The 66,041-nt window shown below is 37.7% G+C and overlaps 1 long non-coding RNA gene across 1 annotated transcript; it reads left to right on the forward strand.

Annotated features, from left to right (window-relative positions):
* Nucleotides 1-13,839: 13,839 nt before the first annotated feature.
* On the forward strand, nucleotides 13,840-31,306 carry LOC140520453 (uncharacterized). Its single transcript, XR_011972509.1, has 3 exons — nucleotides 13,840-14,035; nucleotides 18,956-19,029; nucleotides 31,127-31,306. It is a non-coding gene; the product is annotated as an uncharacterized lncRNA (long non-coding RNA).
* Nucleotides 31,307-66,041: the final 34,735 nt, after the last annotated feature.

Genomic DNA, 66,041 nt, shown 5'->3' on the forward strand with positions numbered 1-66,041 from the left:
GCTGGCAGCTGGTGACCAATCATCTACATCTGCAGCAAAGGAGTTTGCTGCCACAGGAACCCCATCGACTCTCAGCATAACCACAACGATGTTGGCAGAAACAACTGCAGGCAGTTAGCCCCCTGGTCCGACCTATAGGGAGAGATTTTCAGTTACTTTCCACTGTCATGGGATGCCTCTAAGCAGCACTGGAAATTGATTCACACAATTGCCACTCCCCACCATTGCCAAAGGCATATCATCCCAACAGCACAGTCACAGGAATAAAGGAGGCAGATCCAGACAATGGCAATGGAAATGAGGGTGATGATGATGAAGAAAAAGATGAGCTCACCTTCATATCTCTATAGGACTCAGGAGTATTTACTCTCTCCTTCCAATGACCCTAGAGGAACCCAGGTGGAAACTGCCTCCACCACTTTGCCTCTCTAGATTTTCTCCCTTTTTAACCTTCTCTTTGGATATACATAGGATGATCCCAGTCCTCCTGAACACCAAGGTTATGATTATACTCCAACAGGCCTGGCAAATTGCCTGGCTTTCAAGCTACTAAGACAGTAGTGGTGAGATTGCTGGGGAAGGAATCCTTATGTGTAAGAACAAAAGGTGTTTGGAGCTAAATGGACTAGTCTGAGACTGAGTGTGCCTGAACATAGATTTCCTAACTCCAAACTCAGCTCTTTCTCTACTGTACATTGCCCCTCCTGATGAAGGGTTGCCACATGTTTGATACCTTTGCAAGTGACTAAGAAAAAACAAGTAAGGAACACTGAGTTCAGTCATTAGGGAGAAAAGTTGGGAGCCCTGGGATGCAGCAGTACATGCCAGTCCTTTTCCCAGAAAGTCTTGGATATGAGAACATTTGGAGCTTTGAGTGATCATCCTAAGAAAGGGAGGTATTAGACTAGCAACTCAATAGCCCCTGAAGTACAAGTAGAGGGTTTGGGCTCAGGTGGTTGGTCAAGAAACTGTGAAGTACTCTGGGGTTGGGTTAGAGGACACCTGAGAGAGGGAGATCTTACTCAGTATGCACCCTGACTTTGCCACAAAGCAGATGAGCATGTAGTCTTGATGCCCTCCTAAGTAAGCATCATTTGGGTGAGTGAACATGAAAACTAATTACCCAGGACCATTAATTACCTCACTTGAGAATCTGTTACAAACTCTGCTCTCAAAGCACTGGGCACCCTTTACTGCTGAATGTGGAGGCTGTTGGAAGCTCATAAGGTTTGGTCCTTATAGTACTAAATTTAGGACTTACTGCCCTCTGTCTGACCCTGAAGAAATAGGGTCAGCAGCTTGCTTCTTGACAGGGACCTCAGAAAGTTCCCTAAGAAGTTATCTCCTTTCCCCAACTCTTAACCGGCACCTCACTTCATGCTTTTGTTGCTTTCCCTTGAAGCACAGATATGAACATGCAGGAGGCATCCCTGTAAAAGGGGTTCTACTTTTCTCTTAAAGTATGAGACTTGCTATCAAGTAAAGAAAATTTGTAATTGTGGACAAAGCAGAGAAAATGGGGTAGAGTTACACATCATCAAATAAGCCTAGATGAATGATAGATAGCATGATACACTGTAAAGAATCACGTCTCTGGAGTCAGAGGTCCTGAGTTTAATCCTACCTCCAAACCTTACTATCTGTGGACAGGTAGTCCCCTAATGCCATGGGACGTAAATTTCCTGATCTGTAAAATAAAGAGATTGGATTTGATCCAAGTTCTCTTCTAGCTCTAAATCAATGATCCTGTGTATCTTACCTTACGAGCCTGTTCACTCTTCTCTTTCATTCCCATGTCTATACTCTCCCAACCTTCCCTAGATGCAATAACCTCTTACCAAAAGTATGACTTGGCAGGAAGAATTTTTGTGGGCCATCAGAATTCACTTTCACTTGAGTCTGTTTTGCATCTTCAGCCTGAGAACTGAGTCCTATATCTTCTGCTGGTTTCTCAGCTGTAGCCTGGGCAGCCAAGAAAAGAAGGGCAAAGAGGAGACAAAGGGACTTCATGGTTGCAGCTTGGCTGGGACTTTATTGTCACTGAAGTTCAGCAGGTACTGAGGTTCTCTGAACACTGTATATGGAGACAGTCTGTAGTTATATTTATAGAGAATCCTCAAGCTCAGATTCTCAAAGAGGAGGGAGCCCTGTCCCTTTGAAGTTCCTTTGATCTGTTTCCACTGCCCTTCTTGATCTAATTGGGCTTTATTCAGGATGTATGTGTGATAATACCTCTCACTTCCCATTTGTCTGATTCCTTATCTCAATATGGAGACACTTCTGTGGGTTCTTTGTTCTTTCTAAGCTGGATACAGGTGCATCCTCTTTTCATGACCTTTGTAGTGCATTAGGTCAAACTTTTGGTCTAATGCCATGCTTGCTAGTGAGAGAGCTTGTAGCATGTCCTGAAGGGGATTGTCAAGGAAGCAGAAAAATGATAATAGCTAACTAGCATTTATTTAGCAATTCAGTGTTTCAGAGTGCTTTACATATATTCCATTTGATTATAACAACAAATTTGTGATGTAGGTGATATTATTATTCCCAATGAGGAAGAAGCTAAGAAAGGATTAAATTCATTGCTTAAGGTCACATAACTAGTAAGTTTCTGAATCTGAATTTGAGATCATGTTATCCTGATTCTGAGTTTCACATTGCAGAGGAACCTTGAATCTCAGCCTCTATAAGAGTCAGGTGATCTTCCATAAATACTGAATCTCCCCTATGTCAATTTCCTAAACTGTAAAGTGAGTATAGTTTTACCTGTCAGTCTGCCTGACATGAGGAGGTAGTAGAAAATGACTTGTGGAGATCAAATAAGATAATGGTTGTAAACCATTTTGACAAGTGTAAATTATTATGCAAATGGAATTGGAACTATCTCTATCAATCTGTTTCACTTTCTACTATGTTTCAGGCTAGTTAGCCCATGAGGTCCTTTCCAACTCTGTAAAAGGAGGGGATTAGGATAGATAAATTTAAGATCCATGCTAGCAATAACGTTCTAAGATTCTGAAGTTGTTGGTTTCAAAGTTTGATTTTATTAACTGACCTGGAAGGATCAGGCTCTGGTTAACTGCATTATACAGGCTATTTTTAAAAATTCAGCAGATGTTATTCCCTATTACATGCCTAGAGAGAGGAACTGTGACGTAATTAAAATAGTATTGCATTCAGAATGAAGACAACCTAGATTCAAATGACATCTCTAACACAAGATGTGACTATAGCAGAGTCATTTGACATCTCTGGGCCTCAGACAAATGTGAAAGATTTTAAGTTGGAGATAGTTGGTGGTCTGCATAGGGACATCTATATACTAGGAAAGCTATAGGCCCTTGATAAACTGATTTATTGTATCCTGGGCCATCTCCAGCCATCCTGATGAATATCAGGCCACTAAACCTAGATGGCTCAGGAGAAGAACGTGAGGCTGGTGACCTTGCACAGCTCTCCCTCACTCAAATCAAAGTCAACTGCAAGTCATGTCATCACCCTGGTGTCGTGGTCCTCTTTGAGAACAACAACAACAACAGGAATATATCCATGGTGACAGTGCAAACCATGGGAAGTCATAGTCAAAAAATATACAGTCCACACTTATGTTCTTCTAGGGAATATGATAGATAAACAGATAATTATGTACACAAAAAATTTTAGGAGGAAACAGTCAATCAGTCAATAAGTATTTATTAAGCATCTATGATGTGTCAGGCACTGTACTAAACTCTGGAGACACAAAAAAGGACAAAAATATAGTCCCTGCTCTCAAGAAGTTCACAGTATAATGGAGGAGACAACACGCAAACAACTATGTATAAACAGGCTACATACAGGATATATAGGAATTACTTAGTCCAAAAAAAAAATCAATCTGTGACCTGGTCAAAAAAAATCGATCTAAAGGTAATTTAAAAGGGAATGTATAAGCAGCTGGGGATATGCAAAGGGGAGAAGAACTATGAAAGGCCTCTTGCACAAGATGTGATTTGAGCTGAGTTTTGAGGGAAGCAGAAGTGGGGGAGGAGATAGAGAGCATTTCAGGAATAATGGGAGAATGAGTACAAAGGCACAGAAATAATAAACAGAATATTCTGTTCTAGGAAATGTTAAGTAGGCCAGTATAGCTGGTCATACAGTAATGGAGGCATAAAAGAAGACTGGAAAAGTAATTAAATAATTAAGGACCAACTTATGAAGGACTTTACATGTCAAACAGAAAACTTTGTGTCTGAATATTTGCAAATATTATGATTAACTCAGAATATCTCCATGGCAAAAAAAATCAGCCACATATTTGTAAATTATTTTTTATTTATGGGTCTGGTCCCAAAGTTAGTTAAGCAGGAGGCTATTTTATTGATTGTTGTATTATTATAATGTTGATTACTGTGTTCATTGAATATAGAATTTTAGGGCTAAAAGGGATTTTAGCAAGCAATATGGAATTCTGGAAGAGCACTGGACTTGGAATCAGGAGACCTAACTTTGAATCCTTATTGTTTCCTCACAGCATAGCCCAATGAGAATCATTTTGACTTGCAGGATATTTTTTGACTTGTAAAGTGTTGTAAAATTGTGAACTATTAATCAGTACAACTCCTTCACCAAACAGAGGTTAACACAGAAGTTCAGAGAAAAGTGACTTCTCCAAGATCACAGGACTACTTAGGGGCAGAACTCAGTCTAGAATCTCAGATCTCCTAACTCTTTGTACTTCAACAAAGGGCCTCCTTTCATTATGTGTATCAGTAAAAAACAATGTACGTGAATAAGTGAATATCCCCAGACTGTCAGGGAACCAGATTGGCCATTGAGATTATTTAACATTTAACATGACAAACACCCTCTGACCCAAACCACGTCTTATGTGGGACAGCAGGAGAATTTAGGGGGTGACAAATTTCAAAGGGTTAACAGCATTTATAATCCTTTAGTAGAGTGAAAACAATGGTGCTTAGCACCCAGTTAACAAGAATAATAAGTTGAAATAGAAAGCTAGCTGTTGGTAGCCCTTTCCCTGCTCTACCACAGTTCATAGGTTGTCCTCCTCCTCCTCAAATATTGGGGTTTGTGCTAACCAGTGCCTGTAACTATCATCATTAGCCAGTACCCAAGTGATCATGATGATTTCTGTTTTATAACACAGTTTAAGATCTGACATGGCTAGACCACCTTCTCTAGCATTTCTTTTCATTAATTCCCTTGATATTCTGGACCTTTTGTTCTTCCAGATGAATTTTGATATTATTTTCTCTAGCTCTATAAAATAATTTCTGGTAGTTTGGTTGGTATGGCACTGAAGAAGTAAATTAATTTAGACAGAATTGTCTTTTTTTTTTCTGTTACCTCAGCCTACCCACGAGCAACTAATATTTTTCCAGTTATTTAAACCTGACTTTATTTGTGCAAAAAATGTTTTGTAATTGCCTCATATAGTCCCTGGGTTTGTTTTGTCAGGTAGTCTCCAACTACCATCCTAGTGTCATTTGCTGCAAAAGTCATGATAATTTCTAATTAGGGCTCAAGTGATTAAGATAAAAGACTGTGTTTAAGCCTGTTGAATAGAAGTGTGAATAAATGTACAATTAATGGATTTTCTTTTGATTACTCTGAAAGACATGGAAAATCAGAAAAATTAGTTGTGTTTTGGGGCAGGATTTCTTCAGTCAATTCAGATTAGGCTTGAGTTAGAATGGCATAAGGAGTTAGAATGAGAGGACCTGGGTTTAGATCTCACCTTTGATGGTTATTAGCTATGTGACCTGGTTGGCCAAGTAATAACCTCCTTAAGCCTCAGTTGCCTTCTCTGGAAAATGGTTGGCTTATCAATGAGCTTACGATTTACATTTGGGTAGGGTCAATCTGGACATTTTCAGAGTCTTCAAAGCTTTGTGGCAGAGACAAATAATCAAAGTTCTATATCCCCAAACATATCACAAACAGAACCAAAGAGGTTTGTTGTTTTATTTATTCTGCTTTGTTCATACTACCTTGACATTTAAAAATAGGACAATTGGTAGAAAAGGTTGATATTAATATAAAATAATTTGACTCTTTAGTGTCCCTAAAGAGTTCTTTGTACCTTCACAGGCTTGACCTGACCATCCTACAAATAGCTCTCAAGGTTAATTAACATGTAAATGATCAATTTTATAATGTCACTTATGATGAGCAAAATTAACTGGCTGCAATAAACAGCTATAAGTTACCTCCTTTGAAATTCTGTAATACTTTGGTCAATCATAGAATCTTGGAACAAAAGCTAAAAGATAACTCAGCCGTCATTTGATCCAGCTCCTTTTACAGATGGGTTTCATATAGAAGTCTATGAGACAGAGAATGAAAGGGAGTGTGCCTCCCTTTCTCCAGTTAAAGCCTTCTTCAGTTTTTTTAATGTCTCCACTTATGGAACCAGAAGCATGAGTATGGCAAGATAAGAGTCCTTTAGTAATTTTATAGACACATGATTTTATCCTATGAAAGATCCCTCAATGGATGCAATGATTTTCTAAGTTGTAAAAATCAAAAATGCTCACTCCCCCAGTGACTATCTGTTGATGAGCCTCTCATATCTTGTTAAAACTAGTCCTTGCTTGCTAACCTGAAAATGCTATATAAATACTATTATCACATTTGGTCCATACTGATAAATGTCCTTGTCCCACATCCCTTACTATCAGTGAAGGATGATGTATCTTCATTCCTGACAACTCACCCACATTGTTTGGCATAGGATTTTTTGGAATTGAATTGCAATAAATATCCCCTTTACATATGCATTTTTACAGTTTAAAAAGGGCTTTCATACTTGTTACCTCATTTGATCCTCATAGAATCCATAAATAATAAAGAAGAAGAAGTATAATGACTTGTTCAAAAATAAATGGCTGATAAATGAAAAGCTTAAATAATGAATTTGGGGGGGGGGGTGTCTTGAAATGTTCTTTGAATAGCCATGATCTTTGTTTTTGTTGTCCCAGAGAATGGCATTGCATTCACCAAAGGGCTTTACTCTTCCAACTTGGGAGGCATCTGTCTTCTACCTGGACCAAGCTGTACCCCTTATGAGCAACTTGATGTCATATGTTGCCTTCATGAATCTTAAAGATGCTGTCAACACTTGTGAGCAAGTTTTGCTCGAATTTTCTAGTAGAGATAATCTCTGTTGGGAATCAGTAAAAATTTTGCTGCTCTCCTCTGAACAAAGACAAGACATCAGAGCTCTTGCTTGTGACAAATAGTACTGAGGAGAAGAATTTAAAGAAAGTCTTCTCATGGTATGAGTTCTAGAAAAACAAAAGGGTTAGAGCTATGAGGAAATAGGACAGAACTTGAATTTTAATCCTACATCATATACTGAGAAGATGAGGGAGTCTGTGTAAGTCAATTAACCTCTCCCTTCCTCAGTTTCCCCATCTGTAAAATAAGGGGGTCAGGCATGATGGTTTCTACGACCTATTCCAATTCTCTGTCCATGAACCTATTATCTGTAAAATGAGAATAACAGCATCTCCCTTCTAAGGTTGTGGCGATGATAAAAGTCAGATGATGTATGTAAAGTACTATGTAAGTATCTTAAGGTATCGTATAAATATTAGCTCTATTACTACCGCTACAGAACCAACAACAATACCTACTACTGGTACTACTACCCCATGATTAGAGGAGAGGGGAGGTATCCTCATTCTGTTCCATACACAGAGTCATAGCATAGGTATCACAGACCATCAGACCCTTGGCCCAAAAGTATTGACAGGAGGGTTGATAACGGAGTGAAGTGCACCTTGATAAAGCAGTTGTGCAAGAAGGTCCACTGACCAAACTGAGGAAAGGACCGTGATGGTTGTGGGAGGCAGGCAATTACAGATTTAGACTTCCAAAGCAAATTTCACAAGTTCTCTGACCCCAGCTTCCTTACTAAAGTTAGTTCTACACACTGATCCACACACGGCTCACACTGTTCTTTATCTCTAGACTACTTCAATCCCCAGGCTGCAAGCATTTTCAGAGCCCCTGCCCTCAAAAGTGACTGTTCTAGTGTTCTTGCTAGTGTCCATGATTGCTACCCATTCCTTTTGCCTAGATTCTTAGATCCACAGTTCTCAGATTTCTTTGGCCTTAGATTTGTAAAGAAATTTTGTAATTGTAAAAAAAAAAAAATACTACTAAGTGGGAATAAAGAATAAATAAGGCAAAAAAATAATTTAAAGTAATAACAATAAAGAACTTCTCCCTGGCAGAAAAGGGACCAGAACTTTAACCTTTACCAATGCTGTATAGAGGTGGGGCTGAATTCTCATTTTATTTTTATTTGATCTATCCTTACTGACATAAGCTTCTTGGGCTGACTAGCCCACTTCCATATAGCTCACTTGAGGGGCAGCACTGGTACTGGAGTCCAACTGTATTCAAATCCAGCCTCAGATACTTACTAGCTGTGTGACCCCGGACAATTCTCTTAACCTCACTTAACCTCTAATTGTCTCTATTTCATCATCAGTTAAGTGGGTAAAATATAGCACCTGAAGTGAAGCCAAAAAGATTGAGTGAAAAGACAGACCAGTAGAAGCTCTGCTTCATTGCCCATAAAATACCTGTAAAAAATGACTCTAAACAAACTCTAGAGCAGAAGAAGTAACAAAGCAACAGAGTGACAGCCCAAGGCAGCCTGGAAGGCTGACAAGAAAGGTCTATTGCATGGGGCATGGAACAGAGGGCAGCCTACGGAGCCCAGTCCCACCTTGAACATGCAGCACCTACAGGAATAGGACCAGAGCAGGCCTTGGGTGTGTAATCCCTGCCAGCAGTTGCAGTTCCCAGATCCTTCAACTCACAAATCCCAGAGGTACCTTCAAAAGTCAGTGAGAAAGTTTTTCACCTGGGTGAGAAGGGAGCAAGGTCCTTCCTTAGCCCCAGCCCCAGGGAGTGGCAGCTGCAGCAGAGTCCATTTTTGGAGCCCTCAGCCTAAACACCATGGGGGAATTGAGCAGCTGATCTGGTCTCAGTCCAGAGTGCTGTCCTGGAGTGAGAAAGAGGCTGGTATGGTGGAGCTGGTGGAGGCTCTGGAAAGGGAATTCTATTTCCAGATCCTGGGCAGAAGAGCTTTGGTAGCTCCTAGACCACAGCACAGGGCAGAAGAGGAGTAAACTCCTCTTCCTTGATTGTGCCACCTCGAAGGAACTAAGAACTTAGAGGCCCCAAAAGTATACCCTCCTTTTGACAAAGGACTCAAAAGTCAAGTAACTGGCTGGGGAAAATGCCCAAAAAGGGGGGAAAAATAAGACTATAGAAGGCTACTTTCTTGGTGAAGAAGTGTTTTCTTTCATCCTTTCAGATGAGAAAGAACTATGCATACCATCAGAGGAAGACATTAAAGTCAAGGCTTCTGCATCCAAAACCTCCAAAATAAATATGTAATGGTCTCAGGCCATGGAAGAGCTCAAAAAGGATTTTGAAAATCAAGTAAGAGAGGTGGAGGAAAAATTGGGAAGAGAAGTGAGAGCAATGCAAGAAAATCATGAGAAGTAAGTCAACAGCTTGCTATAGGAGACTCAAAAAAATGCTGAAGAAAATAACATCTTTAAAAATAGGCTAGCTCAATTAGCAAAAGAGGTCCAAAAAACCAATGAGGAGAAGAATGCTTTAAAAAGCAGAATTAACCAAATGGAAAAGAAGGTTCAAAAGCTCATTGAAGAAAATAGTTCTTCAAAAATTAAAATGGAGCAGATGGATGCTAATGACTTTACAAAACAAAGCCTAAAGAATGAAAAAAGATAATATCTCATTGGAAATATCCCATTGGAAAAATAACCAACCTGGAAAATAGATCCAGGAGAGACAATTCAACAATTATGGGACTACCTGAAAGACATGATCAAAAAAAAAAAAGAGTCTAGGCTTTATCTTTCATGAAATTATCAAGGAAAACTGCCCTAATATTATAGAAGCAGAGAGCAAAATAAAGATTGAAAGAATTCACTAATCACCTCCTGAAAGATCCAAAAACAGAAACTCCTAGGAATATTGCAGCCAAATTCCAGAGTTTCCAGGTCAAGGAAAAAATCTTGAAAGCAGCTAGAAAGAAACAATTCCAGCACTGTGGAAATGCAATCAAGATAACACAAGATCTAGCAGCTTCTACATTAAGGGATAGAAGGGCGTGGAATAGGATATTCCAGAAGTCAAAGGAACTAGGACTAAAACCAAGAATCACCTACCCAGCAAAACTGAGTATAATATTTCTGGGGGGAAAAATGGTCATTCAATGAAATAGAGGACTTTCAAGCATTCTTGATGTAAAGACAAGAGCTGAATAGAAAGTTTGACTTTCAAACAAAAAATCAAGAGAAGCATGAAAAGGTAAACAGGAAAGACAAATCATAAGGGACTTACTAGAGTTGAACTGTCTATATTCCTACACTGAAAGATAATATTTGCAACTCTTGAAGCTTTTCTCAGTGTTTGGGTAGTTGGAGGGATCATGCACAGAGAGAGCACAGGGTGAGTTGAATAGGAAGAGGTGATATCGAAAAAATAAAATTAAGGGATGAGAGAGGGATATATTGGGAGGAGAGAGAGAGAAATGGAATGGGGCAAATTATTTCTCGTAAAAGAGGAAGAAAAAGCTTTTTTAATGGAGGGGAAAAGGAGAGAGGTGAGAGGGGAAAAGTTAAGCTTACTCTCATGACATTTGGCTTAAGGAGGGAATAATATGCATACTCAATTGAGTATGAAAATCTATCTTACATTACAGGAAAGTAAGGGAGAAGAGTATAAGAGTGGGGGGGATGATCGAAGAGAGGGCAAATGGGAAGAGAAAGTAATTTAAGTGAACACTTTTGGGGAGGGACAAGGTCAAAAGAGAGAATAGAATAAATAGGGGGCAGGACAGGATGGAGGGAAATATAGTTAATCTTCTACAACATAACTATTAGGGAAGTCTTTTGCAAAACTACACATATATAGCCTATATTGAATTGCTTGCCTTCTCAGTGGAAATGAGTGAAGAAGGTGGAAGGGAGAGAAGTTGGCACTCAAAGTTTTTGGAATGAATGTTGAGAATGTTTTTTGCATATGACTAGGAAATAAGAAATACAGGTAATGGGATATAGAAATTTATCTTGCCCTAAAAGAAAAGAGAGCAGATGAGGAAAAGAGAAGGGAGGTGTGTGATAGAAGGGAGGGCAGATTGGGGAAAGGGGTAATCAGAATGCACAGTAACTTTGGGTAGGGTGAGGGGCAAGTTGGGGAGAAAATATGAAACTCAAAATCACGTGAAAATGAATGTTGAAAACTAAAAATAAATAAATATTTTAAAAAAAAATAGCATCACTGAACACCCTAAATGCTATGAGGGCACCTAGTCATGATGTTTCAAGAAATTATTAATCATAACTGTCCTGATATTCTAGCACCAGACAATAAAATAGAAATGGAAAGAATTTACTTATCACTACCTGAAAGAGATCCAAAAATGAAAACTCCTAGGAATATCATAGCCCAATTCCAGAGTTCCCAGAAAGAAATTATGTAAATACCATAGAGCCATAGTCAGGATCACTCAAGATTTAGCAGCTTCCACATTCAAGGAGCAAAGAATTTGAAATATGATATTCCAAAAGGCAAAGGAGCTGGGATTACAACCAAGAATGAACTACCCAGCAAAATCAAATATAATCCTTCTAGAGAAAAAAAAATGAAAATTTAATGAAATAAAGGATTTTCAAGAATTCCTAATGAAACAATCAGAGTTGAATAATAAATTTGATTTCCAAATACAAAAATCAAGAGGATCATAAAAAAATAAAGTGATACCATAAGGGACTCAATGAAGTTAAACCGCATTTCTATCTGGGGAGATGATATTTGTAACTCTCAAGATAATTTTATAATTATTAGGACAGTTAGAAGTATACATGGACAAAGGTATGAATTGACCATGATGTGATGATCTAAAAACAAGAAATTAAGGAATAAGGAAGCAGAATGTGTAAGAGAAAAGGGAAAGAAAAGGAAGAACAGAGAAAAGAAAAATGAAGAAAGTGAAAAAAATGCTTCAATATGCATTCAGACACCATCACTTTTTTATTTTTGCTACATGGCTAATATGGATATATCTTTTGCATGATTTCACATGTTTAATTGATATCATACTTCTTGCTTTCACAATTGGTGTGGGAAAGTGGGAGGGAGGAAGAAAATTCAGAACTCAAAAAAAATTTAACTGAATATTAAAAATAAATAATTTTTAAAATAAAAACATTAGTTTTAAAAAAAGTTATGAGGGAAATGACTTCCTTTCTGAATCTGTAAAAGTTATACCCCTAGACCAGAGATACTTAAGGAGTACTGGTAGACATAATTCTAATCAGATATTCCTTTTGAAAATTTGAGAAGAGTGTTCAGCCTTGTGGTACTCCTGGAGTCTTCTTTTCACCCCATCCTCCAGCTAACTTCTTGGAAGTATAAGCATGATCTCTGACTCTCATTCTCTCTTCATAAAATGAATGGATTTCAGAGATATCTTTCCCTATCCACGTCACCATGTCAAAATTCCAAATCCCATGACTCCATCCCCCAATGAATTCCTTTCAGGAACTCAGATTTAGAGCTATTAGGAACTTTAAAAGGATTAAATCTAAATCTTTCCTTGTTCAGATCAAGCATTTAAGTGGTATACTTGGGGGTCACACTGTGCATATCTGAATCAGGAACTGAATCCAGATTGTCTTGACTTCAAATCCTGAATCTTTTCCCTTATGTATCAAAATCCTTGCCTTTCAACATCACTCCACCTTGTTGTCCAGAGATGGAATTCTTACCATTATTATAGGTTGTCCCATAACAGAAAGAGCACTTGTTCTTGAACTCGAAAGACATAAGTTTAAATCCTAGCTATTTCACTTGCCATTTTATATGAGACTACTGATATTTAAAGGGATGTTATCTCCTCCAAAGTGAGAGAATCCCAAAATCACACAGTTGGAAAGGATCTCAGAGGTCAAAGTCCATCTCTGAGCAGCCATCTCATTTTGGCATTAACTCTGCACCCTCAAAGACTATGCTAATAGAGCATTTTGTCTTTGTGTTGTTCATTCCTCATGACCTCATTTAAGGTTTTCTTGGCAAAGATACTGGAGTGGTTTACCATTTCCTTCTCTAGCTCATTTTATAGATGAGGAAACTAAGAGTTAAATGACTTACCCAGAGTCACAAAGCTAGAACGTATCTGAGGCCTAATCTCAGGTCTTATTGACTCCAGACCTGGAGCTCTATCTACCGTGCTACATAGTTTTCCTACAGCATTGACAAGTCCTGCTAAACAGGAAATGTTTTGAGAGTATGCCAGACAATTAATTAATATCCTAATATGAACCCCCATCTAATTGCGTTCAGAAGTCTTCACCTGATTATTAGTCACAGTCAGTGACACACTTATGGTATAAGAACCAGAATTTTGCCCCAGTGCCAAATTCAGGTGACTTTGACAATATTTTCAATCCTACCGAGGCATAAAAACAACAAACTAACCAATTAAAAGTGAAAATGAAAAAATGAGGGAAATGGAGGGTAGAGGATAGAATTAGATCTCCTCTCTCAGTATCTGCTTCCCCATTCCCAAGTCAAACAACTGCCCCCACCCACCTTGCCACCTCTCTCTCACACACACATGCTGGGTAGGGAGTGAAAGAAGTTGTAATATGAATTTATTCATGAGGAAGTATGTCCAAGAGGAGGTTAAAATGGTTCTCATTTGTTGCCTGGTAACACATTTATGCCCTTGGGGAGAAATACAAATTAACATTGTTAAAACTCTTTTTACCCAGTGTCCTTGGCCCTCACCTGACTGAGTTTTAGCAGAATAGACCTTAGCTAGTCCATTGAAATCTAATTCCTAGAATCCTGTGCGAATTAACCCTTCCGGGGAAGGTCCGGAAATGGATTGATTGCGACACCAAGGGCAGGTTATTTTTTCCAGTTTCTCCAGCCTACCTATTTCAGCAGTGGCTTCACTCTCTCCTTAAGCTGACAGGTAAGTGAGTATTGTTTCTGGTTCAAACTGTGTCCACTTGAAAGGGGTGCAACTGGCCTGGGAGCCATAAATAGCTATCTCAAAGTAACTTGTCCTAACACTAGTCAACTCAAAACATCCTCCTCTCCTTCAAACCTTATTGTTCTGGGCCCTAAGGACCAATGCTTAACTGTAGCCCAGTCTGGGTCCTCCTTCCCACTTCAAACTCACCAATGGCTAAATATCCTGATGGCTATTTAGTACCAGGGACTGTGTCCAGGGCAGTTAGCCTTTTTACTGTAGTGCAGCTGAAAGAACTCTTCACTAGTCAAAAGATCTGGATTCAAATCCTGACTTTTACTGCCTGTGTGACTTTGAGTGACTTTACTTTTTCTTTTCCTCATCTGTGAGGAAATGAAAAGGATGGTCTTGATTAACTGTGAAGTTCTAAATTCCGTGATCCATTTGATTGAGAGTCCATGAAAACTAAGGCCAAATCCCATGAGTCTCTTTCTTAGGTTTACCATGCCCAATATTATTGTATAAAACCAAGAGCATGACCCATGGCTTCAAATACTGAATTTCTCTGCTTAGTCTTACCTTCCCACTGCTTTGTTCTATATTTTTTATATTTTTATTTGATTTTTTGAAATGATTTTTGTTTCATTACATATTTTCCAATTGCATGTAAAAAAAGTTAACAATCGTTTTTTAAATTTTGAGTTCCAAATTCTCTCCTTCTTTCCTGTCCCCCTCCTCCTCATGAAAAGACAAGAAATTTTATTTCAATTATACACATGAGGTCATGCAAAACATATTTCAATATTAAGTCATGTTGCAAAGGAAAACACAAATGAAATACAAATAAAGGTAGTAAAAAGAAGTATGCCTCAATTTGCATTCAGAGTTCATCAGCATTCTCTCTAGAAATGAATAGAAATTTTTTATCATAGGTCCTTTGAAATTATTTTGGATCATTATCTTGATCAGAATAGCTAAATCTTTCCCAGCTGATCATCCTAACAATGTCTACAATATTCTTCTGATTCTATTCATTTCACTTTGCATCAGTTTATATGTCTTCCAATAATTTTTTGAGAGTTTGTTCATCATTTCCAATAGCACAATAGTATTCCGTCATGTCCCACTACTTATTCAAATATCCCCCAACTGATGAGCACCCCGTCAATTTCTAATTCTTTTCCACCACAAAAAGAACTGCTATAAATATTTTTGTACAAAGACATCCTTTTGGGAAGAGTTCCAAATTGTTCTCCAGAATGATTGAACTAGTTGTGGTCTAGTGCACTAGTGTCCCAATTTTTCCACTTCCCCTACAACATTTGTCATTTTCTTTTTCTATCATGTTAGCCAATATGGCAAGTGTGAAGTGGTATCTCAAAGTTGTTTTAATAATAACAGAGCACTTTTCCATGTGACTATTGATAGTTTTGATTTCTTTGTCTGAAAATTGCTTCTTCATATACTTTTACCATTTATCAAAAGGGGAATGCCTCTTATTTTTTTACAAATTTGATTCAGTTCCCAATATATTTGAGAAATGAGCCCTTTATCAAAGAAATGCTGCAAATTTTCCCTCCAATTTCCTGTTTTCTTTCTAATTTTGGCTGCGTTAGTTTTGTTTGTGCAAAAACTTTGTAATTTCACATAATCAAAATTATCTGTTTTACTTCCTATTATCCCCTTGAGATCTTGTGTGGTCATAAACTCTTCCTTTTCCGTAGAAAAGGTACATTTTCCCATGTTCCCCTAATTTGTTTATAATAACACCCTTTATGTTTAAATCATCTATCCATTTTGACCTTGTCTTTGTATACATTATGAGATGTTGTTGTATATCTAGTTTCTGTCAAACTACTTTCCAGTTTTCCCAATGATTACCTTATAATTGCATTCTTATCCCCAAAACTTGTGTCTTTGGGTTTTTAAAATACTAGATAACTGGATATTTACTACCATGTATTGTGCACCTAACCTACACCACTGATCCACCACTCTATTTCTGAGCCAGTACCAGATTGTTTTGATCATTACTGCTTTGTAACACAGTTTAAGATCTGCTACTCTTAGTCCACCTTCCTTCACCTTTTTTTCATTGATTCCCTTGATATTTTTGACCTTTTGTTGTTTCAGTTGAATTTCTTACTATTTTTTCTAGTTCAATAAAATAATTGTTTTTTAGTTTGGTACAACACTGAATAAATAAATTCATTTAGGTAGAATTGTCATTTTATTATATTGGTTCAGCCTACCCATGAGCAATTAATATTTCTCCAGTTGTTGAAATCTGTCTTAATTTTTGTGAAAAGTATTTATTATTGTGTTCATATAACGCCTGAGTTTGTCTTGGTATGTAGACTTCCAAATATGTTATATTGTCTGCAGTTATTTTAAATAGAATTTCTCTTTCAATCTCTTCCTGCTGGACGTTGTTAGTAATATATAGAAATACTGATGATTTATGTGGAGTTATTTGGTATCCTGCAACTTTAGTGAAGTTGTTGTTTCAACTCATTTTTTTAGTTGATTCCCTGGGATTCTCTAAATATACAATCATATTATTTGCTAAGAGTGATAGTCTTGTTTACTCATTGCCTATTTTTATTCCAACAATTTTTTTCTAATTGCTCTAGCTATCGTTTTCAGTACAATATTGATTATTAGTGGTGGTAATAGACACCCTTACTTCACACCTGATCTTATCAATACAGAGTCAAGTTTATCCCTATTACAGATCATGATTGTTCTTGGTTTTAGATATATACTACTTATTATTTTAAGACAGGCTCCATTGATTCTTACATTTTCTAGTGTGGTTAGTAGGAATGAGTGTTGTATTTTGTCAAAGTCTTTTTCTGTGTCTATTGATATAATCATATTATTTTTGGTTGTTATTGATGTGATCAATTATGCTGATAGCTTTCCTAATATTGAACCAACTCTTCAATCCTGGTATAAATCCCACTTAGTCATAGTGTAGAATCTTTGTGATATACTGCTGAAATCTCTTTATAGTGTTTTATTTTAAATTTTTTTCCATCAAAATTCATTAAGGAGATTGGTCTATAATTTTCTTCCTCTGTTTTTGCTCTCCCTGTCATAGGTATCAAAACCACATTTGTGTCATAAAATAAGTTTGCTAGGGCTCTTTCTTTACTTATTTTTTTTTTCAAATAGTTTGTGTAGTATTGAGATTAAGTATTCCTTAAATGTGTGGTAGAATTTGCTTGTGAATCCATCTCATCCTGGGGATTTTTTCTTGTTAAATTCATTTACAGCCTGTTCTATATCTTTTTTTTTCCTAAAATAGCACTGTTTAATTTTCTACTTCCTCTTCTGTTAATCTGGGTAGTTTATATTTTTGTAAATTTTAATCCATTTCACTTAGATTCTCAGTTTTACTGGCTTACAGTTGGGCAAAATAACTTCTAATGATGACTTCATTTTCATTAGTGATAAATTCACCTTTTTCATTTGTGATACTAGTAATTTAGTTTTCTTTCTGTTTTTCATCAAATTGATCAATACTTTATCTACTTCATTTTCTTTTATTAAACCAGCTCCTAGTTTTATTTATTATTTGATTTTTTACTTTTGATTGTACTAATCCCTCCTTCAATTTTCAGGATTGTCATTTTTATGTTTAATTTGGTGATTTTTATCTTGTTCTTTTTCTCGCTTTTAGTTGTTATATTTTTTTGTTATTGCATTCCCAGTTCATTAATCTTCTCTTTTTCTGATGTATTTATAGATATAAATTTTCCCCTAAATACTGCTTTGACTACATTCCACAAATTTTGAAATGCTGTCTCATTGTCATTTTCTTTAATGGCAAGCAATATATCAATTACACATGTGAAATCATGTAAATCATATTTCCATATTATCTATAATTCAAAAAGGAAAGCAAGAACAAAGTAAAAATATATATTCAGAGTTCATCTGGTCTCTCTCTAGAGGTAGATGGCACTTTTTCATCATAAGTTCTTTGAAATTTTCTTACATCATTGTAACCAATGTTAACTTAGATCAAAGTAACCAAGTCTTTCCCAGTTAATCATCATTTCAGTATTGTTGTTACTGTGCACAGTGATTTCCTGGTTCTTCTCATTTCATTTTGAATCAGTTCATAAAGGTCTTGCCATGTTTTTTTAAACCACCCTCCTTCAAAATTCCCACAGCACAATTGTACTCCATCACAATCATATGTCACAACTTTTTCAGACATTCCTCAATTGATGAGCATCACCTTGATTTCCAATTCTTTGACACCATAAAAAGAACTGCTAAAAATGTTTTTCTATAGAGAGGTTCTTTTCCTTTTTGTTTGATCTCATTTGAGTGTAGACCTAGCAACAGCATTGCTGGGTCAAAGGCTATGCATAGATTTATAGCCCTTTGAGGCTATAAACTATAATCGAGAATGGTTAGATCTCTATTCCACAAACATTTCATTCCCACCAATATTTACCATTTCTGATAGGTAAAAGATGGTATATCAGAATTGATTTAATGTATCTTTCTCTAATCAACAGTGAGTTAGAGCATTTTTTCATATGATAATAGCTCTTCTAAAAAAGCACCTATTTATATCCTTTGACAATTTATCAATTGGGGAATGGTTTTTATTTTTATAAATTTGATTCAGTTCTGTATTCAGTCAATATTTGAGAAATGAGACCTTTATCAGAAAAATTTGCTATAAAATATTTTGATATTACTTCATTTTCTATGATACCTTTTAAAAACATTTCAATAGTTATCCCTTTTAATTAGATCTATTTTTGCTTTTGCTTTGTCTAAAATCATGATTGCTACCCTTTGCTTCTCCCTCCCCCCCACTTTTTTCAGCTCAGTTGAAGCATCTCAAATTCTGCTCCAGCCCCTTACTTTAACTTTTTGTGTGTCTCTCTGTTTCAGGTATATCTCTTGTAAACAACATATTGTTGGATTCTGGTTTCTAATCCATTCTGCTATCTACTTGGATTTTATGGGTGAGTTCTTCCCATTCACATTCTTAGTTATTATTACTAACTATACATTTCCCTCCATCCTATTTTCTTCAATGCACCCTTCTCTATCTCTTTTTACCCTGTCCCTCTTCTGAAGTCTATTTTAATTCTGACCATTGCCTTCTTTTATCTGCCTTCTCTTTTACCACTTCCACCCTTTCTTTTATTACCTCCCCCTTATACTTCCCTATGAGGCAAGATAGATTTCTATTACCAATAGAGAATGTATTTATATATTTCCTTGTTTGAACCAATTTAGATGTGAGTGAGATTCAAACATTGCTTTCCCCCCACATACAACATTTTCCCTCTACTTAAAAGCTCTTCCTTGAGCAATTTTATGTAAAATAATTTTCCCCATTTTTCCTTTCCCTTCCCTCTTCTCTCAGGGCATCCTTCTTTCTCACCTATTCATTTTTTATATCATCCCAACATAATTGAAACATTCCTGCATCCTCATTCTATGAAGAATCCTTCTAACTATCCTAAAATGATGAAATTCTTAGAAGATACATGTAACATCCTCCCACAAAGAACCCTAAATGATGTAACCTTATTGAGTCTCTGATGATTTCCTTTTCATATTTACTTTTCTTATGCTTCTCTTGGATCTTGAATTTAAGAAGTAAGATTTTCTACTCAGCTCTGGTCTTTTCAGCAGGAATTCTTGAAAATCCTCTATTTCATTAAGTATCCATTTTTTTCCTTGAAGGATTTTATTTAGGTTTGCTGATTACAGGTTGTAATCCTAGCTCCTTTTCCTGCCACAATATCTTATTCCAAACCCTGCTATATTGTGGAAGTTGCTAATCTTATTTGATTCTGACTGTGACTCCATAATATTTGAATGGTTTCTTTTTTTGTTGCTTAAAGTATTTTCTTTTTGATCTGGGAGCTCTGGAATTGGGTTATAATATTCCTGGCAGTTTTTCATTTTGAAATTTCTTTCAGGTGGTGATAGCTAGATTCTTTCAATTTCTATTTTACCCTCTGGTTCTAGGATATCAGGTAAATTTTCCTTGATAGTTTTTAAAATATGATGTCTAAGCTCTTTTTTTATCATGGCTTTCAGGTAATTCAATAATTCTTAAATTATTTATCCTCAGTTTATTTTCCAGGCCAGTTCTTTTTCCAATGAGCTAGTTTACATATTCTATTTTTTTCCATTCTTTTGATTTTGTTTTGTTGTTTCTTGATTTCTCATGGAACCATTAGCTTCCACTTGCCTAATTCTGCTTTTTAGGGAGTTCTTTTCTTCAATGAATTTTTATACGTCTATTCCCATTTGATTAATTCTGCTTTTTAAGGTGTTATTTTCTTCTGTTATTTTTGTACCTTTTTTTAGCACATTGTTAATTGTCTTTTTCATAATTTTCTTCCTTTGCTATCATTTCTTTATCTTATTTTTCCTCTACCATTCTTATTTGACTATGAAAATCATTTTTTCGCTCTTCTAGCAATTTTTTTGGACTTTTATCCAATTTGCTTTTTTTTATTTGAGACTGCTTGTGGCTATTTTGACTTTATAGTCTTCATTTGGTATTTGTCTTGATCTTCCTTGTCACTATAGTAGCTTTTTATGATCAGATCTTTTTTATATTGTTACCTCATTTTTCCACCCTGTTTCTTGATTTGGAACTTTATGTTAATGTTGGGCTCTGTTCCCAGGAGTAGGGGGTGAGGGGCTCTGTCTCAAACTTCAGACTTTTTTGAGCTGCTATTTTCAGAGTTAGTTCTGGACATTTGGAAGTTTTCAGTGCTTCCAAGAAGGTGTGATCTGAAGAGAGGTGTGATCCCTGCTCTCTTGGTCTACACTTTGGTCCTTACCCAAGAAAGGACCCTAAACTCTTGGGATTACAATCAATACTGCCCCTCAGGACTTCCACTTTCCCTTGACTGAAAATACTCCTCTTTGACCTTGAATTATGACCCAGAGGTTTGTACAGGAAATGGAGTTGCCAAACACTATATGTTCCTACATCTAGTACTAGCACAAGAATATGCTGTAATCTCCTTCTGACCAGTTGCCAGACACCGTATCATCTTTGACTTGAGAGTACCTGAATCTGCTGCTACTTCCATTTCTACCACCTAGTCCCTAGTTTTTCATCCACATGGGCTCCAGATCAGCCTCCTCTCCCATGTCACAGATCTCTTTTTCCAATCTCTTATGTGTTTTGGTTGGAAGAATGCCTTACTCTAATGTTTCATTGGCTCTGCCAGTACAAAACTCTATTTGAGGCATTATTTTAAAGTTGTTTGGAAGGGAATGTTGGGAGAGATCAACTTTCTCTATTCTGCCATCTTAACTCTACTCCCCAGAAGTTGCCTATGCTCTATAGACATATAGGTGTGAGCACGAGTCCATCTGGGCTACAGAAGACTAGCTTTAGGGAGAATTCAAATCAGTCAGCATTCATTAAATATTCACTATAGGAAAAGGAAGAATGACACAAGAGAAAACACTGGATTTGGAGTTGGAGGATGGGTTTGATTTCTGTTTCTTTTTCTTTCTAGTTGTATCATATTGGACAAATCACTTCTTTTCTGGGACTCAGTTCCTCCTCTATAAAATCAAGGGGTTGTATTTGGAGTTTACAAAGGTATATCTTATATACAAAGGTATAAATCTTATAATCTTATGAATCTAATACTCTAGAAGAAAAAAGAAATATAGGACATGAATCTTCTTTGTCCAAAAGACCTAATAATTTACAGTAAAACCCAGGTGAGAACATTATGAGTGTGGCCCCCAGGTAAGAACACAGCTGTGTAACTCCCCAGTCAAAAACACTATAAGGTCATTCCCATAATTGATAATACCCTGAGGACCAGATTTCTTCAGGGAGAATCACCACACAGTGACAGGGAACTAAAATGCTCCAAAGGGAGTCAAAGCATTACAAGGAGTAAAGACAGCGAACCTTCCACTTGTCTACTATCAATGGAGCTGCTCCTCCATTACATCCCCTCTTGCTACAAATTCTCAGCTCTTCTTTATCTTTTGGTTCCAGTGATACCAAATCCGTAACTGCCTACAACTGTCACACTTCCCTTCATATCCCCAGAATCCTATTCTCTCATCCTGATCCTCATCCATCTTAACCTAAACTCTCCCATGACCTAATCCAGTTCTTTCTGCCTATTCTATTGTGCTCCCTGGAATTTTTATTCCATAATAAACAAACTTCCCCTCAACTAAAACACCTTCCTCTCATACTTCTTCCATTTTTTGACAAACACCTGATTCCACCAGGTAATACCATATCCTTTTCAGAATACCAGAACACCAAGACACCAGTGTTTATTCTCTCATATGTTGTTTCCCCTACAGCACACTGGATTTGCCAAAGCAAAGTAAGAATACATCTTGCTTCCCACTGCTAATTTCTCATTCTCTGTCTACTACTTTCACTAAACAGCTTTTCCTCTTTTAAGGTTTGCTCTACTCAGGAGTGTGCTAGAGCCAGATTGAACCAGCTCCCAAGAACTGATTGTTAAATTTTCAGTGTGAGCATTTACATCTCAGAAATAGGTAAATGCTACAAATCAGGTCTTGATTTATTGTAGGGCTTCTTGTGTAGACTTAAGAAAGTGAAAGAAAAATGTCAATAATGTAGATTAAACTTAAAATTGTGTTGTGCATACTTTTTTTGAAAAGCCAGTTGTTAATTATCAACTCACACCTGACTCTACCCAGAGATGTCACACAGTCCACATTCTGGTGTTAGTTATCTATCAGCCACTAGATCATTCTCTCCTTTCTCAAGGTTCATATGTTCTTCTCAACCTTAGCTCATGCCCTTATATGAAGGGACTTCAGCATAATTGTACCTGTTATTATTCCTTTAAATACTATAAATTCTCAGCCCTTCCCTTTAACTCCCTTGACAGATTCCTCTACTCCATCTAAACTATACTCAGGGATGGTCACAATCTTGTTTCTGTCATCATTCATAAGTAATCAACTTCCATGATCATGAAATCTTAAAGTTTGAAATTTTATTACAATCTCTTCCCTTTCATTCTCTTCCCATGCCTTACACCTCCTAAATATATTTTTCATACTCACCTTGACCTCCAAGCCCTTGATTTCTCAATCCTTTCCCAGGACATCATCTAAGCTCTGGTTTCTCATTCTCTCCTTCCAAACTTTAAAACTAGTTATTTTAGCTTCATGCTATCTAATATCAGTTGGGCCCTAATTGATTCTATCACACTACCCATAGCATTTGTTCCAAGCTTCTACTTTGGGGCTCCCACACTACCTTCTCTCCTGGCCCTTTCAGTTGAAAGTATTATATCATATCTCATTGGAAAAATAAGGGCTGCATGCGCTATTTCCTTTTTCTTCCTTTCCAAATCTCTCAAAAGCACTTTACACCATCCCTTATTCTTTTTCAATTATTCAAGTTTCTAAAGAAGAGGTAGCACTTTCCTCATCAAAATCAACTTCTCAGCCACCTTTGTTACATAAGTATCAAGATCCTGTATAATTGTGGATATTCCCAAAACTTTGGTCCTAGATCCCTTTCTCTTCTTTCTCTACATTTTCTCCCTTGGTGATCTCATCAGCTTCTATAAATTTAATTATCATTTCTATGAAGATGAATGACATACATAATATGTAAATATCTGTCACCCAGGTGACAAAGTAGATAGAGTGCTAAATCTGGAATCAAAAAGAGAGAAAGGCATCTAGCAAGTAAACCCCAAGTTAACTGGGCAGCCTCTGGCCATCCAAATTTACCTTCCTTTGGAGTGGAGAAGGAAGGGGAAAGGGAGACAGAAGGGAGAGGATGACCTGAGTTACCCATCTAGCTGGGTTCCCATTCAGGCAGCTCAGTCTACTCACAGGTTGTGTTTACCCTTCATTTTCCAAGAAGACCATGACATCAGAGAAATGATCTTTGGGAACTTTCTCTTTGCAAGAAGTTTCATGTGCTAAATGAGACTCTGGGCAGCCTTTAAGGAGCCACCTGGCTTTGAAAACCCAGATGTTGGTGCATCTCTCTCTGGTAACTATATATATATATGTATTAGTCAGATAGTTGGATCTGTCTGTTGATCTGTGATGTATGTATTGCTTATGGTCAGTCAGAAGCCCTGTCTGCTGGTCTTTATTTCTCTGCTTGTATTTTCTCTGTTGGTATATGTGATTAAAGAAAATTATTGACCCCTCAAAAGTGGCTTTCCTTTTACAAAAGCAGATCTAAGAACCTGTGCTAACAGGCCATCTTGGATGTGTCTAGGTGCTTGTTGATACACTTAGTTAAAAGAGAATTTGTTCCCTCATACTTTCAGCTCCTAAAAAAATTCCATGCTATTTGTTTGCTATCTTTGAAGGCCTACAGACTGACCTGGCACATTTCCACAAGATACACTTTCCATCTTTGCCTGTCCTTACATAATTATGGAAGGTCTTATCTCCCTCCTGGGAACCAGGGTGTCTACTATCCCTGGTTCACTATCAATAGTCTCAGGATACAGATGGGTCCCATAAGTCAAGCATTCCTCGAAGACACAGAAAGGAGTTCGTAACCCCACATGAATGCTAGCACATTCTACTTAATATAACTAATCAGGTTGTCCTCACCCCTGTGATGTTATGAATCCTATAAACAATTGTATTATTTTTCTCACCTATCCAGTTCTATTCTTTGTTCTATGCTTATAAAAGGCAGCTGCATCTTCTCCTCAGGATCATTTGCCAACCTAAGGTAGGACTAACTGAGACCTAGTTGATTTACTTTGCTACTTAGAATAGTTTATTTCACAGTGATACTTTAAATTATATTCCTTAAGGACACAAATGTATGAAAATTAATCATTAAATGACAGGGGGTTTTTTGGTTTGTTTTTGTTTTTCTTCAAAAAAGAAATTATCTTCCATCTTATCTGAAAACTTTGATGTCATTTTATATGAATCTTTTCTTATTGCTCTTAGAATGTGATATAATATATACCCTTCTTACAAAATAAATTTGAAAACAAATAAATTATAATTTTATATAATAGCTAATAATGACAATAGCTAGCATTTATATAGCACTTACTATGTGCCAGCTCAAAAGAAATGTGAGATGAGCAAATTTAGAGACATCTGCACTCCAAATGTTCATATGTACTATTTGTGCCCAACCTGTGGTACAGCCTTCTGAGCTCTGAACAGCCACAGTTGGTCTGATAAGCCACAGTTGTACATACTGTACCTTTACCCTGACATAGCGATGTCATTTTGGTTGGTCCTCTTTAAGCACAAAGAACAACAACTACTGTGCATTACACACTGCACTAAGTGCTTTACAGTTATCATCTCATTTGACACTCACAACGATCCTGGGAAGACGTGCTATTTTTATCTTCATTTTATAGGTGAGAAAACTGAAGCAGAGAGTGGTTAAGTGACTTGCCTGAGGTCAAAAGTTAATAAGTAGTTGAGGTCAGATTTGAATTTAGGTCTTTCTGGATCCAAGTCCAGCACTCTATCTACTTTGCCACCTACTTGCTTTATATAATGAGACTGATATCATGTTTATATACTTATATAAGACACATAAAATAATATATAATAAATATTCTTCTATAGTTATATATTGTTACATATGTTATATGATGTATAATTTTATAAAATTATAAATAAATCTGTCATTTTCTTACCTTAGGAAAGTTACAGTAAATATTCTTCTTTCTCGACCTTTTTTTAACCTAGAGAAAAGATGTATTGAATATGAAAACAAGAAAATATCATTTCCTGCATTCCATTTCATGTAGAATAAATTTCAGTGGTATACAGATCAAAATTAGGGATCAACTGAAGCAACTGGGGGTAGTGTACTTAAGAAACCTGAGGATGAAATTTACTTCCATGAGTAACTTAAAGCATTCCCTTACTAGGTGCGGCCCCACACATCACTTTTGACTTCTCTTACTTTCTCAGAAATAATAGCTCTCATCCACTTAGTTTTCTTATGAACTCTTATGGATTTCTTGTCACCACCGTAGTCCTTTGCAGACTTTTTTTATTTATTTTTTTAAATCTAAATTTATTTATTTAAGTTTTCAACATTCATTTCCACAAAATTTTGGGTTCCAAATTTTCTCCCCATTTCTCCCCTCCCCCCACCTCAAACCACTGAGCATTCTAATTATCCCTGTCACCAATCTGCCCTCCCTTCTAACATCTCTCCCTTCTCTTATCCCCATCCTCTCTTTTGTCCTGTAGGGCAAGATAACTTTCTATATCCTATTACCTGTATTTCTCATTTCCTGGTTGTACGCAAGAACAATACTCAACAGTTGTTCCTAAAACTTTGAGTTCCAACTTCGCTTCTTCTCTCCCTCCCCACTCATCCCCTTTGGGAATGCAAACAATTCAATATAGGACATATCTGTGCAGTTTTGCAAATGACTTTCATAATAGTCATGTTGTATAAGACTAACTATATTTCCCTCCATCCTTTCTTGCCCCCCATTTCTTCTGCTCCTTCTTTGACCCTGTCCCTCCCCAAGAGTGTTGACTTCTAATTGCTCCCTCCTCGCATTGCCCTCCCTTCCATCCTTCCCCCCAACCCTGCTTATCCCCTTCTCCCCCACTATCCTCTATTGTAAGATAAGTTTTCATACCAAAATGAGTGTGCATTTTATTCCTTCCTTGAGTCAAATGTGATGAGAGTAAGCTTCATGTTTTTTCTCTCATCTCCTCTTTTTCCCTCCACTGAAAAGTCTTTTACTTGCCTCTTTTATGAGAGATAATTTGCCCCATTCCGTTTCTCCCTTTCTCCTTCCAATATATTTCTCTCTCACCCCTTAATTTCACTTTTTTAAGATATGATCCCATGCTATTCAATTCCTCCTGTGCTCTGTCTGTGTGTGTGTGTTTCTGTGTGTGTGTGTGTGTGTGTGTGTGTGTGTGTGTGTGCAATCTCATCAACTACTCAGATACTGAAAAAAGTTTCAAGAGTTACAAATATTGTCTTTCCATGTAGGAATGTAAACAGTTCAACTTTAGTAAATCCCTTATGATTTCTCTTTGCTGTTTACCTTTTCATGCTTTTCTTGATTCTTGTGTTTGAAAGTCAGATTTTCTTTTCAGCTCTGGATTTTTCATCAAGAATGCTTGAAAGTCCTCTACTTCATTGAAAGACCATTTTTTCCCCTGAAGTATTATACTCAGTTTTGCTGGGTAGGTGATTCTTGGTTTTAGTCCCAGTTCCTTTGACTTCTAGAATATCATATTCCATGCCCTTTGATCCCTTAATGTAGAAGCTGCTAGATCTTGTGTTACATTGTAACAGAATTGTATTTGTGGATTATATTTCCACAATACTTGAATTGTTTCTTTCTAGCTGCTTGCAATATTTTCTCCTTGACCTGGGAACTCTGGAATTTGGCCACAATGTTCCTAGGAGTTTCTCTTTTTGGATCTCTTTCAGGAGGTGATCAGTGGATTCTTTCAATATTTGTTTTGTCCCCTGTTTCTAGAATATCAGGGAAGTTTTCCTTGATAATTTCATGAAAGATGATGTCTAGGTTCTTTTTTTTGATCATGGCTTCTAGGTAGTCCCATAATTTTTTAAATTGTCTCTTCTGGATCTATTTTCCTGGTCAGTTGTTTTTCCAATGAGATATTTCACATTATCTTCCATTTTTTCATTCTTTTGGTTTTGTTTTGTGATTTCTTGGTTTCTCATAAAGTCATTAGCCTCCATCTGTGCCATTCTAATTTTTGAAGAACTATTTTCTTCAGTGAGCTTTTGAACCTCCTTTTCCATTTGACTAATTCTGCCTTTTAGAGCATTCTTCTCCTCATTGGCTTTTTGGACCTCTTTTGCCAGTTGAGTTAGCCTATTTTTAAAGGTGTTATTTTCTTCAGCATTTTTTGGGGTCTCCTTTAGCAAAGTGTTGACCCACTTTTCTTGCATCTCTTTCTTTTCTCTTCCCAATTTTTCCTTCACCTCTCTTACTTGATTTTCAAAATCCTTTTTGAGTTCTTCCATGTCCTGAGACGATTGAATATTCATTTGGATGTTTAGGATACAGAAGCCTTGACTTTTATGTCTTTCTCTAATGGTAAGCATTGTTCTTCCTCATCTGAAAAGATGGGAGAAGATATCTGTTCACAAAGAAAGTAGCCTTCTACAGTCTTATTTTTTTTCCCTTTTTGGGGCATTTTTCCCAACCAGTTACTTGACTTTTGGGTCTTTTGTCAAGAGTAGGGTATACTCTGGGAATCTGTAAGATCTCAGTTCCTCCTAGGTGGCACAATCAAGTGTGTACACTGGTCTGGGAGCTGGGACAGATTTTTGTGCCCAGAATCTTAGCAGAGTTTCCTCTCCACAGCCACCTGGCCTCCAGTTCCACCAAGCCAGCCCTTGGGGGCTGAGATGCAGTTAAGCTGTAGGGGCAGGGCTGCCATTCAGTGTGAGATAAAGATCAGTTCCCTCAGAGTCTCCATACAGGGCTGAGGTAAGAATGGGCTGCTCAGTGCCCCCAGGGGTTTTACGATCCAACAATGGATGCGGGCTGCTGTGGGAACAGCTTCCTGCCCAATGTGGCCTCCATGGCTGCTGCCTAAGGCCAGAGCTATGGGAAGGCCCTTCTCCCTTCTCAGCCAGCTGAAAAAACCCTGGTGCCTGTGGGTTGAGGGATCTGAGAACCTGCTGCTGCTGTGACTGGGGATTCTGGGAGTGGAGATTCTGCCCCTGAGGTGTTCTCCTCCCAGAGCTGCAACGTTCCCCATGGCCAAGGCTGGGCTGGGCTCCCCTCTGCATCCAGTGCAACAGACACTTCCTGTGGGACTCTCAGGTCACCCTGGGCTAGAAATCTCCTTCACTCTGTTGGTCTCCACTTCTGCTTTTCTAGAATTTGTTGAGAGTCCCTCTCTAGAGGTATTTTTTGGGCTGTGTGGGGAGAGCCTGCATATGTGTGTCTTTCTACTCCACCATCTTGGCTCCGCCCCCCCCCCTAGACTTTTCAACTTAAAAGTGAAGGTGGCCTTTTCAAACTTCAATAATTCGTGGGAATATCAATATCTTGGCACAGAAATGGAAGGCATGACTAAATGTTGAATGAGGACAAGGCACTTAGTCAAATGGAAATCTATCATATTTCTACTTTTGATTAATAACCTTTCAAATACTAAAAATACTAAATACTAAAAAATATCACTGCATGTTTCATGGAAAACATTGCAATATATAAAGATGGGAGCCTGGCTATGAACAGTGATGCTACTAGAATTTTTTTACTGTGTTGCTAATTTGCTTATACATAAAGTTCTAACATCTGCCTTTTATGTGTTGCAATCTGCTGCATGTGCCAAACTGGGACTTCCCCTATCATTTCTCTCCTTACCACTCTTCCTCTGAAGTTCCTTCCTTTCTATCAATCTCCAAACCATCTCCTCATATCCTAGTCCCACCTATTACCTCTCTCCTCCAAACTTACCAATAGCAACATAATATTTGACAGTGAAAAATTTTTCTCTGTCTCAACTATTGTCACACTAATCAATGCTAACAAATTAGAATTAGTGAACAGTAATAAAGCATTCAGTTTTATAATCATAAAACTGCATTTGAAAAAAATTTTATATTTATGTTTAAAATGTACTATTATCTACATTTTATTATATTTTTATTAATTTTGTTAAATATTTCCCAATTGTATTTTAATCTGGATCAGCCCATGGGACACATGTTTGATGTATCTGGTCCAGTCAAACTGACCCTCTTAATATTCTCTATGAATGATACCTCATCTCTGTTCTCTATACTTTTATACTAGCTATCATCCATTCCTGGTATATATTTTCTCCTTATTTCTCCCTCTTTAATTCTCTAGCTTCCTTCAAAACTGGGTTCATATGCCACAGTATGCAAGAAGCATTTCCTAATTCATTCAGCATTCAGGGACTTTCCCCATTACCTTGCAATTATTTTCAATATATTATATATGTTTATATTTTCTCCCCAGATAGAAGGTAAACTTCCACAGATCAAGAAAGCATTTATTTTGTCTGTGTATTCCCAGTGTCTAGCATGTAGCAGACACTTAAGAAATGCTTGTTGATTGATGAATTGATTGAAATTTTATCTTTAAAGAACTCTTTGGAGAATGAATATCAACATTTTCTGAAGAATGTCTGCATAGCTAAGTTTTCTAAACAGCTGAGAGTTTATTACATTAAGCACTAAAACCATTTTTGTTATAACAATATTGCATGCGAAATGTGCTAAAATATGTGAGTTTTGATTTGTTTGTTTATCTCTTCATATTCTTTTTATACACTATAGGTAGAATGTAGTTTACCTCCCCTTTTTGAGGATTCAGGGCTATCATTATGAACAATGATCGTCTTTTGCTTTAATAACATCAGGAGTCAATGAAAGATATATTACCTTGACAGAAAATAGTTTTTGAGTTTATTTTTGTCTGCTAAAAATAGATTTTCTATTTCTCCATCATTGTCAGACTGCCAGAATCTGCTCCATTTTGTTTTCAGTATGCTTACCTATAGAAACCCATCTCCCCTATTTCAGATAACTGCTATGGGCTTACTAATCATATAGCTAAGTTTGTTAGTATTATGTGTAAAGTAAGAGTGAATGTACTCTAAGAAAGATCCTGAAAGACTCCACTATAAAGAAGATTGATGAGTCTTAGAGACTGGACCACCAAGTAATTCTGTATGATTTGGGGCAACATTTGGAGAAGTATCCAATCACTCAATCAAATCAATTAATTTGTTTTTATTAAGTATGAGTGGAGATATAAAGACATAAATAAAACTGTCCCTGTCCCTGGAAGCTTACCTGTGTACATATATATGCACACACAGAAGTATATACAAATTAATCTTGTGCAAAATAATACAAATACAAGATAATTTATTTGGTGGATAGCACTAGCAGCTCAGAGGATCAAGTCAGGCTTTATGGAGGAGGAATTATATGAACTGAGCTTTAAAGGCAACTAGAGATTTTCAGAGCCACAAGTTTAAGTAAAGTAAGGTGTTCCTAAAGCCTAATGCATGTTTCTGAAGAGCTCATCCTTCTTGATGTTTGCCCCTCTGAAGCTCGTGAAAGGAAACGCAACGCCTTGGCTCTACGATCTGCTGATGTGGAACATAAGGCAGACTCAGTGTTGTAATTCCACTTTACTCCTGGATATAGCCCTGGGCAGATTGCTGGGGGTGACCAAATGGAAGGACTGGGGCCTTGAGAAAGAACACTAAGCCCTATTGCGTTGCCCCACTTGTGGTAAGAAGTATTCAATGAAGGGAACTGCAGGGAGGGAGTTTGGGAAATTGGTACTTCGAGGTAGTGAGGTAGAGGGGAAACACAGGGAAGGGTATAATGTGATCATTTTTTCAAACTATTACCAAGATGGTTATTGCCATTTTTATGAGGGAGGAAATCTATTTGATCAGTAGCCATAATGCTATAGAGTTATGACATAAGGATGGACACAGTGTGTTTATTCTATGATGAATTAATAGATGTTTGTTAATGTATTATTTTACACACCTACCATGAGAAAATTATTTCATTAAGTAATGCTCCAATATAGCTCCTCACCTCAAGAATCTTTCATTCTATTAGAGGAGGAAAAGAGGCATATGTGAAGTAGTAAATACAAAGTATACATGAAATAAATCCAGCAATTTCAAGAGTGGAGAAGCTCTAAAAACTGTGGGATGAAGGGAGAAAGAAGGGTCTTGAGGAAGAGATTGTACATGCAGGGAAGTGGGGATTCCAAAGGTTAATAGAGAACATCCCAAGAATCTGAAAGAATTTGTACACAAACATGGGGGCAGTACATAGAATGTCATATATGTGGGGTGGCAAAAATGACCATTTTTTTCTGAAAGTGAGGTTTTATAATGACAAGTAATGTGAAATCAGTCAATAAAGTAGGTTGGACAAATCATGAGGGGATTTAAATTACAGACATAAGGGTGTGAAGCTTGTCTCACAAGTAGAAGGGAGTCATTGAGGCTTTTTGATCAGAGTGACGTGGTCTTAACTATGATTTGTGATATCATTTTGGTAGCTGTGCAGAGAATGGATTGGAAAATGGGAAAACTGATAAAAAGAAGAACAGTAAGGAGGTTTCTGTAATTGTCCATGCAAATGTTGACAAAGAACCTACACAGATATAGGAAAATTAGGAGTAAAGAAGGCTTTAGGGGAAAAGGCAATGAATTCTCTTTCATTCATATTGAGTTCAAAAAACCCATGGGAGATCAGTCAATCAATCAATAAAAGTTTATTAAGCATCTGCTATATGCCAGATGCTGTGATAAGGGCTAGGGATACAAAAAGAGGTAAAAGGCAGTCCTTATCCTCAAGTAGCTGGCAAGAAGTTTATACTTTAGGACTCAAATGAAATGTGGAAGATGGATAGGTAGATCTGGAAGTTGTCTGTAACAAAGATGATATTTTGACCTGTTGGAACTAATGACATCACCAAGAGAGTATATAGAGAAAAGAGGGCCTAAGACAGATCATACATTCACAAGGGGAAGATATAGGTGATAATCCAGCAAAGGAGACTGAGAAGTGAGGGTTCAAGCAAGTAGGGGGAGAATCAGTAGAGATTAATGTCATTAAAACCCAGAGAAGAGAGAGTATAAATAGTATTTCATGCTATAGAAAAGTCATGCAAATCAAGCTGTGAGTGAAGGCCTTTGGACTTATTAGTTAAGAAAACACTTGTAATTTTAGAACAGTTTCAGCTGAGTGGTAGAGTTGAAAGCTAGATTGGATTAATAAATGTTTACTGGATTGGATTGAATTAGATCTCAATGGTTTGAGAAAAAATTTTATGGAAGTCGAATTTTTAACTTACAGCCCTGCAGCAATCAAAAAGTGAATAATGGTCTCATGGGTCAAGAAAACCTTAGTGGGAGGCTGTCTTGTGTATTTTCACAAACTTTCCCTGCATCACTGCTAGATAATCATGAGGCACTGAACAGAACAATTTCCTTCTCAGGAAGACTCTTCAAGTTCTGTTTAGTTACAGAATGTTCTCTGAAGCCACAGGCTCTGTGTTCTGAGAACTAAGGCTACAAAGCAGAAGAAAGGGGATATTGGGGGGGGCCTCTCATCAGTGGAAGGGTTTCAAACTTTTAAGGGCCAACACTCCATTATCAAAGCTGCAGCCAGAAATTTTTATATCAGCAAGCATGCACCAAACAGGAAGCATAGAGCAAGACCTCAATAGAGAGTCTAGGGAGAGTGGTTGGGATAATGGAGAAATTTTACCTTGCCCACTGATGGTTTCCTAGTTTAACTAATTATTCTTACTAATTAGGTATTATTTTCTTTTGCTTCTATAATGCTGAAGAACTTCAAGTGCTATGAATGTCCTCTGTCCTCTATATTCAGTACCCTGGAACAAAGCCCCAGTCACTCCACCCTAGTCATGGCTCTGTCTCACAGATATAAGACCAATGGTCTCTGTTTCTACCCATCTTCTCTTTCTCCAGTCTGTTTCTCATGAGAGAAAAAAAAAGTGGGAATCCTTGAGATCCCCTGATTATGAATGTAAATTGAATAGTAGAAAGGAAATAACTGACTCATCCCAAAGAACCTTCACTGAGTTCATTCCTTCACTCGATGCTTCAAAGAAGGATAGTATTGAATTCTGGCATGGCAAGAAATAGAAACCCTCTTGAATCTATTTTTTTGTCCTGGTTAAATTAAATACATGATCGAGTTATTACCTATAGCTATATGTAGCTGGGTACATGATGGACAAAAAGGAAGTGAGTCAGTTCCCTAATTATACCTTGTTACTTCAATGTATCTATGATCTTAATGTTATAGACTCTGTCTGTTATGCATATTGTACCATCTTCCTTGCATCTTGTCTTGTGTGAGGCTTGTCTGTGTCTTCACTATTGTATTTCTTCCTCAATGATGCTATTCAGAGGATTGTTGTATCAAGTGATGTCTGCAGTTCTATCTATCAAGGAATTTTATATTATCTTAATATATGCAAAGAAGTCATTGAAGTATATTTTTCTCCTTCTGAGTCAAATGTCTTTTGTGATAATCAATAAACCATAAACAGCAAAGTATCTTGTATCACTCTTCAGTCAATTGCAGGTCTGAAGATGCAAACTTGCTATAGAAAACCATTGGTGAAAGTCTACCTGTCCCCTGGTTAGTACAAAGATTATTGAATTGAGTCAAAGGATATAAGTTCAATCCTAACCTTGCCCCATACTAGCAGGGTGACCTTGGGTAAGTCACTTAACTTCTCTAGGACACATCTCATTGAATTGTAGAGTGAAAGAATTAGACTAAATGGATATGAGAAAGTTATATGAATTATTTAAAAGGCCAATTTCAGTGAAATGATGATGATAAAATCTATTATGGAAAGAAAAAGATAAAAATGCAATTCAGAGTAAATTGAAGGCATAAATTTCTGAAACTTGAACATAAAGGAGAGGAATTAGATGGAGTTAGACTAGGATGGTTGGAGAATAAAAGAGTTCTGAAAATACTGAATTTAATATTGAAAGGTATATAAACAAATGCAATTAGTAAGAAAGAATAAGAACTATGAAAGATTACCACAAACTTCCAGGGACTGACCATGAAAAAAAACAAAAGAAAAATGGGGATCTTTTTCCCATGAAAAAGGTAACATAGCATAAGTGGATAGAACACCAGATCTAAAGTCAAGAAGCTCTGAGTTCAAATGTAGCCTCAGACACTTACTAGAAAGTCATTCATCCCTATTTGCCTCAGATAGAGACACATTGGAAAAAGAAATGGCAAACCACTCCAGTATCTTTGCCAAGAAAGCCACATGGACAAATCCATGGTGACACAAAGAGTTAGATATGACTGAATAACTCAACAACAATATCACAGAGGAAAATCAGTTAACCAGTTTTTCAGGGCAGCATTTAGGGTCACTCTGTTGCTTCAGATGCAAAGTTTTCTCAAAGTATTTCTTGTTATGTATGGGGTTTTTTTGTATAAAATAAAATCATCACTGACATACACACATGCAAGATAATATCACCTATCAACTTACACATTCTGGAATCTTCCTTTTTTGAACTATCTTGAAAATCCATCCAAGTGCTTTCGAAATTGTATCACCTACAAATGGATTTTTCTCTGTACATCTTGGCCATCTACAGTAGTTCTTCCTGACTTCATCTTCTGATGTGCCATTATTAATTCCTTCCATTAGATATTGAGATAGAAAAGCAGTGGTCAAAGGATCATAGAATTAGTGTTGAAAGAGTCACAGAGGCCACGTAGTCCAATTCTCTCACTTTACAGACAAGGAAGCTAAGATATAGAGAAGTTAAATCTCAAGGCCATACATAGTAAATGACAGAGCTTGGATTGTAACTCATATCCAGCATTTACTTTACCACTTTGATTTTAGATTCCAAATATGGTGATTCTACTCTCCTCAGTGAGGAGAGTAGTTCATAATAGAAATTCTGGCAAATTTATTCCATTTTACGTCTACTTTTCTTTTCATCTTCTGCTTTTATTTATAAATGTTCTTGAGACCTGCTGACATGACTAGGTTTCACACCAAAGTTGCTATATACACACATTCATCATCATTGTTTTATCATGTTTTATTAGACAATATTATTCATGATTATCCATATTCCTCCTCCACTAATTGTCTTGTACTCTAAGCTGTTGGGACTGGAAGCTCAATTCCGTGTGGACAGTCTCGGGCAGGTAAAAGTGGGACTTCTAAATCTTAGAGTCTTACGAGGCCCTCCATGAACAGCGGGGGTTCGAGAAGGTCAGACCGAGCTAGCTCGGCTAGCTCGGGTATTTCCGCCTCTCCCCCGGAGATACCTGATGGGTGGAGTCTCCCTGCCCTCGAGGTCGTCCCGGATTGGAGCACACCTAGTTACCTAACAGCATGGTATTGAGATGCAAACTGTGTGGCTGAAGATTAAGTAGGATTGAGGAAGCCTAAAAGCTCTTAGCACGTGTGGAGCCAAAGAGAAAAGTAGGGCTCCGCTTCTTTTCTTTCCTCTCTCCCCTCCCCCTCTCTCCCCGCTTGTACTTCTACTTCCATTCCCTTAAGCTTAGCCTTCTTAGGAAATCTCCCCCTCTTCGTCCTAAGAAAGAAGAGCCCCTGCACTTGTAACCGAAACCCTGTAATAAAGCTCAACCCCTGTTTGACTCTGGAACGTCCTTTCTCTCATACGTGCATCCGGCGTGGCCAGCCGAAGACCTCGGGAGGTGAGGTAAGGAAGACTCGGGTAGCCCAATACAGGCCTCTAGGCTTGGCACTAAGCCAGTTTTACCCTTGGTTGCCATGTTTTCCCTTTGGCAAGGAATGTTTTTGCTTGGCTAATGTTGTTTGTTGTTACTGTTGTTTTGGCTCTTTGACCTTATTTTGGTCTGGGATAAGTCATAAAAATAGCTTTGCAGGAACCTTGAATCCCAGTAGCTCCAGCATCCTGGATGTGAACATAAATATTTATGTTGCATCCCGAACAGAGCAGGGCTAGAGTCTTCCAGGACCATGGAGAGCTAACACCTGACCCAACCTACCTGCCCCAGCCTAAATGACACAAAAATGGTGCTACAGTCAGGACAGGAGAACATTCTGTAGCACGATAGCAACGTCATCCTCTCCTTCACATATCATCAGTCTCAGGAGACATGATTACATCTATTTTCCTTTAAAATGTAGTGGTATCAATCTCAATAGTCATCAATGCTAATAACTTCTACAACAATCACTGCAGGCATTTTGTACACCAGCATATGCACCTATCAACTTTTAAAAGAATATTTTTGTTGACAGAAGACATTTCACCTCCTAACTATGCCTTTTCATTGGCTCTTCCTCATGCTTGGAATACTTTACCTCTTTATGTAGAGGTTCTGGCTTCCTTCAAGACTCACCTCTAGATAGCTTCTGAAATAGTCCTTTTCCAATCTTGCATGTTCTCACTGCTACTTTATTCCCCTTGAAAATACTGTACATTTACACTTTATATGTATGTTATGTATATAGCTGTTTGCATATTATCTCTCTCATTAGAATATGAGCTCCTTGTTTTTTTTCTTTCTTTGCATCCCATATCTCAGTACTATGACGTACACACACACACACACACACACACACACACACACACACACACACACACACCCTTTTTGAGCATGACTTGAAAGGACAAGAGAAGTTCCCACCCCATCCCATTGCAGTACTGGGAGGTCCAAGAGTGTGCTACCTGTAATACATATTTTTAGAATTTTCCAGCGTATTGATCAGTTTATGTTTTTTTCTCCTCTTTTTCTTTTTGTCTTAAAATATTATTTTGCTATGTGGGATGGCTCTCTGATAGCAGAAGAGGATGAATACTAGGGAAAATTTTGGTGATGTGAAAATAGTAAAAGATTTCAATACAATTTTTTTAAATAAATGTTTGTTGACTAATTCTACAAGTGGTAATAATCAAGGTGAACAGTTTAGCTTTTTCTACTTCCCATTTTTCAGCATCAGTGACTTTTTGGTCAGGGTGAATTGTTACAATTGCTTTCATCTTCTCATCATTATCCTTTTCTTCTAATTATAGGTTTGTTTGTCTGTTTATCTTTGCATTGACATATCAATGATCTAAATGTACACAGACAACTTATTCAGAATATTCAATGGCATTGGTTAACAAGTTTTATCCAATTACAACGGAGTATATTTAAAAATTTTTGTGATGATTTTTGGTGCTTACTGTATCAAGTGCCTTCTGTCTCTCTTGAAGAAAGTATTCACGATATGCAGACAGAAAGCTGAAAATTTTGTACAAGCCTTTGATCCTTTTTGTTTCTTAATTAGTGACCCTATTTTCTAATTTATTTTTATCATCTTCACCCCAAAAATGAACACTTTGACCTCTAACATAGTTCTAACTAGATATTTGTCTAGCAAGTGTGGGGATGAGGACTACACCTGAGGAGATGCCAAGCTTCCTTAATGCTTGAAACTAAAGTATTTTTCTGCCAAGCAAAATACAGAATTTTAAATGAACTATCTTCACCCTTTCCCTTTTTCTTTCTCTAAAATGCATATTAGTACATATTTGAAAATTTCCTCAATAACTATGGTTTAGAAATTCAAATTTAAATAGTCTTCTTATACTGTGTATAATAACTTAACAAAGAGACAGGTACAATCTTCACAGTGAAATACTATTTTGGGGGGCAGAGCCAAGATGGCAGAGTAGAAGGACGGATCTACTCTTAACTCTACCCCCAAAGTCCATAAAATATCAGTAAAAAATGACTCTAAACAAATTCTAGAGCAGCAGAAATCACAAATGACAGAGTGAAAGAGATTTCCAGTCCAATATAGCCTGGAAGGCAAACAGGAAAGTTCTATCTCTCCTGGTGTTTGGCCATGTGACTTAGCAGGGACAGGACTGGAGCAGGGGGAATGCCAGGCAGCAGCTCTGATTCCCAGATCTCTCACCCCACAAACACTAAAGACAGCTTCAAAAGTCAGTGAGAAAGCTCTTTCACCTGGGTGAGAAGGGAGCAGGGTTCAGCCCTAGCCTCAGGCCCAGGGCAGGAAGAAGTCATTGCTGCACAGTGTCCATTTTTGGAGCCCTCAGCCTAAAGACCCTGAGAGAATTGAGCTGGTGATCTGGATCTCAGCCCTGAGTAGCAGGCTGGGGTGAGGAGGAGCACTGGCATCATGGAGCTGAAGGCAGTTGTGGAGAGGGAACCCTGTTCACAGATCCTGGGCAAAAAAGTCTGTGGTTGCTCCCAGATCAGAGTGCAGGCCAGGAGGAGAGGAGCAAACTCCTCTCCCTTGATTGTGCCACCTTGGAGGAACTGAGAACTTACAAGTCCCTAGAGTATACCCTCCACTTGACAAAGGACTCAAAACTCAAGTAACTAGCTGGGAAAATGCCCAGAGGAGGAAAAAATAAGACTATAGAAGGTTACTTTCTTGGTGAACGGGTATTTTCCTCCACCCTTTCAGATAAGGAAGAACAAAGCATACCATTAGAGGAAGACGTTAAACTCAAGGCTTCTTCATCCAAAACCACAAAATAAATTTGCAACAGTCTCAGGCCATGGAAGACCTCAAAAAAGATTTTGAAAATCAAGTAAGAGAGGTGGAGGAAGAAAATGAGAAGAGAAATGAGAGCAATGCAAGAAAGTCATGAAAAGCAAGGCAACAGCTTCCTAAAGGAGACCCAAAAGATGCTGAAGAAAATAACATCTTTAAAAATAGGCTAGCTCAGTTGGCAAAAGAGGTCCAAAAAGTCAATGAGGAGAAAAATACTTTAAAAAGCAAAATTAGCTAAATGGAAAAGAAGGTTCAAAAGCTCACTGAAGAAAATAGTTCTTTAAAAATTAAAATGGAGCAAATGGAAGCTAATGACTTTATGAGAAACCAAGAATATTACAAAAAAAAACCCCAAAAGAATGAAAAAATTGAAGACAATGTGAAATATCTCATTGGAAAAGCAACTGATCTAGAAAATAGATACAGGAGAGACAATTTAAAAATTTTGGGGCTACCTGAAAGCTGTGAAGAAAAAAAGCCTAGACATGACCTTTCTTGAAATTATCAAGGAAAACTCCCTTGATATTCTAGATCCAGAGGGTAAAATAAATATTGAAAGAATCCACCTCCTGAAAGAGATCCAAAAAGAAAAACTCCTAGGAACATTGTGGCCAAATTCCAGAGTTCCCTGGTCAAGGAGAAAATATTGTAAGCAGCTAGAAAGAAACAATTCAAGTATTGTGGAAATACAATCAGGATAAAACAAGATCCAGCAGCTTCTACATTAAGGGATTGAAGGGCATGGAATATGATATTCCAGAAGTCAAAGGAACTAGGACTAAAACCAAGAATCACCTACCCAGCAAAACTGAGTATAATATTTCAGGGGAAAAAAATGGTCTTTCAATGAAATCGAGGACTTTCAAGCATTCTTGATGAAAAGACCAGTGCTGAAAAGAAAATTTGACTTTCAAACATAAGAATGAAGAGAAGCATGAAAAGGTAAACAGCAAAGAGAAGTCATAAGGGACTTTCTAAGGTTGAACTGTTTACATTCCTACGTGGAAAGACAATATTTGTAATTCTTGAAACTTTTTTCAGTATCTGGGTAGTTGGTGGGATTACACAAACACAGAAAGAGAGAGAGAGAGAGAGAGAGGGAGAGAGGGAGAGAGAGAGAACACAGAGTGAATTGAATAGGATGGGATCATATCTTAAAAAAAAAAAAAGAAACTGTCAAGAAGGAAATATGATATATCTGGTTTACTCTTTTCATAGGATCATAGGGGAAAGGAGGGGACCTTGGTGGTCTTCAAGTTCTACTTTCTCAGTTTACAGATAAGAAGATTGAAGGTCAGTGTAAGTGTAAGTGACTTGCACAGGCTCACCCAGCAAATACATGGCTTAAGCAAGGTTTGAATTGAGGTCCTATTGACTTCAAGTCATCCACTGTATCCACAGCAACATCTCTTTTTTTATGTAGTCAGATTGGTTCTTTGCCATTGTTCCTTCTTTTCATATAAGATCACTAACCTTTTCTTTAATGATCTATTTCTCTCGAAAATTGTAATCAGTCTCACTGGTCTATTATTTATAGACTTTCTTCTCTTCCCTTATTTTTTAAAAATCAGAACAAATGTCCTCCAGTCTTGTGACACCTCTTCTGTTGTTCACCATTTTTCAATGTCTTTACTAAGGGCTCAGTAATTACATTTGCTATTTCCTTAATTCCCTGAAGATGTTATTTATTTGGCCTAAGTGACTTGAGTTCACCAAGGGCAACTAGGCTGTCTTATACTATTTCCTTACATTTCTTGGGTATCAACTACCTGTTAACTCTTTTTTTGTGTTATTTCTAGAGCAAAGGTAATTTTCTTTTGCAAAGAAGAGCACATTTCCCTTCGACAGTCAGTTATCATATCCCCATGCTTCCAGTTAAAACACTTACATCTCTATTTTGAGCCTCTTGTATTCACAATATCTACTTTAAAACCTCCACAACCTTATTTTGTATCCCCTTATTTTGCATCCACAGCCTAAATACATTCTGTATTTTAGCATTCCTAATATTATTGTATAGTACTGTCATATTTTTATTTTCACCCTCTACTATATGCCCTTGTTTCCATCTTCAACTTCTTAGAATTTAATATTAAATTATTCTTTGTGGAACTTCCAGGAGCCAAGATAGTGGAGTGAGCAGTAAATTACCATAACTCTCCCATACTGACCTCCAAACACCCATAAAATAGCAACTAAAAAAAAATCTTGGAACAGCAGAACAACAAAAAGATGGAGTGAAACAGTCTTTGAGCTCAAGAAACTTGGAAGATTAACAGGAAAGCTTTGCCTTATTTGGGTAAAAGGGGACGATAGTCCAGGAAGCATCCCAGCAAGCCAGCAACAAGCCCCACATCAGCAAACCAATGGTAGATCCTGAACCCCAGTGCAATGGAGCAAGCAGACACCAATGCCAAAACCCTCTGTGTGCCTCAGCATAGTCAGGAGACCAGGTACACTCCAGCTCTGAGAACCAACGAATGCTTCAGTGTGGTCCTGAGAAAACAGGCAACCAACAGCAGCCAGACCACCATGTGTTTCAGTGTAGTCCCAGGAAATGCAGAAATACCCCTCCAGCTTCAGCAGACCCCAAACATGAGCACTAGGACCCCAACTCAGCATCAGGTAAACTGCCAGATTCCTACATCCTCCAGCAGGGCCAGCCAAGCCCCACCCTACCCCCTCAGCACAGCACCAGATGTGAGGGTCCCCTGTGGATCTCAGGGCAACATCAGTGCAATTAGGGACTGTAGCCCCTGGCACAAGAAGCCTGAGACAGTGCCCCTTCCATACTGAGAGCTGCACTCAAATTTAAAAGAAAGGGAAAAAAATCTCCCCAAAATGAGCAAAACAACAACAACAACAAAAGAATAGAAAGTTATTACGGTGACAGGGAAGATCAAGACACAAACTCAGAAGAGGACAACAATGTCAAAACACCTATGGGCAAAACTCCAAAGAAAAACAGGAAGTAGTCTCAAGTCCAGCAAGAACTCACGGAAGAACTCATATGAGAGGCAGAAGAAAAATTGGGCAAAGCAATTAGAGTGATATAGGAGAAATATGAAAAAAAATTCAACAGCTGGGAAAAAGAAAATAACTGATTAAAAAGTAGAATTGCCCAAAGGGAAAAGAAGATACAAAAATCCACTGAAAAGAACAACTCCTTAAAAAGTACAATTGTCCAAAGGGAAAAGGAAGTACAAAAGCTAACAGAGGAAAACAACTACTTAAAAGTTAAAATTGGGCACGTAGAAGCCAATCACTCTATGAGACATTAAGAATCAATCAAACACATTCAAAAGATCAGAAGTCATGGAAAATGATATTTCAGAAGGCAAAGGAGGTAGGACTACAACCAAGAAACTTACCTGATGAAATTAAGGATAATAACATCAGGAGAGAAAACAGTCATTCGATGGAATAGAAGGATTTCAAGCTTTCATAAGGAGAAGACCAGAATTAAACCCAAAATTTGATCTCTAATATTAAGACCCAAAAGAAGTGTAATCAGGTAAACAGGAAAAAGAAACCTAAAGGATTCAGTAGAGCAAAACTCTTTATATCCCTACATGGGAAGATGACATTTTTAATTCTTAAAAAAGGTATCACTAATATTATAGCTAGAAGGAATATGTATAAATTGAGGGTACAGGTATAAGGTAAATTTGAAGGAATGACATAAAAATAATTGAGAGATGGGAAGAAGGAGTACACTGAGTACAGAAGGAAGGGAGAGGTAGAACAGAATAAATTATTTCATATGAAGAGGCTCAAAAGACCTATTAAAATATATAGAAACTGAGTCAAAATTACAAAAATGCAAGCCCTTCCCCAACTGACAAATAGTCAAAGAATATGAACAGGCAGTTTTACGATAAGGAAATAAAAGCTATCTATAGTCATATGAAAAAGTGTTCTAGATCATCATTGATTAGAAAAATGCAAACAAAGGTACCACCTCACATCTATCAAACTGACTAAGATGACAGAAGAGGAAAATCATAAATGTTAAAGAGGATGTGGGAAAATTGGGATACTAATGCACTGTTCATGGAATTGTGAACTGATCCAACCGTTCTGGAGGGCAATTTGGAACTATGCCCAAAGGGCAACCAAACTGTGCATATCCTTTGATCCAACAACAGCACTACTATGCCTATATCCCAAAAAGATCACTGGAAGAGAGAAATGACCTACATATACAAAAATATTTGTAGCATCCTTTTTTGTAGTGGCAAAATATTTGAAATTGAGAGGATGCCCATCAATTGGGGAATGATTAAATGAGCTAAGGTATCTGAATGTAATGGAATAATATTCTGCCATAAGAAATGATAAACAGGCAGATTTCAGAAAAACCTGGAAAAACTTGTATGAACTGATGCAAAGCAAAATGAGCAGAACCAGGAAATCATTGTATATAGTATCAGTACCATTCTGTGATGATCAACTATGAATGACTCAGCTATTCTCAGCAACACAATGATCCAAGATGAGTACGAAGGACTTATAAAGGAAAACATTATCCACATTTAGATAAAGAATTGATGGACTCAATGCAGATCAAAGCATATTTTTTCCACTTTATTCTTTTTTCGTGATATTTTTTCCTTTTGATCTGTTTCTTTTTTTCACAGCTAATGACTAACAAAGAAATATGTTTTACATGATAGTACATATATAATCTATATCAAATTGCCTGCTATTTTAGGAAGAGGGGAAGAAGAGACAAAAATTTGGAAATCAAAATCATTTAAAAATGAGTGTTAAAATTGTCTCGATGTAATTGGAGGGGGGGAAATACCATTAAAAAATAAATATTTGTGCATGTGTGTGTGTGTGTGTGTGTGTGTGTGTGTGTGTGTGTGTATTTAAATCTCTCTTGGTTGATAAGCTCCCTGTGCATTTTCATTGATTTCTTCAGACATTTCTTGCTTTTCTTCTTCTTCATAAATATTTCCTTTTGTATCTTCAGAATTTGATTCCTGAGAGTTTCTCATCCCTCTTGGGCTGACTTCCACAATGGAATTTTGGTCATTATGCCTTACTTCACAAAGCACTTCCCTTACAATAACCTTATGAATTAGATAGTGCAAAGATGATTATGTCCCTTTTGTAGAGGAGGGAACAGAGGCTCGAGGTAAGTTAAAGTCAGAGTCAAAAATGAAATCTCAAATTCTTGATTTCAAGATAAATATTCTGTACATTGCCTCAAAGGGAGAGTAGAAGATAATCTGACAACTGAGGGAGTTGCTTTATTGGTATCAAAAGGGAGAAAGGTCAGAATGGCCTGAAATTACAATGTGGTCAAACCACAGATTGCCCTATGCTGGATAGTCTTGGAGACAGAGGTGTCTAAATCATGATGGGCCATCTGTGGTTCTAATTTGTCTTTAAGTGGAAGAATTGGGGAGCAGAACCAAGATGGTGGAGTAAAAGCATGGACCTACTAGAGCTCTCCCCGCAAACCCAGTCAAATACCTGTGAAAAATGACTCTAAACAAATTCTGAACCTGCAGGACCCACAGAAAGATGGAGGAAAGCAAATCTCCAGCCCAAGACAACCTGGAAGATTGATGGGAAGTGTCTATCACATGAGGCTGGGAGCAGAACACAGTCCAGAGTGGGCCATACCAGCATAGAAGAGACTTTAGCAGGCCTCACAGGAACTGAATCACTGGTACTTGTACCAGTTTCCAAACTTCACAACCCCAAAATGCCAAAGACAAATTGGAAGGTCAGTGGAAAAAAACCTGTCAGACCTGTATGAAAGAGTACAGTGGTCTGGCCCCAGGCCTGGGCTGCAGAGGGGGTTGAGAAGCCTACAGCAGTTGCAACAGCAGCAAGGGCTTTTCCTGTAACTCTAGGCCCACAGATTGTGGGGGAATCAAGCAGCTGACAGTACATCCTCCTACCCCCACTGGAAGCAGAGAATTACCTTAATAAAATGCTCAGAAGTCAAGTAATTGGCTGGAGAAATGAGCAAAAACAGGAAAAACATCAGACTATAGAACCTCACTTTGTTGACAAGGATGATCAAAACATACAACCAGATCCAAAGCCTCCAAGAAAAATATGAATAGGTCTCAGGCCATGGAAGGGCTCAAAATAGATTTCAAAAATCAATTTTTAAAAGTAGAGGAAAAATTGGGAAGAGAAATGACAGTGATGCAAGAAAAGCATGAAAAATGAATCAACTGCTTGCTAAAGGGGATCCAAAAAATGCTGAAGATAGTAACATCTTAAAAAATAGACTAACCCAAATGATAAAAGAGATTCAAAAAGTCAATGAGAAGAAGAATGCTTTAAAAAGCAGAAATGGTCAAATGGAGAAGGAGGTCTAAAAGCTCACTGAAGAAAAAAAATCCTTAAAAATTAGAATGGAGCAGATGGAAACTAATGACTTTATGAAAAATCAAGAAATTATAAAACAAAACCAAAAGAATGAAAAAATAGCAGACGATGTGAGATATCTCACTAGAAAAACAACTGATCTAGAAAAGAGATCTTTTGAATTATTAGACTACCTAAAAATTATGATTAAATAAAGAGCCTAGACATCATCTTTCATGAAATTATCAAGGAAAACTGCCCTGATATTCTAGAACCAGAGGGTAAAATAGAAATGGAAGGAATCCACTGATCACCTCCTAAAAGACATTCCAAAAGGAAAATTCCTAGGAACATTGTAGCCAAATTCCAGAGCTCCCAGGTCAAGGAGAAAATATTGCAAGCCACCAGAAAGAAACAATTCAAGTATTGTGGAAACAATCAGGATAACACAAGATCTAGCAGCTTCTACAATAAGGGATTGGAGGGCTTGGAATATGATATTCCAGAGGTCAAAGGAGCTAGGATTAAAACCAAGAATCACCTACTCAGCAAAACTGAGTATAACACTTTAGGGGAAAAATTGGTCATTCAATGAAATAGAGGACTTTCTAGCACTCTTGATGAAAAGACTAGAGCTAAATAGAAAATTTGACTTTCAAACACTAAAATCAAGAGAAGCATGAAAAGGTAAACAGGAAAGAGAAATGATAAGGGACTTACTAAAGTTGAACCATTTACATTCTTACATGAAAAGATAATATTTGTAACTCTTGAGACTTTTCTCAGCATTAGGGTAGTTGGAGGGATTATATATAGAGACAGAGGGTACAGGGTGAGGTGAATATGAAGGGATGATATCTAAAAAATAAAATTAAGGGGTGAGAGAAGAATATATTGAGAGAAATAGAATGGGGGTAAATTCTAAAATTTACCTCACATAAAAGAGGCAAGAGAAAGCTTTTTCAATAGAAAGGAAGAGGGGAGAGGTAAGAAGGAAACAGTGAATCTTACTCTCACTGGATTTGGCTTAAAGAGAAAGGAACATGCACACTCAATTTGACATGAAAATCTATCTTACACTACAAGAAAGTAGGGGGGAATAGATGAAGCAAGCAATGGGGAGATGATAGAAGGAAGAGCAAATGGAAGGAAAGAGTATTTAGAAATAAACGCTTTTGAGGAGGGACAGGGTCAAAAACGAGAACAGAATGAATGGGGGAGGCAGGATAGAATGGAAGGAAAATACAATTAGTCTTTCAAAACATGACTGTTATGGAAGTATTTTGCATGACTACAGATGTATAACCTATATCAAATTGTTTACCTTCTCAATGGGGTGAGTGGGGAGATAGGAAGGGAGAGAAGTCAGAACTCGAAGTTTTAAAAGCAAATGTTAAAAAATTGTTTTTCCATGCAACTGGGAAATAAGACATACAGGCAATGGGGTATAGAAATATATCTTGTCCTGTAAGAAAATAGAGGGGAAGGGGATAAGAAAATGGAGAGATATGATAGAAGGGAGGACAGATAGAAGGGAAAGGGTAATCAGAATCCACATTGTCTTGGGGTGGGCAAGAGATCGGGAGAAAACTTGGAACTCAAAATCTTGTGGAAATGAATGTTTAAAATTAAAAATTCATTAATTTTTTTAAATTAGAAAATATTAGAAGAATTAAATTACCTGTGGTGAGTATCTTGGGCCCTTCCAGATTTCATTTTTATTCCTCTATGGAGAGTCCAATGTACATTGCAAAGACACTGAAGACTCAGTTCTGGTGACTGGAACTGTTGCAGCTGCATAATAGTAATAACAATAACAATATCTAATGCTTTAATAAACCTTTAAGGTTTGCAAAGGATTGTACAGTTATTATCTCATGTGATCTTCCTAACACCTCTGTGAGATAGATGCTGCTATTCTTCCCATGTTACAAATAAGGTTGAAAGAAATTAAATGCCTTGCTCAGAGTCACACTGCTAATAAGTGTGTGAGGCAGGATTCACACTCAGCTCTTCCTAACTTCATCCATTATGTAGTTGCCAATATAGAGCAACTCACTATCATACCTTCACATAGAAGAGCCCTCAGTATCATTTCTGCTCCAACATTATCTTCCTAACAGTAGTATCCAGAAACATTTGGGTAACACCATGATAATTGTAATATTCATTTCAATATCTTCTTGAATAGAGGAGACTAAATTCAATTTTCCCTCTTAAAGTTGACTATAGGCTATCACTTTTGGCATTAATTACTGCTTACACCCTATCACAGTATATAAGGTATTTTACTCTATTATCCAATGTGCCCTAGACTTCTGAATTCTTATTTATGCTGTATATAGTTTTGCTGTCTCTTTCATTGCTATCAGGTTGTCATCTGTCATATGTATGTATGGTTTGGTGTCCCTTGATATGGAATTTAACTGTAATTTTTTGCTGTTGTCCATTGACAGCTGTGAACCTTCTCATGTGCTGTTCCTAACGTTTTATGGATAAGAAAACTCTGTTTATTAGAATATTGTATAAAGTGAGAATAAATAGATTCAGAACTAAGGCCTAAGTGGGACTTCTCAATGTAAGTAAATAAATGAGTTTTAGCATAAGTATATAGAGGCAGATTTGTTGGCCATTCAGAAGCTTTTTTTGTTTAATTCTAGATCAAGGAAATGTTCTGGAGGGATAAGACTGCCAAGATTCTGACCTACAAATGAGTGAATACTGTTGTAATTCCTTTCATCTACTTTAAAATGACCTCTTTGAAGTTTCTATTTGCATTCAGTTAAGAACCTGAGCTTTTTCTGAAGGATTGTAACAAGTTGGATGGGCCATATGTGGCTGGGTGTCAAGTGTTACTACAGTCTTTCACCTTGACCTCAGTACACTCTGGGCTATGCCAACTTACCCAGCCCATGCCCTAAATATACCTATAGGACACAGTGAAGGAACTGGAGGCACTGAGGCTAAAGAAGACAAGATTTAGGAGACAACAGGGTAATTTTCTTCAAGTATTTAAAGGGCTGTCATATAGAAGAGAACAGAACTAGCATCAATGAGTAAAAGCTGCAAAGAGAAAGATTTGGACCCAATATAAGGGAAAAAATTTCATTAATATTTAGAGCTTCAGAAAAATAAAATAGGCTGTGTTGATAGATAGTAAAACTCCCTCACCCTGGATGGGGATGCGTTCTTATACTTTGGGTAAGGACTTGGACTAGATTATCTCTCAGGTTCATTTCAATGCTGGGTTTCTAGGATTCTATGAACAATTCCCAACAAATATGTCCCTGTACATCTTACTATGTCCTTAAGACAATTTTGTTCCCACAGGAGTGGAGAATCAGTAGCTAGGATAAAGTGAGAAGGGCTTACCAAAGGTAGCATGGGCTTGGTGAAGCATAGGTTTGTAAGGCTAGCTTTCCTCAGGCTGACATTCATTCTTTATTCCTTGGCATAAGCTGCCACCAGGTGGATTGTGGTTTCTTAATCATAAACTTCAAAATTCAAAAAGTCAGGTTTCCCTTAGCATTGTTAACTCAGAGAGAGGGTAGTATCATTTCCCTCTCAATTATTTCTTTTAAGTAAAAATGTAACTATTAACAGGTAAGCAAAACAGTAACCATTATTATCATAAACATTAAGTGACAGCATGAGGCTGTAGATAGTTTTAGATTTAGAGTCTGAAAGAACTGGATTCAAGTCTTGCCTCTGAAACTTAGTAGCTATGCAAACATATCATGAAGACACTTAAATCACAGATCGTTATAGTATTTAGACATCATGAACGTTCTGTAAGTAAAATATTAAGTTATTTTGGGCAAACTTTCAATAAATTCAAAAAATATTTCACTGACTGCCTCTTAAATACATAGATTACCATTTGAACCTGGACAGAAGGTGAGAAATAAAAGAACCATGGAAGTCTTCATAGTGTACATGGAACCTGAGTTAATTTATAAAAGATGAAATGGATATCTATAGGTGATGAAAAAGGGTCAAATTCATCCCAGTTATGAAGGACAGCATAATCAAAGGCAGAAAAAGGAGAGAGGAGGAAAGGGATAAAGAAGGAAGAATGACCTGGATTTTTCTGGAATGTAGAGTGTGTTAAGGAAAATTACGTGATAGGGTGAAACCAAATTGTGGAAGTATTTGATGATAGAATCAGAATTGCAGAGTTCCAGAATTAGAAGGGACCTCCCTGATCATCTAGTCAAAAGTACACACCCCCTGCAAAGTAATTCTACACTACAATGTGCCCTACAAGTGGTTATCCAACTTTTACTTGAAAACCTCCAAAGAAAAAAGTGAAACTCACAATAATCCATTCTATGGACATAGCCCATTCTACTTTCATCTAGCTCTAATTATATGGAAGTTTTTTTTTTTTCTTGACAGCAAACTCAAATCTGCCCCCTTGCAACTTCCACCCTTGCTCTTGGCTCTAACTCTTGGTGTCAAACAGGACAGATCTAAAATATGTACAGAAGACAACTCTTGAAAATAATGACTGTGCTTCTAGCTCCTACCCCTCTCATCTCTTCTCAGATTTATACGGGAGAATTGAAAGAAGGGACCCTAGAATTTAGTTAGGCCCATACCTGTAAAAGAATCTCCTACTAAAAATATGTTTAAGAAATAAACATTCAGATTCTGCTTGAAGATTTTCAAGGAGCAACACACACGTGCACACACACACACACACACACACACACATCTCTCCCACCTTTTGATGCAACCCCTTCTCTGGGTTAAACACCTTCAGTTCCTTCAATTAGTGCTAATGTAACATGGATTCAAAGTCCAAGTCCTCTATCTTCCTAGCTGCCCTCTACTAGATGCCTCCCCCCTTCTCAGTGTTTTTCCTAATTTATGGTGCCCAGAAATGAACACAATACTTGAAATCTAGCCTAGTCAGGAAATAAACCAGCAGTTCCTTATTTTGGGTAAGTAGAATTCTCTTAATACAGGACAAGACTCTACTAGTGTTATAGTTTGGTTTGGTTTGGGATTTTTGGTTACCACATGAAAACTTACATTGAATTTGAAGTCCACTAGAACCTCCAGATTTTTTTCAGACAAACTAATGCCAACCAAGCTTCCCTAACTTTGTACTATTGAATGTGATTTGGAGAAGAGTGGGGAGAGGAAGAAGGGGAGGGAGAAGGAAGGGGGGAGGGAGAGTTACAAAACAAGTTCTTACAAGTTGCAGATCTCTACTGTAAGTACTGGGGTTATAAATATATAAACAAGGCAGTACCTGCCTTCAAGAAGCTTACATTTTAGTAGAGGAGAAAGCACATATGAGTGTAGACCGGGAAAGAAAGTTTAGGTTTGTGAAGTCATAGAGATGGTGAGCCAAGCCAAAGAGGAATCAATTGACACAATGATAGTACTGAATTGATCACTATTCCCAGAATAAAAGGTAGAAAGGTGGTCTTCAATGAGAGTGGCAAAAGCAATGAGAAGATAAGGAAATAGGCTAGATGGATGGTCAATTCTTCATTGTAGTTTGGAAAATTGCGGATTATAACATTGCTTTGGATCTAAAACTGACAATAAATAGTGGAACATATGTGTTTGAACTGGCTAGCTCACTATCTGACAGAACGGCCTAGAATGTTGTATCCAGAGGTTAATTAATTATCAAGGGTAAAATTCCTTAAGGTGGTCCAGGAGAAAGCTGCATAGCTTTCATATGCATAGCTGCATAGCGAGACAAATGATAAATAGAAGGCTAGGATAGGTGGTCAGGTGATGATATGGAGGATGACTTGACATTTATCCCTATTAGATTTCATCTTATTTTATTGAGTCCAATGTTCTTGCCTGCCATGATCTTTTTAAATCCTGACTCTGCCATACAATATGAGAACTACCTCTCCTAGTTTATTTGGCAGTTCTTGGGAAACCACCAAAGGTTTTTGAGTTAGTTGAATATATGATCAGAGCAGTACATTTGGAGAATTATTTGGACATTAATGTGAAGGGATCTAGGCTGATTGGCCTCAAAACTACTTCCAGGAAGTTTCTTCAGTTGTCAGCTATGGGACTTTTTCAAGAAAGTAAGAAAGGAAACAAACATTTATGAAGCCTACTATATGTCGGGGACTGCGCTAAATGCTTTACAAATATTAACCTCATTGGATCCTCACAACAACCCTGTAAGGTAGATGCTGTCATTATCCCTATTTTACAGTTGAGGAAAAGAAGACACATAACAGGTAAGTGACTTGACATTGGTCACACAGCTAAAAAGTATCTGAGGCTAGATTTGAAAATAGGGCTTCCAGACTCCAGACTACTTAACTGATCTTCACAAACATTCCATTTGCTTTGTTTAGGCTGTTAACAGGTGAGAGGGGCTTGTGTGGAATTCTAGAATTACTAGACATCTAGTAGACACTTGCCAAATCCTGACTTCCTAGATGCCTTAACTTACCTCTTGGCCAAAATATGAATAGAAAATATAAGGGATATACTAACAGGCAAAGAGATAATGCAGTCACTCTGATTTAAATCATGCCCTAACATCCCAATGCACCCATAACCCATGAGGATGATGCTACTCTGACCTGACTTCTCCCTGGAAGGCCCTCCAAAGTCTTCCACCTCTACTTTCAGATACAACAAACTTGAATATGAAGGGTTGTAGAAAGAGGCAGCAGCAGGCTTAGGATTAGAAGGAAGAGGAACTTGACAGAAGATGAGTAGTGCCCATGTACATTCTTTCTAACTGGAAAACTGAGGTCTTGGAAAGAATAAGATAGATTGTCTTGATATTTTGTTTTTGTTTTTTTTTTTACTTTTCCCTCAGGAGTGGGCAGGGGAAGAATGAGGGAAAAGAGATGAGAGGATGACTAATAGGTTGTTCTGGTCTTGTGATCTCTCCTATTGGATAACATTGACCTTATCTGCCCTTCCTCTTCTTTTCAGGACCTGAGATCTAAACCCATCTTCCACCATGAGAATTTTATTCCTTCTCTTTACTGCTTTATTCACCCTTTTCCAGACAGTACCAGGTAAAGTACCTGATGAGAGTCCTGAACTAATTGGACCATCATTTTAGCCAGTGGGCCAATCACTCCCAGATGATAGTTGAAATGGAAAATTAATACAGAAAGCTGATTTGAAGGAGTGTTAGGGTTGTGTCTACACTGGGCCCAAACAAATGATTGACAAGTGGGAAAAGTTCACTCAACTGGTTATGTTTATGTAACAATTCTGATCTCCTTTCAATGGGCTGGATAATTTGAGTTTATTTATTCAAATATTCAAGTATTTAATGGCTACAGATTCTCTCTTTTGTAGACTTGAGATTTCTATTGAGTAGGGTAGAATGGAAGCTAGAAGGGACAATAGAAAAGAAGCAGGGAGCAGGACTCTCCTCCCCTTTGGTTCTTTCTGCCAAGAGGAGGACTTAAGCATATGTAGTCCAAGGACTCCTGAAGGTGCCTTTCTTCTCTACACATGATCAGTCTCTCTTCTAACAGGAAGACTCAAGGTTCTTACTGTGGTCTTCTTTGGCAATGAAGAAAGAACACACATCCTATGTTAAGAGGTCATATAGCCACTGAGACAAAATTGGCTTGAGCAGCCAATGTTTTCTTGACTAACAAAAGAGTGAGCAAGGACAACCCATCTGTGTGGTCTCACTTTCTTTATGAAGAACAGTTTTTGAAGTAATTATGTGTATGTGTATATATGTATACATACACACATATATACATACATATGTATATATGACAATATGTACATTTATATACATTTATATAACTATATATATAATATGACAATCTAGTGAGGAGAATAAAAATTAAACTGCTCCTTTTCGAGGAGAGGAGATTGCAACCAAAATGAGTAAGTGACAAAGCAACCGTGGTTTTAGTACAGTGGTGGGAGCACTGGATTAGAACCAGAAGAATAGTATTTTAATTCTGACTCTAATACGTAATTCCTTGGCAGCTATGGACAAGTCACTTTCCCTTGTGGGTTTCTCCTTTGTAGAATGCCCATCAGAAGAGACTTTAGAAGTCCTCTAGTCTACTCTATCCCCCACAATTTTACGGATGATGAAACTGAGACTCAAGTAAATTAAGTAATTTATCCAAGGTCACACTGATAATAAGCATCCAAGATGGAATTTGAATTGAGGTCCTCTGTCTACTGAGCTAGTGGTCTTTCCACTGTACCATGATGCCTCTTTGATAATACCTATGATCCTATCTCATTCTAGATCTCAAAACAGCCCAGGGCCTCAAATTCCACATCTGTAAAATTAAGGAGTTGGAGACGATTTCCTCTGAGCCCAATCTGGTGCCTTCCAGCTTCAGAGCTATGATCCTATGAACTTTTAAATGAATGAATAAATAAGCAAAGTGTTCCCATTGTGTTCACCTTCAGTAGGCCACAGCTTGGTGGCTCAGTCTAATATACATGGGTACCATTAATACATGCGAAAAACAACATGACTTCCCAGACTAAATGGTCCCAATCTCCCCTTATGCCTCTCTACAAGTAAGCCTGTGATTTCAGATCCCAGTAAGCTCAAAGATTTAGAACTAGAAGGGACTTTAGACACAATCTAATTCAGTCTTCTTTATATAGATGGGAAAGCTCAAATACAAAGAGAGGGAGTGACTTGTCCATACTTGCACAACCAATAAGTAATTAACTAGGCTTTTAATACATGTCCTCTGATCTCAGAGTTGATCTCTTTCCACTATATTAGGTTGTCTTCCCTCAGTAACTCTTATGTGACCTGAGAAGGGAGTCAAATTTTTCCTCTTCCCCTTGCTCCTAAGTTATAACCCTCTGTAATCTTATAAAATGTACTGAACAGTGTCAAAGGGAGATGAAGTATTAGGTAGTATATGAGGGCTGTTAAGCTTTCCCTACAAGATACTGACACTCCTCTACCCATACACTGCCTACCTTTGCCAGAAATTTTCACTGCCCACTCCCATGTGTAGGATATAGAACTACTGGGATTGGTTCCTGTAACATAGGAATAATAGGTCAACCTGAAGTGTAGTACTGAAAACTGCCTTCCTTGATGAGCCAATGTTATTGCCCCATTATTGCTTATTTACTGCCTGGTGCCTTGGCTTAAACTGAATCAAGTTTCGACTTTGGGGCTAATATCTTGCTTAACCCCTTCTTGCTACAATGTCTTTCAGGTTTCTGAATCCTTGCTTGCCCTAATTCCTTCATATACATATATGTGTGTGTGTGTATGCATATGTATACACATATAAATATATAGTATGTGTGTATATGTATATTTACATATGTGTGTATGTATGTACAATATACGTATATATACTTTCACAATCTTTGCTGTATTAAAAATAGCTCTAGATTTAGAGTGAAAAGACCTCACTTACCTAACTGCATGTCATTAAACAAGTCTATTCCCTCTCTGGACCTCAGCTTTCTGGTCTGTAAATGGATTAAATGAACCATCAGCTCCTTTCTAGCTCTATCCTACAATCTGTGCTGTCCCTATCATGGGCTTGCTTACTCCAAGATTGACTCTATTAAAAAAGACTTATATCCTTACCCCATTTACAGATCTTCTTCCTGGCTTCCCAACTCTTGTCCTTGTCCATGTAGCCAGTATTATCTGATCCCCAACTACTGCAACCAGCTACAATATCCAGCTGTAGCCCTACTATGACTCTTCCAAGCCTGTCTCCCTGGTATGACCAAGCAACTATAGTCACCCATAGTCTGTTACTGATAATGGGTCTACTTGAGGAAAGTGATGTGTCATATGGCCCTCATTAAGAAGCTCCAGGTGAACCAGAGGATCTTCCATCCTCCCCAGGACTGGTTTCAACCTCAGACACTTGCTGAGCCTCTTTTTCTTTGTGCAGGGAGCGCTAGGGGGTTCTCTTATGAGAGACCCTGTTATCTCCGGGGGGGAGTCTGCCTAAAACGAGGAACACCAGGATGTGTGCCTTTCAGGGGACCCTGCCGAGAATTTACTGCTTGCTGCAAAAGGAAAAACTGAGAAGCATCTGCACAGAAGAATCCTGGAAAGAGAGGCCTGCCAGAGTCCTAGAAGTTGTGCTTATTCTTGGCTGAATAAAAACAAATTGATGTTCAACTCTCAATGAGCCATTAACATGTCCTTAGGTTTGGATGTGGGGAGAAAGAGAGCCTTTCTTCAGTTTAAGTGGCTGTGTGGGTGGGAAGGGGAAACAATTTCTTCTGTAGAATTGAAAAGCTTGGGAGAGGAAGAAATAGAAATTTATGGAATTTCTATATATAGAAATTTACTAGATATGAATGAAACAAGTATTTATTAAGCACTTAATATATACCAGTTCTTTTCTTAAAAACTTTGTAATTGATTGGGTTTTGTGGGACAGGCTGACAAAGGGTCTCCCAGCAAGGTGTATCCGCACCAAAGAAGACAAAGAATTGAAGTACCTACAAAGAAATATGAAGTGCACAAATTTAGGGAATCCACTCCTAATGTTCACACGGACAATTTGTGCCCAATCCTATGGTAGAACATTCCGAACTCCTATTGGTCTGATCAGCCATCACTATCAGCTATAACTTGACTCTAATAAAGTGATGTCATTTCTGGTCCTCTTCAAGAACAAAGGACAACAACCAACTTGTACCACGCACTGTGCTAAGCAATCAACAAATATATCTCATTTGATTCTCACAAATATACTGCAAAGTAGGTGCTACCAAGATTAAGTGACTTGCCCAGGGCAACACAGCTAGCAAGTATCTGAGGCCAGACAAATTTGCATCTTCCAGACCCTAGTCCCAGAGTTCTATCCACTGTGCCACCTGGCTACCTCCAGGTGGGGACAGAGATATGTGGGCCAGTAAGAGGTGTCAAACACACAGCCCACAACACTCCAGAGTGCAGGCTGAACTAGATTAAAATGTAATTGGGAAATATTTAACAAAATGAATGAAAATACAATTATTTTAAAATTGTCAATACGTGATCCACAGAGACCCTTATATATGGATTAGTGGCCTTTGTTTCTATTTGAGTTTGACACCACTGGTCTACAAGATCACACAGGTAAATAGATTTAGAATTGGATGGAAGCAAGGAGTCAGGATTAATTCTTCTCTTTCAATCTCAAGTAGGGAGTGGGTGGGGAAAGTCCTAGGTTTTTATCCTCAGTCCTGTACGGCTTAGCATTTTAATCAATGACTTGAATAAAAGTATAGAAGGAATGTTTATTGAATTTGTACATGACACAAAATTTAGAGAGAGAGCTAACACACTAGATGATGGAATCAGTATCTCATTGGCTAAAATTTAGGGCCATATCCATTAGGATAAAATTTGATAAAGATAAATGTTAAGTTGAGTTGGAAATTGACTTCACAAATACAAAATAGGGGAACATGGCAATGTAACAGTTTATCCAAAAAAGATCTTGGGGATTTTAATGGATTATAAGCTCAGTATGAGTCAACGATATGACATGACAGACAAAAACAATTCATATAATAATGCATAAGAGGCAGTATCCAGAACAAGGGAGATGATATTACCATTGTACTCTGTCCTCTTCAAAACACATTAGGAATATTGTGTTCAGTTCTAGACACTTTTAGAAAGGACACTGATAAGCTGAAAATGTCCAGAGGATAATAACAAAGAACATTGAGATCATATCACACAATTACTTGAGGGACCTGAGGATGTTTAGCCAGAAGGAGAAAAAATTTAGTGGGGATGTAATAACGGACTAAGAATTTGAAAAGCCATCATAGGTAAGAAGGATTAAACTTAGACTCAAAGAGAACTAGGAACAAGAGAAGGAAAGGAACAAATTTAAGCTTGATGTCACATAAAACTTTCTAAAAATTGGAGTTACTTAAAAGTAGAACAAGCTGATTATCTATTACTAAGAGGCCCTTAAACAGAGAGTGGACAACCATGTATCAGGTAGGTTGTAGAAAAAGGTCTTATTTGGTAGGACGGATTGGGTGAATGGTCCTTTCCAATTCTCAGGTTTTGCGTATGACAGCAAAAGTCCTTGGAATCTTCTCTCATATTCTATCCCTTATTCAGGATTATGCCTAAAAGGGAAACTGAGGACCCTTAAGACTGTCCTACCATCTAAGGAACAAAGATTTCACAAATTCAGACTCATATCAAAAGGAAACAATAAATTGTTTCATGACTCTGCTTTCAGGACTGACTTCACTCACACCATCCCAGGGAGATTTTTGTTTACTCTCCCAAAAATCCACACAGAGAAATCCCACATTCTTTCTTTAAATCACCATACTCAAGCCCAAAGTGAGAAAACATTAAAAAATACTGAAATGAATTCCAAGTAGTCCTTTAGGACAAAAAAGGTTCCATAACTGTGAGACTTGGCCGTGTAAAGAAAGGACTGCTTCTGACTCATATTGTTCACTTTGGAGAAAAGCACAAACCAAAAACATGTTGCACTCCTCGTCCTTTTTTTGTTTCTGTCACTTACACAATGACATACCCTATAGTATTAAGTTATTTGTTTTAGTAGAATCTCATTCATTGCAATATGCTGAACAGGAGAAAGGCAACCTCAACAGATAATTTTAGTTCCTGGGAAAGTTAGTCAGGTATCTTCTCCAAGAATAGTTTTTGGGAAACTCTGAGGTACTTTGTCATTTTGGAGTTTGGAGGACTCAGACTTTTTTCCTCTATTAAAGTGATGCTAGTTTCATGTTTTCAAATTTTGTGTAACTGCATGACAACCATTGTGGTTATAGTAAAGGGGGGTGGGGAGGAGGGGTTATTGGATAAATTCCAAACAAAAAAACAAAAACCACTCGACTCAGCTTTCTCTGTTCATTATGGTACTCGCATTATGGTCCATTATCTGTTTACTTTTACTTGCGTATTAGAAGTCTTTTTTGAGGCTCCCTACTCCTTACTTTATTCCTAAGGCAATGTCTACATGAATGAACCATGAACTAGGGAATTGTAAGATTCAGTCTCCACTGAGCACTCTGGTTTGTTCTAATTAGTAGTAGAGGACTGTACTTATTATCTTACTACTTAACAAGACTCAGAAATATTATTAGTCTCTCAGCAGACCAGAAACTAGGCCACCCGGAGATATTGACCAGACTGTCTATTTCAGGGTCTATGTATCATTGCCAGCCTGGATACCCACAAACATGTACATTTCCATATACAAATAAGAATAGACAAACAAAATTACATATGAAACCCCTCATCATAATATCATACATTGTAATGCATATCATCTCAAAATTCTGTAATAATTCACAACCACTGGTTTAAAAGATCTTGTTTATATGTCCCCTTCCTCACTGTGTGTGTGTGTGTTTCCTTCCTCAGTTCCTTCTGTTCTCTTCAATTCATTTTCAAAGGTTATTATGATCCTTTTTTTATTATTTTTGACATCACAATCCCCTTTCCCCTTCTAATAGCCCACCTCCTAGTTAAGAAACAAAAATCACAAAAACCCCTTATAACAAATATAGGTAGTTAAAAACAAATCCATAAATTGACAATGTTGTAAAATATGTGTCTAAAACTGAACTTTGAGTCCTCCACTTTTTGTCAGTTGTGGATAGCATTATTCATCCTTAGTTCTTTAGTGTCACAGTTAGTCATTGCACTAGGGTATAGGGTGTGCTCAGGGAAGACTGGTACCTCCAGTGTGATGGCTGCCAACACCTTTTCAGAGATGCGTTCTAACTTTGGGGTCTACCAGTTCCACCCAATTCTCACCAGGGGCTCCAAGAAACTGTAGTATTTGCAGAAGCCACACCACCATAAACTGTTTTGGCAGACAGACTAAACCAGGTTGTGAGTAACGAAAAGGTCTCAAACCCATTGGTGAGTTAGGGGGGTGTCTACCTCAAGCATGTGAAGACTTCCCCCAGTGGAATGGGTGGATGAGAATAATTTGTTCCAATGGTCATAAAGGCAGCTGAAGCAGGCAATGTGGAATGCTTAGAGCTTGGTTAGACGTCAAAGATGCTAAGGTCATCCACTTCATCTTGAGCCATCACCAATTGTCTTGACTCTGTCATACCACTGGATTGTGATAACTTTGGAGGAGAGTGAGGCCAATGACTTCACGCAACACTGCCTCACTTAAATCCAATTTACACACAAATCAAAAGATATCACCCATGGCATTTTACTATTATACCTACAAAGTCCTGTGGTGACAGGCAAGTGATGAAGCAGCAGGTGTGGATACACTGAAAACTGTAATCACAATCCTGCACACCAGTTGCTCAGGTCATAGAGTCTTTTCTCACTGGAAGCAGCAGTGGGATTCAACAAGGCCCTAGATGTCTGAACAACCTTTTAAGGATCACACTGCTTACCTCCTGATGTGAGGAAGGGGTTAGAAAAGATGCCCTAAAAATTCTCTTCTTACTCAACACTGATGTGATTGGGGAATCCCATTCTGTGGTCGAAACATAAAAAATGTACAAAACCATCTACAAAGACAATTCCACTCACCTTCAGCACATGAAATTTGTGCACACTAACAGACAACACAACATCCATCTGAGAGACAAAAAGCTCCTGTGGTAAGAGAGTTCAGCAGATATTACATTCAAATTGCAGCCCTGGATAAAACAAGTTTGGCAAATGCAGGTCAGCTTACTGAAGTTGGAGCTGGATACACATTTTCCTGGAGTGGTTGCAGTGAAGGGGAGTACCACAAAGCTGGCATAGGTTTTGAAGTGAAAATTAATCTAGGTAACAAGCTTGTATGCCTGCCAAAAGAAGTGAATGAGAGATTCATGATAATGTGATTGCCATGTGCAGGAAAACATCATGCCACCATCATCAATGCCTATGCTCCCACCATGATAAACGGATGAGGTCAAAGAAAAATTTTATGAAGACCTGGAGACCCTTATCATCAGTGTGACAAAAGAAAAGAAACTTATAATTCTGGGTGACTTTAATGTTAGAGTAGGATCAGACTGCCAGCCTTGACAGGGAATCTTAGGGAGGAATGGAATTAGAAACAGCAACAATGGTCACTTACTACTGAAGACTTGTGTACTTCATGACTTTCTCATCCCCAACACTGTCTTCCTTTTACCTAAATTCAATAAAACTTCATGGATTCATCCTCACAGAAAACATTGGCTTTTAATAAACTATGTGATTATAAGGAGAATAAACAGACAGGATGGGAGAGTGATGAAGGTAATGTTTGGTGCAGACTGCTAGATTTATCCTTTCCAAGCTAAGTATTCACATTCAACAAATGCAGCATTTCCCAAGGCAAAATGACTACCAGAAGAATTAGTGTCAACAAATTAGAGCTCTTTTCTAAGTAAGAACAGTTTCTTGCTAATTTGAGGGGAAAGTTTAGCCAACACACAGTCGGCAACAGTAGAGTAGAAAAGGAGTGGGAGGCTTTCAGAGCTCTGGTATATAACATTGCATTTTCTTATTCAGAATACTTGCAAATACCAAGACTGGTTTGATGAACATGATGGGGAAATTCAGAAGCTGCTAAATGAAAAACGAGAGTTCCACGGGGTTTACCAGCAGGATAGCTCATCCATCTCTAAGAAGGCAGCATTTAATTCCATCAAAATTAAAGTATAAGTAAGGCTTAGAAAGATGCAGGATTCTTGGCTAAGTAAGAAGGCAGATGAAATTCAGTTTTATGCTGATAGTAACAATCCAAAGTGCTTTGATGATGACCTGAAGGTTATTGATGGACCAAAGACCTATGGTACATCACAACTACTCAGTGGTGATGGAGCCACATTGACTAGTGATAAGGATATGATCCTAGAGAAATGGGCTGAACACTTCTGTAGTGTTCTCTACAGACCACCATCAATCAATGCTGAGGCCACTGACTGTTTACCTCAGGTTAAAGTCAATCCCTCCTTAGTTGAAGCTCCAACTGAAGAAGAGGTTTTGAATGCCATTAGACTCATTTCATGTGGTAAAGTACCTGCTACTGATTCTATTCCAGATGAAATTTACAAGATAGGGGTACCATTGCTCATACAAAAACTAACTGAAATTTTCCAGGTTATATAGCAAGAAAAAGTTATCCCCCAGGAGTTCAAGGATGCCTTCATTGTCCATCTCTATAAAGGTAAAGGAAATAGATTGTCCTATGACAATCACGTGGGGGTCTCTCTCTTAGTCATTGCTAGCAACATTCTTGCCAGAGTCCTCCTTAGTAGGCTGGTCCTTGACCTGGAAGATGGTAATCTACCTGAGAGCCAGTGTGGCTCAGAAAAGGCCAAGGAACAGTCGACATGTTTGCTGCCTGACAATTCCAGGAGAAATGCCAAGAACAGAACAGAGTTCTGTACACAACATTTATAGATCTGATCAAGGCCTTCATTACTGTTAGTTGTGAGGGCTTATGGAAAATAGTGTCAAAATTTGGTTGCCTGGATAAATTCATCAGCATTGTACATCAATTTCATGATGGCATGCTGGCCCAGGTTCTAGATAATAGACAATGCTCTCATGTCTTCCCAGTCACCAATAGAGTGAAACAAGTCTGTGTGCTTGTTCTCATGCTTTTTAACATGATGTTTGCAGCCATGTTGTCAAATGCTTTCAATGAGGATGAACATCAAGGTCAGCTACCACACCAATGGTTAATTCTTTAACTTGAAAAGGCTAGAAGTCAAGACCAAAGTGGATGGAGTGTTGGTGCATGATTTTCTGTTTGCAGATGACTGTGCGCTCAATTCAGCCTCTGAAGCTGAGATGCAACAAAGTATGGATCAGTTCTCTGTTGCTTGTGCTGAGTGTGGCCTAACAATTAACACCAAGAAAACTCAGGTGCTCCATCAGCCACCATCAAACCATCCATACATGGAACCATCTGTTACAGCAAATAATAGAAGTTCTGAATGCTATTGATAGCATTGGTAGTGTATTTTCCAGGGATGTACAGATTGGTGATGAGGTTGAGGCACACATTGCTAGAACTAGCTCAATGTTTGGCAGGCTCCAAAGGAAATTATGGGAGAGAAGAAGGATTAGACTGACAATCTGTAGACTGCAAAAAAAAAAAGTCTACAGAACCATGGTACTGACCTCATTGTTGTATACCTGTGAAACCTGGACAGTATATCAGTGTCACATAAGCAAACTGAATCACTTCCGTTTGAATTTGTCTTAGGAAGATTCTGAAGATCACCTGGCAGGACAAGTTACCAGACACTAACGTCCTTGCTCGAACTAAACTGCCAAAGCAGAGAGAGTACAACTCCAATATGCTGGCCACATTGTTTGAATGCAAAATATATGGTTGCCAAAAAGACTGTTTTATGGAGAACTCACACAGGGCAAGTGTTCACATGGCAGTCAGAAGAAATACAAGGACACTATCAATGTCTCAAGAATTTTGGAACTGATTTTGTTAAATAAGAGACGCTGGTACAGGACTGCTCAACATAGCATGCCCACCTCAGAGAGGGTGCTGTGCTCTGTGAGCAAAGTAGAATTGAGACAGCTCAAAGGAAATGTGTGATGCATATGTTTGGAGTACCCACCCCAAATGTTCACATGGACTATTTGTACATAACCTGTGGTAGAGCATTCTGAGCTCATATTGGTCTTATCAGTCACAGTCAGACACATGGAAACTTGACTCCAGCATAGGGATGAAAATTTAGTCCTGTTTGAAAATAAAGGACAACAACCAACCAATTAGTCATTGCATTGATCAGAATTCTTCAAATTTTCAAATTTCGTTTTATTTTCAGTATTGTATCTATTGAGTAAATTGTTCTTTCTGCTCACTTAATTTATATATCTTCCCATTTTTCTCTAAATCCATAAAGTTTATAATTTCCTGTGTGGCAATAATATTCTGTATACTCATATAAAATAATTTGCTCAGCCATTTCCCAAATGATGGGTACCCACTTTGCTTCCAGTTCTTTGTGACAACGAGAAGTGATGCTATGCATAATATTGTACATATGAGTCCTTTTTCTGTTCTTCAATCTCCTTGAGGGACCCAGTGGTATCACCAGATTAAAGACTGTGTATTTATTTTGGTTGTAATTCTAAATTGCTTTCCAAAATGACCAGACCAATTTATACCTCCACTAATAGTTCATTAAAGCTCTTCCATAAATTATCATTTTCCCTTTTTTTTATCTTTGCCATCCTGATGAGTATGAGGTAGAACTTCAGAGGTTTTAATTTTTCCTTCTCTGTAAATGACTTGGTGCATTTTTCATGTGGTTATTGATAGCTTGGATTTCCTCTCTTGAGAATTGCCTGTTCATCACTTTTGACCATTTTTCTGTTGGGCAATGGCTTTTATTCTTACATATTTGAATCAATTCCTTACACAGCATGTCCTAAAAATATCAAGGCATTTTTAAGCTACTATTAAGTTACTAAAGCTTGAAATTGCACTGAGACTTTTGTGACATGCTATATAAGGTTTTAGTAAGCTTTAATAGCTCAAAATTACCCTGATACTTTTAAGATTATATATATATATACATATATAGATGAGGTGAGATAATTATCATAAAAACTTGTTGCCAAGATTTTCCCAATAAACTGTTTTTGGTCTCCTTTTAACTGTATTGATTTTGATTGTGCATAATCTTTTCAATATTATTTCTTAAACATTTTTCATTTTTATTTTCTGTGATCCTTTCTGCCCCTTAATTAATGATGAACCAACCCCTATCCACAGGTATATCCTTGTTTCTCTGATTTGCTTATGACCTCAATAAATAACTTTTATCCCACTTCCCATAGCATTTCTTCCAAATCTTTTCCTACTCTCACCTCCCAGAACGCCCCTTCCTTTTAGCCTCTCATCTGAAGACCTGGTCTCATATTCTACTGAAAAACAAAAATATGGCTATTCATAGAAAGCTCCCTTTTCTCTTTCCTTATCTTCTATCACCCAGCTACTTTCTGTTGCTATCCCATCCTTCACTGCTCCCTCACATTCTCTTTACCAAGGCTAACTCCTCTACAAGCACAAATGATCCCTTTCCATCTCATCTTCTTTAACATATTGCCTCATCTATCAACCTTACTATCTTTCCCACTATTACTTATTTTCACACTCTCCCTGTGTAGTGGCTATTTTCATAGTGCTTGCAAACATATCCATGTTTCCTTCATCCTCAAAAAAAAAAACTTACTTCATCCATCCTTACTACCCACCGTCCCATTTCTTTTGTCATTCTTGTGACTAACCTCCTTGTTAAGGCTATCTCTATTAGGTGTCTCTAACAAGTTTCCTCACACTCTCTTCTTAACCTTCTACAGACTGGTCTATTATCAAATCATTAAATTTAAACTTCTCTCTCCAAAGTTACTAATTTATCTTGTCAAATCTCATAACCTTTTCTCAGTCTTCATCCTTCTCAATCTCTATGTCTCCTTTGGCACTATCATTCTCTTCTCTTTGATATCCTCTTCTCTCTAGGTTTTCATGATACTACTCATTCTGAATCCTTCTCCTATTCATCTGACACACCTCAGTCTCTTTTGCTGAATCATCATCCAGTTCAGTTTCACTAACCATGGGTGTCCCACAGACCTCTGTCATGGGACTTTTTTCTCTTCTCCCTCTAAATTTTTTAATTTGGTGATTTCATCACTTCCCATTTATTCACTTATATTTCTATGCTGATGATTCTCAAATCTTTTTTATCCAGTCCTAACCTCTTCCCCAACCTCTAGTCTTACATCTCCATCTGATTTTTAGACATCTCAAACTGGATATCCTCTAATTATCTGAAACTCAACAATTCCAAAACTGAATTGCTTTCCCCAAAAAGTACTCTTCCCTTCCAAACTTCACTATTATTATCAGGGACACCAGAATCCTTCGAGTCACCTTGTTTTTCAGTGTAGATGGCATCCCCACATCATCACTTTCTCTCACTACCACCCCCATATCCAATATCAATGTTGCCAAGATCTATTGATTTCACCTTCATAAAATCTCTTCAATGTCTCCCCTTCTCCTCTGACACTGCCACAACTGTGGTAGAGGCCCTCTTCAACTCACCCTTGGACTATTATAATAGCCTGCTAATTGATCTACCAAGTGTCACAAGTCTCTCCCCATACCATTACCTAATCCACTCAGCTATCAAAATGATCTTCCTAAAGTGTAGATCTGACTAAGCTATCCCCTTACTCTATAAACTTCAGTGGCTCCCTATCACCTCCAGGATGAAATATAAAATCCTCTGCTTGGTATTCAGAATTCTTCATAACCTGCCCCTGCACTACCTCTCTAGTTGTTTTATACATTATGATACCCTCCCCTCTGTACTCTATGATCCAATGACACTAACCTCCTTAGTGTTCTTCAAATATGACACTTCATCTCCCAACTCCAAACATTTTCACAGGCTGTTTCCCCATAGCTAGAATTCCTTACTTTCTCATTTCTGCCTCCTTACTTCTCTATCTTCCTTTAAGTCCCAGTTAAAATACCACCTTGGGAAGCTTTTCCCAGTCCTTCTTAATTCTAGCACTTTCCCTCTATTGATTATCACCTCTTTAGCCTATATGTAGCATGTGTTCATGATTATTTACATGT

Source organism: Notamacropus eugenii, chromosome 1 (genome assembly GCF_028372415.1).
Source record: "Notamacropus eugenii isolate mMacEug1 chromosome 1, mMacEug1.pri_v2, whole genome shotgun sequence".
Lineage (NCBI taxonomy): Eukaryota > Metazoa > Chordata > Mammalia > Diprotodontia > Macropodidae > Notamacropus > Notamacropus eugenii.